The sequence below is a fragment of the Papaver somniferum genome, chromosome 3 (assembly GCF_003573695.1).
Source record: "Papaver somniferum cultivar HN1 chromosome 3, ASM357369v1, whole genome shotgun sequence".
NCBI classification, from domain to species: Eukaryota; Viridiplantae; Streptophyta; class Magnoliopsida; order Ranunculales; family Papaveraceae; genus Papaver; species Papaver somniferum.
Genome location: NC_039360.1, coordinates 28901798 through 28973886, shown reverse-complemented (window position 1 = coordinate 28973886; position 72089 = coordinate 28901798). Strand labels below are relative to the sequence as shown.

General features: G+C 37.5%; 5 protein-coding genes and 1 pseudogene across 5 annotated transcripts in view; 4 read left to right on the top strand and 2 right to left on the bottom strand.

Annotated features, from left to right (window-relative positions):
• Window positions 1–11728: 11728 nt before the first annotated feature.
• Window positions 11729–14320, top strand: LOC113355680. The gene is made up of 3 exons (XM_026598597.1): window positions 11729–11881; window positions 12893–13390; window positions 13565–14320. The coding sequence occupies exons 1-3, from the start codon at window positions 11809–11811 to the stop codon at window positions 14092–14094; spliced, it is 1101 nt and encodes a 366-aa protein (XP_026454382.1). The 5' UTR covers window positions 11729–11808; the 3' UTR covers window positions 14095–14320.
• Window positions 14321–23697: 9377 nt separating this feature from the next.
• LOC113355679 lies at window positions 23698–25257 on the top strand. Its single transcript, XM_026598596.1, has 3 exons — window positions 23698–23842; window positions 23935–24432; window positions 24590–25257. Exons 1-3 carry the CDS (start codon window positions 23767–23769, stop codon window positions 25102–25104), a joined length of 1089 nt encoding a protein of 362 aa, XP_026454381.1. The 5' UTR covers window positions 23698–23766; the 3' UTR covers window positions 25105–25257.
• A 135-nt stretch (window positions 25258–25392) lies between these two features.
• LOC113359218 lies at window positions 25393–26633 on the top strand (annotated as a pseudogene).
• A 41-nt stretch (window positions 26634–26674) lies between these two features.
• Window positions 26675–28156, bottom strand: LOC113359217. Its single transcript, XM_026602889.1, has 3 exons — window positions 27773–28156; window positions 26931–27015; window positions 26675–26787 (listed from the first exon to the last, which is right to left on the bottom strand). The coding sequence occupies exons 1-3, from the start codon at window positions 28154–28156 to the stop codon at window positions 26675–26677; spliced, it is 582 nt and encodes a 193-aa protein (XP_026458674.1).
• A 21131-nt stretch (window positions 28157–49287) lies between these two features.
• On the bottom strand, window positions 49288–50946 carry LOC113359216 (B3 domain-containing protein REM20-like). The gene is made up of 3 exons (XM_026602888.1): window positions 50938–50946; window positions 50786–50815; window positions 49288–49641 (listed from the first exon to the last, which is right to left on the bottom strand). Exons 1-3 carry the CDS (start codon window positions 50944–50946, stop codon window positions 49288–49290), a joined length of 393 nt encoding a protein of 130 aa, XP_026458673.1.
• Window positions 50947–71112: 20166 nt separating this feature from the next.
• LOC113359215 (putative protein TPRXL) overlaps window positions 71113–72089 on the top strand; it is a 13453-nt gene continuing 12476 nt past the window's right edge. Inside the window, exon 1 of the mRNA XM_026602887.1 lies at window positions 71113–71229. Within this exon, the coding sequence (XP_026458672.1) occupies window positions 71113–71229 (117 nt within the window). The remainder of the gene's footprint in view (window positions 71230–72089) is intronic.

Sequence of the window (72089 nt, the reverse complement as noted above, 5' to 3'; positions counted from 1 at the left end):
GCCGAAGCCTTTCTTTTCCTAGTCCTGGTGGCTACGAAATTTCCAGCAGAGCCCGGATCAGTCCTAGCAACAGAGCCTGGAGCTGTTCCAGCAGAAGAAGCAGGGGATGACTACAAAAGAAAGACATCAAAATATCAAAAAAAGACATTAAAGCAAAATCCTTCAAACATAAACGAAGTTTACCTCATGAGAAGCAGCAGGGTTGAAAACCCAAGGCTGATACCCATCATATTTCTCAAGCAAGGAAAAAACTACGCGAGAAACGTTTGGATATGCAGTAGTAAAACCGTAGGCCAAATGACCCACCACACGAAGAGGAGTACGAGCCCAGCGATCATCATGATCAATGCGGACACGATTAGACTTCAACAAAGGTAGCCTAGAAGAATAAGGGATGACAGTCAAACCAGTCTTATCGATATCCTCAAACAGACGAAGGATGTTGCCTTACCTGATTTTCTTAGCAGTAACATGGATACGACGAGGTCCAACACTCCAAGGATGAAGATTACTCTTCTGAATAGCATCAGCGTACGTAACATTGAAGTTGGCAGGGGCATAATCCTCCTGCTTAGACCTTCCATAAGCAAAGGGGTCATAAGACTTCAAAGCGGTCTTTCCCTTGCTACGGTACCATCTCTCACGAAGGTCACGCCAGTAATTACCAGTGTACTGCATAAATCTTTGGAACTGAGTCTTGTTCACCGGGTCGTCCCTGGTAGAAAACATATCATAGTATAAGGGGTCCTTCCTACTAAATAAAGGTAGGAACATACCTGCGGCCAGCTGGCCAACACTAATCAAAAGTTTGTTCTCATCATAATGAAATCTCCGGATCAGGGAAACAATAAGAACATTAGGGACGTTAACAAAGGAAATCTCAAAATTATGGAGGCGAAAATATTTGGTGATCTCAGCTAATAATAAGTGAGCATATCTATCCTTGTCACGCAACTGAAGCCTATGAAGCTCATAGTGAGGAAGAGGAGGTGGAAGATCCTCAACAACAACATCTTTTACCTCAGGGTCCGCAGAAACCTCAGGGACCACAGCCATCTCAGTACCAGCAGGTACCTCAGTGTCTCATGGGGTGGAGATGGCATAGCATCAAGATGATCCATCAGCGGATGTGGATCAGTAGACGAAGAGGTTTTTTGCCCCTTACGCGTAGGCTTCTTCGGAAGTCTCATAATTCCTAACACCAACAAGAAGAACATCCCGCCAACAATGGCGGATTAAAAATCACAGTCGACTCAAGAGAAAATTGGGGGAAAAAACAAGCACACTATGGGCATGGGTTTAACTAAACCAACCAAAGAAGGAGAAATAAACTCATCATAAGATGAAATCAATGGTTATCCATCACCATGGATAAAGTTGCAGACGAAGAACATGCATGGAAGAATCAACATCGAAATACGAAATGAAGACAAACCCAAACTCTCATACAACATGGATAACACGACGAAAGATTCAAATAACACATGCAGTCATTCAACAACATCAATGGCGATCAATGAAAGTTAACCAAAACCGAAGCAAGAAGGATCCCATACCGAAAATCCAAAAGAGCAGAGAAGAAGAAGAATATCACTTACTTGTATGTAGTAATCGAGTTTTAAATTCAGATCCTTGGCGAATCAGAAGGAAGATTAGCAATTGACAACGGGAGAAAATCTTCGTGAAAGAGAAAGAGAGCGACAGTTCGAGAGGAACAAAAGGAGTTAATGAAAATTCCTCCTCTTTATTTCCTTCTTATAGGCGTCTGGAGAATCCAAAAATTTGGATGTCCCGAAATTCAAGGGGAAGTTATTGCATGAAAGTACATATGGGTACCACCCAATCGGTACGTGCAAAAATGGCGGAGTTACGGGAGTTTTTTCTTCCAATACCAAATGGTAGAATATGAAAGAAAAAGGAAAAAAATGTGAATACCAATATTTCGCGGAGCACGTGTCACGATCTTAGTGGCCGCATATAAGATAACTGTGTATCCCTCGCTATACAGAGAAATCCAAGTGACATAGGATACCTTCACAGATCTAATTTATCTCGTCCCAAGAAAGGATGCCTCGACCGCTAAGATGAAAAAAGTAAAAGCCTAGTCTATGAGAAGGAAGCTGGCGAAGGGACATAGGTAGATGGCATATCTAATCAGCATTAAATGCACAAATATCTTATCTACACGCATAATCAAAGCACGTGGAGAAAGATGATTTGGCAGAAGCTTGCGGTGAACGAAGGTACAACCTGTACTGAGGTTGGGAAGTTCCCAAAGGAACGTGCGTCAGCTAAGGTGGAAGAACTGGAGAAAGCATGCGGAGAAAGAAGGTACCATCTGTACGAAAGGTATATCAGCAAACGATGGACCTAGAGGAAGCAAAGATATACCTGGAGCAGAAGGGGCTATAAATACCAAGCCTCACCAACAAACTAAGGGCATTCAGTTTTTAGGAAAATAAGATATAGTCTTAAGCTTATACCTCTTCAATGTTTAGAACTTAAGTAATGCCTTCAACTTGAGTTCTCTCTATTAATTTGGGAAGCATTTAAGATCTTTTGTAACCACTACAACTTAATACAAAAAAATCACTCATTACCCCGTGGACGTAGACGAAAGTCGAACCACGTAATATATTGTATCTCATGATAACTTAGTAGCATTTACTTTATATTTGTATTCTTTGTTATTATTGTGATCTTTCATATATTTTATTACTTAGCATCATCAGTTCAAATGAGGCATCAATACTACTTAGTATCTGATTCTCCGAACTGTATACATTACGTAGACTACGGGAAAACGAGTAGTCACAGTCGTGGATGGCCAAGGTCCCATGCGCCACAATAGCTATGCCATGGAACTGGCCGTGGCTGGAAAAGTCCCTTGAGCCATATTTAGCTATGCCATGGAACTGGTCGTGGCTGGAAAAGGTCCTATGAGCTATGATAGTTATGCCATGGACTTGGTCGTGGCTGGCCAAGGTTCCATAAGATACGATAGGTATGCCATGGACTTGGAAGTGGATGGCCAAGGTCCCATGAGGTATGATAGCTATGCCATGGACTTGACGGTGGCTGTCCAAGGTCCCATGGGCCATTTTTAGCTATGCCATGGACTTGGCCGTGGCTGGCCAAGCTCCCACGAGCCATGATAGCTAGGAAAAATTATACAATTCATGCCCTTGTCAAAAAATTACCATCAACATTAACCCCCTGGTTTGGGCGGAACAATAACATGTTTCGTGGTAAACACAAGATGGTGATAATAATGCTAAAGAATCTAAAATTGACAAGTAGAAGGATAGTTACTAATTTGTATTGTTGCGATATCCTACTGTTGAGGATTTTTTGGAGGCGAAGCGCGAGCATGTCCAAGTAGCGCATTCACATATATCACCTAGGGTGGTTATCATTGTATATAAGAAGAAACCTGAGCTCCATGTGACCATGGTAGAAGTTTTTTGGCTTTACGGGTCCTAGGAGGTCATTGTGGGCCCAATAGAGAACTTTGTCCTTTCATATACACAATCGTGAGTAATATTCTTCTGTTCGCTTTTTTTTTTGTTATCGCAGAGTCCTTGTTGATTTCCAACTACTATAGCTCTTTCACCATCACATGGCCGTGACACCAGGTAGGGTTTTCTCGGTGATTTGATTCCAACAGATCTCTTCATGATGATGTGAATGGATTGTCTTGTTACCAATAATGTAGATTTAGTCCCCGGGTCTAGTTTCTTTGATCTTGCCGATGCAAATTTTGAAGATGATGCTCTAAGTGGTGTCGTTGCGTAAGGTGCCAATGCGATGAAAACTACGCCAATTGGGTACCTTAATGCGAAGTTTATTTTGATTTCAAATTTAACGGAACCCGACTTATAACATCCCGTGTTTTTTAGCATGGCACATGCGCAAAGATGCATCATGGCATGAGATGAAGCTTCATCTCAAGCCCCGTTGTGTATTAAGAGGAACATTGGCATAGAGGCAATATGGCGCCAAGTAAGGCGATTGTGAAGATATATTATCTAAGGGACAATATCATACTAAGAGGGTACAAGTTGTGAGATGTATTGGACAAGGACCAATATCGCACCAAAGATGCTTCAGGTCGGTTGGGTGGCTCGCATAGAACAAAGTAGCGCCACAATGGCGCATTACGTAGGTTATTGGCATATGGCCAATATCGCAATATGACAGAGCAGGATGACCTTGGAAATGTACAACTATCACGGGTGGAAATTGGAGTGACCTATGGGCCAAAGCCGGAAATACATCACTTACGACCCTTCACTGGACTTGGCTTAGAAAATGTTCATCCATCATGTCCGGACATTAGTACTGTCCTGTGAGACATAACTGAATGTAAAACCATCACGTCCGCACATTGCAGTTGGACAAGGTAGTAATGGGAAACCATCACGACCTTGAGACTTGGTGAAGTCATTTTCCTCCCCTAATATAAGTTGTAAAAATGTATTTAAAACATATATCGGGAGGGGTAGTTGGTTGAAGGTGCATATGAGGACCATGCACCAAGTAAGCTTCATAGCTTAGCGAAAAGAGTGTAAATGATGCTTAGGCCTCATTTACAGATGTGCAGCCTTTCCAATGGAGCGTATTAAGCATGGGCATCACTATGCCATACCGCGGACCAAATATGCATCACTTAGAAGCATTTTGACAGAACGACCTATACGGTCTAGGTCATTACCATTATTACTTGGCTACAGCCTTGCAAACAAGTTGGCTTAAGTTTTCGTCCCTTCGCAGATGAACTATGGTTTGTGCTTGATTTCTTTAGAGTAGGGAAGAGTACATAGGCAACCGCAATGAGTTTCAACATTTCCGGTCCAGCACTTTGCTGCTCATGTCATCTAATTTAGAGATGATTGCGGCATATTGGCCTCTCATATCATCTGTATCGGCAATTAGATGCAAGAGATGATTGTGGTCAAACTTGATGAGGCAAGTTGCATTCCATTCCTGGATGCTCATACTTCCTATCAAGGCGTTCGACTTAGGCATGTACCAATAGTGCATTGGGGATGGCCTCGAAATTAAGCTACATAGATATGCAAGTTACCGGAGCTTTCATAAGCCTAAGGAAAGTATGGAATGATCCTAGTTGATGCACCCTTGGCACGATCAAGACAAGTGCATGCTTTCAGCAATTCCAAATCTAAGTAACGAGGGGGTATTAGGCATGCAATGGCCTATGTGTAAGTTCCAGGAATGCCTTATGCCTGGACAAAACTCGGAAGTGATGCATATAAGGTGCATCGGCCATAACCTCCACGGCTTTAAACCCTTCGCATGACAAGGGTAAGTTGGAATTGTGAAAGTTAAGTGAGCTGCATCATGTTCCAAGAACATGCTTGCAAAGGCAAATGAACGTGCATTTTCCTAATTCTAAGACCCTGTAAGCCGCATTATCATGGAGCATCGGGGAAGTTATGGCCTTCGTGCCTAGGCACGCCAGGCGTAATTTTTCGGTCCGTCACACGACTCTTGGAGGAATCCGAAACTGCTTGGCTCTGTGTTGGTTGACTTCTTTGTCACATGAGAGCTATTTAGGAGCACTTGAAATATGTAGGCGCACCTCTTGGATTAAGTATGGTTACTGGGGATAAAGATGATCTTGTAAGATTATCCTGAAAAACTTGCAACTAAAGATCTTACATATGTTAACATCGTAGACTCAGCCTTCAAAAATTTATTTCCTTAGTCATTAATCAGTATACGTAATTTTTTCTGAGATACCGTGGACTTTTATGGTCTTACTCGTTGGGGTCTGAATGATTTGCAAAAGGATTTTCCCAAAGAAAGGGAAATAAACATTTAGAAACGACTCATAAACATTTAACAAACTTTTGAAAAAATCAGCTTCCCATTCACACCGTGGAGTCATAGTGGAATTGATAGCCGGGTCAAGTCCCCAAGTTTTGACGAGTTACCAGATAGATGGTTGCCAAGAAATCTGTTGAATAAGACTTGCTTGTAGTTGCGATCGCAAAGCTCCTTAAAATACGTGCTGACTTATTTATGGTATGCCTCATTATTTCAGATGATTCTTACATAACTGATTATGTTGCTGTGAAAATAATCTCAGCTATTTTTATTTTTCTGTGATTAGGTTTTAAGGGAGGCAGATAAACACTTGAACGATTCACGAACATTTAACAATTTAATCCATCTGGAAATAAGCTCACTATTACATTATAATATTTTTGATTCTTCTATTTTGAGAGTCAGAGCATTATCCAACTTTCTCCAGCTGTTGCCTAATATAGAATCAATTTTCTTCCCTGAGGCAAGTCACTAAGATTTCATTATCTTTTATTGTTTTGTTGGAACACCCCATCTGGATTATCTTTAAAAACTAAGTAGCTGGTGTTTGTGGTAGAAATCACTGCTCATCTTTTTTATTCAATTTTATTTTGCTGAACTTTTGATTTGATTCTTGTAGAGTGTTGAAATCCCTCGCCTAGAAGATGATGATTGCTGGTCATTAGATTCTAAATATTCGTTACCACACCTCAATCAAATTTGAGCACTTTCAAGGGAAACCAATGGAACTAAACACAATTAAACTCTTTCTGAAGTATTTTGATTTTCTTGAGACTATAACCATTGTAGGTTCTTCAAAGCTATCCGAAGACAGTGACGAACAAATCAATGTAATGAAGCAGTTACTATTGTTTCCGAAACCTGCAAAATGCGTGGTTAACCCCATTTATTTCAAAAACCTGCAAAATGCTATTGACCAAGGGTCGATCTTGACCCAATACACCCTTACTAATATAACCTTTAGACTTTAACCCGATTTTTACAAAAAATAAAATAAAATAAATAATGGCAACAGATTAGCTATACCCTGTTAGCTTCTTAAGTTGTTATTAAATATTACTGAATTCAAGAAAACAAGTACTCAACTACAGATTCATCCAATCTCAGCTAAAGCAAAACATAATTCAATTACTGTAACATAGCAGAAAGCACACTACAGCGAAATGCTTACTATATGGGGAGAATAAGGAAAAATATTTGATGGGGGCGTTTTCTGTCAAGGCATGGGGGATAAATCATGTCTTGACACATGTAAAGGTTATAAATTGATTTCATCAAATTTTGTTTCCAAATATATAAAAAAGGTGTATTTTTGGTGAAAATACTGGTTATCTTAATGGGTGATATTTTATCATTTATATTTTTGGTAACAAAATTTGTTAAAAAAATTAATTGGAAAAACACATGTCAAGACATGATTTGTCCTCCATGCCCCCTTCATAAAACACCCCCATCAAAAATTTACTCGGGAGAATAGGAGCTGATGGTAACAGAAATAAAAATGCAGGAACAAGTTATAGCAAAGAAGAATCAAATAATGTTAAATGAAACGATATGTTTTTGCATATTTTGAAATGAAATAGCACTCATATCGCACATGCGTTTTTGCTAGTTTAAACTTCACAAAATTTGTTAAAAAGACCAAAATGAACAATTCCTGGGTGAAAAGAATGTTTAGATTTTGATACTGTTTAAATGGACAAAAATATAAAAATAGCCAGGATGTAATCAGTTTCATCCTACCCATTTTTAAATACTTTTCTTATTTTTAATTTATAGCAGGATGCATCTAGTTTCATACTTACTATTTTTTAAGTTTAAGTCAGGATGAATCCAGTTTCATCCTTGTTATTTTTTGGTGTCCATTTCACCCAAAATAATTTTTACTCGTCCATTTAAACCATGTTTTAAAAATACAAATGACCCATTTTCTGTTTAAACTTTAAAGTAAACCACGATTTAATGGAAAATTAACGGATTTTTGTTGATGATGACACTAATCCAATTACAAAAGTGGTTGCAATTTAATTAGTTTCTAGGAATTTATTAAAACCATATCAGCCTTGAATGAAATAAAATCTTAACCATAAATTATTTTTCATCTACCAATAGACATTCCATGTGAATATTTGCCCACCATCCTTTAATGTTATTAAAGATAACAATAACAATAAGTACGAATAATAGATGTGAACGGAAATATCATCTTATGCTACTCTCCACCCATATAAGATCTCTCTATTTATTTTCATGTGAGTATTGCGTTTGATTACAAACAGTACACAAACTATTTAAGAAGTATTAATATGGATTAGGCCAAGATCTTGTCATCATTAAGTAGTTGTTAGCAATGGCTACCCGAAAATGCATAAATGAGTTTTAAAGGCTAGTCTCCAATTGGTTATAACTGGCTCTATTTACCTCTGAAACGATCAAATAGAGTCACAGTGACGAATGGCACATATGCATTGTGTCCGAGGATATTCGTGCCAAGTGATGTACCGCATACTTATCACTGGGTCAAAGAGGCAATCAATATCTACTCAAGCGACATCTCCCACGAGCCGAGATGATCAAATGCCATTGATTTGATAGAATTTATTTTCATAAAAGTGGAAAATTATTACATCTTACAAATGAGCCTAATGCGGATAAGATTAAGAAGAATGATGCAATTAATAACCGTATCATCTTGTCTGAAAATGTAGGGCCAATCATTGTACATCACCTAACGCGTCGGTTGCTAGTTTCCGTCGGTAGGAGAACAGGATGAGAAGCTATTAGGAAATATACTCCGTATATTATGTATATATTCTGTTATAATCATTCTTATCTTAACCAAAATATTAGATGTATACAATGAAAACAACTCAAAAGATATCCTACTGTATACATCTAATATCTTGCCTAATATATACATAATATATGGGGTATATTTTCTAATAGAAGCCGATGACAACATGCGAAAATTCAACTTTCTGCGCAAATTCTAAAAAAGAAGTGTTAATATGTCAGCCAAGTAAAAGTAATTTTTACCCTGAGAATGGTCCTGGTGACTACATTCCCGTCGAAATTAAATCAAGAGACGAGACTGAGATAGCTGACGTGAAGTCCTTCCAGTGCAATGCCAAGATACAGAATACGTGTGACAAAGGCTGAAGAAGGCGCCGGGCCACCGGTAGTTATGTCGGCGGCCGTATTTTAGATTCCACGTAGATAGGTTTAGTGACAGCTATTATCAGTGCGTGACACCTGGAACTTATATTTGCCTGGTCATCATCAGAATTTGTTTGTTTTGATCAAAAGGTTGTCGCGTTTTATAACTCGGTGCGGATCAGGAATGCACTTTTAGCGTGGATAACGCCCTCTAAAATGCACTTTTTACTCTTTTAGTTTCATCAATAATATGCCCTCTTGAATCTGATGCGAGCCATAGTGTGAATTTAGGATGTTTTCAGCTAGGTGCAAGTTTCTATGAGAAAAGGGAAATGAATGTCTAGCTCCCAAAAAGACATGCTGATGCACTTTCTAAATGAGCTATAAGCATCCTGATGCTAGGGGAAGCTTCAAGCTGGCTACACTTCATGTTGTCGCCCCTGTTTGGGTTATTCCTAGAGCAAAGGTTATAGTAAAGATTCATACTGTGATGTCTATATCTATCTTCAGAAGTGTAAATGCGTTTGTTTAATATACCTTTTCATTTGTTTGTACTTGGGAGGATCACTCCCTATCTAATTACTAGTATGATGTTAACAAGACTTTGCTGCGATCCATAACATTATTCATAATCACCGATTCAATGAAGACAGCAAATCTAACACCAATATATTTAATCAACGTTATGAACCCTAAACTAAATGCAATACTGAACTTTGAATTAGGTGTTATTTAAACAAAACAAAAAACGCAACACTGAAACTAAACTAGGCCATCTTTGAGACCGGTAGGAGATAATTCCAAGGTTAAGAGGCCTTGATTTCCGGCCAGATTTCGGTTGTCCACATGCACAAACAATGAGATACAGAACGTACGGGAGATGGAGACGCCAAATATGAAGAAGAGAGTTTTATGAGATTTGGAAAGTTGTGGGGGTGGGTCCAACCTTTGGACCCTTCATCTACTGGATAGGTCCTATCTATAGCCAAGAAAGAGCCAAGACCGTGGAACTGACTAAAGTCATACAGAATCAGCTAATCTGATTGATTCGACAGTATCCATCTCCCTAACATTTGTGGGTCCCATGCTCGTGGACTTGGAGTCCATTCTCTATGACCTTACTCGTGGTCTGTTCCCCTCTTCACGAATCCAAGTCAGGCTCATCACCATCTTCCCAACTCCCACCTTTCTAAGGGCAATTTTGCCATTTAACCTATGCATGTGAATTAGAAGATGTTAGCACTTGATGTTGCTGCTCAAGACAAAATTCCTATCATACAATAGCGAAATTATATCACCTACAAGAAAAACCCATCATGGTCTTAATTTTTTGAGGAAGAAATTGTATTTTGCATTTCCAAACTGTCAGATTATATTATCTCGTACTACTTTATTTCCATCTCTATATTCCGTATCTCAATCATGAAATCATGTTTAATCATCTCTATATTCAGCTTTTCAGTTGCTCAAATTTACTCCTGCTATGCTGCCCCAATTCAACAAACTTTCTAAAAAATACAGCAGCAATGATATTAGTAAATGGCCATGTTTCTATAATCTGACACGTGTGAAAGAATATTCCAAAACCAACATGAGTCTTGTTTGACTGTAAAGAAAGAAAAGAACCATGCCAATGTGCCATACTAAAAACATCCTCGACCAAATCTAACTTAGTTCCATAAAATACTGAATAATCTCTTTAAACTTTCTATCTCAAACCCACATGCCTATGCACGTTTTGTCTAAAAAGAAAACAAAATTTAGGGTTTCATAACTAACTTTGGCTGTTAACCCAGTTCTAATGCTTTAATGAAGAATCTTACACGTAATGCAATTTCACGTGCTTTACTATCTGTTCAAATGCTGTTATGAAGCTGCATTGAGCAAGATTAGAGATATTTAGGGCTTACCAAACCTGGGGAAGGCTCTCCGCTATCACTGCTCGTCATCATTTCCCAATAATGGATATCCGAATTAAAATTTCAAAGCAGAGATACTATTTAGGGCTTACAAACATGAGGAGGCACTCCGTTATCCCTGGTAATCATCATTTTCCCATAATTATTGGGTTTGGAATTGAATATAGGGAATTTACTGGTTATCAGTCAATTACATTCACAGCTGGATTTAAAATTTTCACTTTTTTAAATATACATGGAAAAATATAGAAATTTTTCCCGGCACGTGTAACATAACTATCAAAACATCGGCTTAGAAGAAAGCCGATTTGGATTAAGTGATAAGTAAGTTGTTAATTAACCAACTACCAGACAGAAATACCCTTGGTACGTAATGAACAGTGACGTGTCAATCTACTTTTCTCATGAAAAACTGAAACAGCCTGGTCCTAAACCATGTGATTTGGAGGCAGCCTTATTTGTCTTCATCCCTCCGGAAGATTATCATGTCATGTTTTTAAGGGCCAAAAATCAAATAAAGGCTAAAAACGTAAATTACCAACCATGTGAGCTTATAAATCAATAATAAATAAGCACTTTATGAAAAAATAAATTCAGAAAAACAAAAAATTAGATTTTCTTTCTTTTTCAAATCTAAAAAATACAAATTTGGAATTGTTTTATCTCAGAAAAATCATTAAAAAGATTATTTTTTAATATTTATGTGACACAGTTTTCAATTAACTTGATTGATGCAGACAAATTTATAATGGTATTTCGTAATTTGAACAAAATCTAAGGGTGAGTATCCTGATCGGCATGCATAAAACCCAACGCTCAGCCCTTCCGATTTCAATCATCCTTCACTCATCTCTCTCTTCTTCTCTTCTCTAAAAAAAGAAAAATGAAAATGTTGGCAATCATCTTTTCGGTGCTTCTATGTGCCAGTTCTGCCGTCGCCGTAGTTTTTATCGACGGTAAGCTTCATCCTTCCTTTCTAACGTTTGATTAGTAGGATTTGTGTTCACCATTTGCTCTGTTTTAAGAGTGTCCACAGTAGTTTGTCTACTCGAGAATAGTTCTACTGTCAAATTACGAAACTAACCAGTTTTTGAGTTCTACTTTTCACCTGCTCAGAACTTTAGAACTAGTGATTCGTTTAAATTTGAAGGACTAAATGGTCTTTTAGGTGTGTTCCTCAAAGGAACCATTTTTACTCTTTATCGAGCTCACATGAAAAATGCAAATTATAGTATGAATAAATTCACATGTTGTACACCGTCTCGAATGATTGAAGAACATACAGTATTTTCAGTAAATGTTGAAGACTTGTGTCATATGTATATAGATGTAGAATCTCTACATTTTTCTCGTGAAATTTCTTACTGAAGAGTGCAAATGCCATTGATTAATGAACCAAGAAATTTCAGAAGGTTTATGTAGCATTAATGATCCTTTTTTACTAATATTTGGGGCTAAATTTTTCAAAAAAAAATTCTTGAAGATATTTGATATATTTCATTTATGATCATGTGCTTGGTAGTTGGATAAATATTTGAATTTTTGTAAAAATCGAGAAAAATATCGGCGCACCTACAGTACACAACTTTCAATCTACAAAGCAGCTTATCATAACCACACGATGTTTAGACAACTCAGTATTAGTGGGTCCCAATAATGAATTACGTGTTTGCTACTTAGAGGATCATTAAGATCTGACCCTCGTCTGCAACCGTAACTTTTATCACTAGGGTAGTCTAGGTTCATCTTATCTTTCTTTCAGCCTAATTATTTGTCCGATGAGTTGGCTTTAGATATTGACACGTAGCATATCTATATTGTCATTTACGCCCATGAGAAAGTACTTACGTGGCAGCAGAAAAGGTCCTTCAGACCTTCAGTGTCATGTTGAAGGGTGTTTTTGTCATTTGGTTATGCCCAAGTACTAATTGTGGAGCTCACTAATTCCCTTAATTTGCTTTTTATAGGATTATTGCCGAATGGAAACTTTGAATACGGCCCAAAGGCATCGCAAATGAAGGGAACAAGGGTAATTGGCCATGATGCGATACCAAACTGGCACATATCAGGCTTTGTTGAGTACATTGGATCAGGACAGAAGCAAGGTGACATGTTGCTAGTAGTCCCCGAAGGAGCCTTTGCAGTCAGGCTAGGAAATGATGCATCCATTAAGCAGAAAGTGAAGGTGACTAAAGGAATGTACTATTCCATCACTTTCAGTGCTGCAAGAACTTGTGCACAGGAAGAGAGGCTTAATGTGTCAGTTGCACCAGACTTTGGCATTCTCCCAATGCAAACTTTGTACAGCAGCAATGGTTGGGACTCGCATGCGTGGGCATTCCAAGCTGAATATCCAGAGGTTGAGATTTTGATTCATAACCCAGGTGTTGAAGAGGATCCTGCTTGTGGACCTCTTATCGACTCCATCGCCTTGAAGACTTTGTACCCTCCAAGGGCCACTAACAGTAAGTCCTAGTGCTAAATTTTCAGATTCATATTTACTTTCTTAGTGTAAGCTTAAAAATGCTGCAATAACGATTCGTTTGCAAAATTTGAAGTCTAAAAGGGCATTTCACGAAGATTACCAGAATTTGGCAATTTTTGCAACTGGTCTCTAATTCGATTTTGTATTTGTGCAGAGAACTTGTTGAAAAATGGAGATTTTGAGGAAGGTCCATATGTCTTCCCCAACACCTCATGGGGTGTCCTAATCCCTCCAAACATTGAAGACGACCACTCTCCACTACCCGGTTGGATGATCGAATCACTAAAAGCCGTGAAGTACATTGATTCAGACCATTTCTCCGTTCCACAAGGAACACGAGGAGTTGAGCTTGTTGCAGGAAAAGAAAGTGCTATTGCCCAAGTAGTTCGAACCATCCCAGGGAAGGAATATGTTCTCACATTCTCAGTGGGAGATGCTAGAAATGCCTGTGAAGGTTCTATGGTTGTTGAGGCTTTTGCAGGTAACAAAACCTTGAAAGTACCATACCAGTCTACAGGAAAAGGAGGATTTAAACGTGCAGTATTCCGATTCGTTGCTACTGAAACACGTACAAGGATCATGTTCTACAGTACATTTTACACCATGAGAAGTGATGATTTTTCATCACTCTGTGGACCAGTTATCGACGATGCTAGGTTGGTCAGCATCCGCAAACATATGTGAAAAAGCGCGCACACTTGTTTAGTACTATGGTTTATGTATGATTGACAAATGATGGGATTATATGTGTATGCATGGCTGTATCAAGTCATAATCAGTATTAGTATAGTTTAATTTTCTGAAATATATATATTTTTGTTGTATTCCAAAGCAAGAGAAGGCTTATGTTGAGTTTTATCGTTCTAAGCACTATCTGAATAACAATGTTATTAGTTTATAGATATTAATTCTGTGTGGGATGTTCTTAGCAAATCTGGGTAGTTTGACAAGGATGCGTCAGAATTGCAGAAGCCAGAAATGTGCATTGTATTTCAGTATTTCGATCTGTTTTTTGATCCAAATGTTGCCTGGGTATCGTATTGTGAACCATCAGTGAGCAATGACCCCTGACCATCAATTATGCGAAATAACTGTAGATTCGTTCAGTAAGCACATACAAGCAGCCAATTTTGATGGCCGGTAATTTTCGCAGTGGCCAAGTGGGTATAGACCATAAACTCTTTCTAAGCTACTAGGAATGTCGATGGAACAGGCAGACGCGGAAGAGCCTTACTGGAGCTTGAGCAATGGATATACCTTACATTGATTAGCAGTGGCCAAGTGGGCATGGCAGCTTCATTAATATAAGCAAAACAAAAATGAACATCACTTGCGATGTTTTGACAATCCGGATAGACTTGCAACAAGCAGCTCCAACATTGTATTTATGAGCATGGGTACAAGTCAAATTCAGCCTTTATGCTGCTGGTGTGCCTACCATATTTCCTTTTCAATTTTTCACATGGATACTCAAGAGGTTAGGCGATGTTGAATGATATAATGATTCCAAACCATTCTAGTTGTTACCAATTGATCTTGCACCGGATGATACAAACATGATATGGGGTCTTCCAAAGGTTAATGAGTGAATGTATTAGGACTCCTCCTATTGCAGGTCATGTGAAAAGTTCCTGCATTCTAATTTTCAAGATGACATTAAGTTAAGGAAAGAAAAATATGGTGATTTTCTTTTAGTGTGATTCTGCTGATCCGACTTGTCCTTTATTGTCAGGATTTTCTTATGGAATCACTGACAACCGCGGAATAACGGATTTTGAGATATTATGGTGAATAATAAGTAAACCAAGCACAAGCAACTATAATAATACGAGAAAGATAAATCAACTCATAAGACACAAGATTTATAGTGGTTCGACCAATATATACAACTTGTATATATTTTCTACGTCCAATTTGAGCCGCACCAACTCAAATCCACTATGAAGAAAAACGATTACAACGTCGTGTGAATCCCAGCAAACCCTTGGTTACACCGCAACAATTACCCGAGACGATAACCTTGTCTCTTGTTCCTCACCAATATGCTCTCACAACGAAACCCTAACTTTAGCCCTAAAAGCTATACAAGAAATCTCTCACCGATCTCTTAATCGTTTTCTACACAATACAATTCTACAAGGCCTAATTACCTGTTTATATAGGTTATAAACTTGTCCACCAAGGATTTTAGCCGTTCTAGGAAACCCCTTTCCCAAAAATAACCACGACTAACTTTAAGAAATAATAATTAGTCTTCAATAACTAACAATCTCCCACTTTGAAGACTCATTGATTGTCTTCAATTCTTCTTTTCTTCAATTTTGGATTGACGGTGCTAGAAACATCTTCTTTGTCAGTGCGGCTCCCTACCCAGATCCTCATTTTGAGAGACCAACTAAAGCCTTGCAGAGCTTTAGCTTGTATGATGTAACTCCCTTGGTAAACATATCTATCGGATTCTTCGAACCAAGAATCTTATCGAGTTTCAACTCTCCATCTTCTAAGAGATCCCGAATGAAATGATAACGAATATCTATATGCTTCGTCTTAGCATGATAAGCTAAGTTCTTGGCTAAATGTATAGTGCTTTGACTGTCGCTAAACAAAACACTATCTCGTTATTCCTTTCCCAACTCATCTGATAAACCTCGTAACCAAATCATCTCCTTGATCGCTTTTGTTACTGCTACGTACTCCGCTTCCGTAGTAGACAATGTTACCAACTTCTGTATCCGTGAGTTCCAACTCACTGCAGGTGACACTATAGTATAAACATAACCGGTCGTACTTCGCCTTTTATCTACATCACCTGCGAAGTCTGCATCCACATAACCCCTCAAGATAGAACCACCTTTTCCATAACACAATGGTACGTTTGTGTTACCTCTCAAATACATGAGAATCCACTTCACAGCTTTCCAATGTTGTTTTCCTGGGTTGCTTGCATATCTACTCACTACTCCCACTGCATGTGCAATATCCGGTCTCGTGCACACCATAGCATACATTAGACTCCCAATAGCCGAAGAATATGGTACGTTATCCATGTACTCCTTTTCTTCATTTGTCTTCGCACACTGCATACTTGAAAGAAGAATTTGACTTCCAAGTGGAGAACTAACTGGTTTAGCGTTCTCCATATTGAACCTTTTCAACACTCGTTCAATATATTCAGCCTCACTAAGCATAAGTACATCCTTAGCTCTGTCTCTTATGATCCTTATACCAAGAATCTGCTTTGCTTCACCAAGATCTTTCATAGCAAACTCACTTGCTAATTGTTTCTTCAAATTCTCAACTTCTTGTAGAGACGTTCCGATAACCAACATATCATCCACATACAGTAATAATATGATGTATAATGAACTGCACCTTTTTAAGTAACAACAATGATCTGCATTACACCGTGAGTAACCACCTCTATGCATGAAGTTATCAAACTTCTTGTACCACTGTTTAGGGGCTTGTTTTAAACCATACAAACTCTTCTTTAGCTTGCACACCATATCTTCCTTGCCTTTTACTATGAATCCTTCTGGTTGCTTCGTGTAAATTTCTTCATCGAGGTCACCATGAAGAAAAGTTGTCTTTACATCCAACTGTTCAAGGTAGAGATCTTCATAAGCCACTAGACTTAACACTACTCGAATAGTAGTCATCTTCACAACTTGTTGTAATCAAAACCAGGTTTTTGCTGGAAACCTTTCACAACCAACCTCGCCTTGTAGCGAATATCTCCATTTGCTTCAGACTTCATCCGATAAACCCATTTGTTATGCAACGCTTTCTTACCTCTTGGTAATTTTACTAACACCCAAGTTCCATTCTCCTCAAGTGAATTCATCTCATCTTCCATAAAAATTTGCCACTTGCATGAATCATCATCCGCTAGTGCTTCTTTAATATCTTCAGATTCACCTACATCCGTAAGTAATAGACAACTCAGAGCATACCTTGGGTTTGGTTTTGGAGTTTTTGATGATCTTCGTACTTCTTGTGGAACTATAGGAGTAACTCCCACTGCAACATAAGTCTCTTCACCTTGTACTTCTCTGCCATCAGCAACACCGTGCCCTTCTTGTACCACACTTTTTCCAGAAACATCATCAATATCGACCTACAACTCCTTATCGACGTTGCTTGATCCAACATCTTCAACTTGTGTTTTATTCCTGTTCTTGTATAACTCATTCTCATTAAAAGTGACGTCTCTACTTCTAATAACTTTGTGACCCTCGTAGTCCCAAAGTTTCTACCCAAAAGCGTTATTTCCATAACCAAGAAATATACACTTCTTTGCTTGAGCACCTATCTTAGACTTCTCACCGGGACTAAGATGAACATAACCAACACAACCAAAAACTTTCAAATATGAAAGATTTACCTTTTTTCCGGTCCAAACCTCCTTTGATATCTTCATATCTAATGGACTACTAGGTGTCCTATTGATTAGATAAGCAGCCGTATCTGTTGCATGTTCCCAGAAGGTCTCGGGCAAACCAGACTGCAACCTCATGCACCTAGCACGTGCATTCATTGTCCAATTCATACGTTCTGCTACTCCATTCTCCTGTGGCGTCCTTGGAACTGTCATCTCCAAACGAATTCCATTTGTAGCACATAAATGTAAGAATTTTGTTTTGTCATACTCACCACCGTTGTCTGACCTTAGACACTTCAACTTCAAACCAGTTTCTGTTTTAACCAAATCTTTCCACTTCTTAAGCACTTCATACACCTAGAAATTATTCTTCATGAAGTAAAGCTACACCTTCCTTGAGTGTCATCAATAAAGGTGAATATTGGAACCCACTGTGAGATGCAACATCAATTGGTCCCCATACATCAGTATGAACCAAATCAAGTTTCTCACTTCTCAAGGCTCTGTCGCCTCTGCTGAAACTAACCCGTTTTTTCTTTCTAAGAACAAAGTCTTCTCAAGAACTCATATCAACATACTTCACCTTAGGTAGATATCCTCCCGAACATAGAATCTTCATGTGCCCTAATCTTCTATGCCATTGTTTATGGGTGAAAATCGTTTCTGCTGATTTTGGTAATTTTGTAGGAGAACGAGAAATAGATCTAAACCCTAAACAAATGTACTGCACGGGAGTACTTTAGATTCGAGAAACTAATCTATACAAATCTGGCCTAAACCAAGAAATGGCCGTTACGGATTTGCTTCGGTCACAAAGAGGAGGAGAAGGGATGGTTTAGTGAGGGAAGCGAAGAGAGTGTTGAGACCAGAACAGTTCTGGAAGAGTATTACTTAACTTGTATCAGAAGGTGAAAGCTTTGAGAAAGCTATCAAAGTTGCCTTTCTGAGTGTTGTATTTCTCCCTGACCAAAAACTTGACTTTCGGTGGAAATAGGTAAAACCTATTTATACAAGTCCAAGTGAAATGTATTCTGGCATCGTAGAAAAGAAACAGATGAGTTAAATGGGAAGAGGTGGTAACGCCTGGTATTGATGTTCCATAATGGAAGAGCGTTTCACCATTACTCCCTGCATTTACTAACCGTTTTATTATTATGACACTATCTTGAAACGGGCATTTGTGTATGCCGCACGCTGTAGACCGCCAAACCAAAACCCTAATGAGCATCCCCCAGTTTGTGACATACTTTTTGGTGTCTCAAGTGTTTTCGTGGAAAACATGTAGCATGTCGCTGGTGCTTGATAAGTTGAGCTTTGAGAGACTTGCCGGATGGCACGCCAAAGTGCGAGGGTTGCATAGTATGTGCCAATGGCATGTGTGGCGTTCCTTGGCCTTAGGTTGCACGTCGGGTGCAAGTGGCAATGCCAATAGTGTGAGTGTTTCACAGCATGTGTCAATGGCATGTGTGGTATGCCTTGGCCTTAGGTTGCACGTCGGGTGCAAGTGGTGATGTTGCAAGTGTTGCATGACATCTGCCAATGGCGTGTGTGGCATGCCTTGGCCCTGGGTTTGCACGGCTTGGCATGCTAGGTTGCAAGCGTTGTTTGGCATTTGCCAATGGCGCGTGTGGCAGCTTTGGCCTTGGTTTGCACGGCTTGGCATGCTAGGTTGCAAGCGTTGCTTGGCATGTGCCAATGGCGCGTATGGCGGATTTGTCCTTGGTTTGCACGGCTTGGCATGCTAGGTTGCAAGCGTTGCTTGGCATGTGCCAATGGCGCGTGTGGCGGCTTTGGCCTTGGTTTTCACGGCTTGGCATGCTAGGTTGCAAGAGTCATTGGCATGTGCCAATGGCGTGTGTGGCGGCTTGGTCTTGGTTTTCAGGGCTTGGCATGCTAGGTTGCAAGCTTTGCTTGGCATGTGCCAATGGCGCGTGTGGCGTCTTTGGCCTTGGTTTGCACGGCTTGGCATGCCTTGGTTTCAAGGGTTGCATGGCATGTGCAAATGGCGCGTGTGGCGGCTTTTGCCTTGGTTTGCACGGCTTGGCATGCCTTGGTTGCAAGGGTTGCATGGCATGTTCCAATGACACGTGTGGCGGCTTTGGCATTGGTTTGCACGGCTTGGCATGCCTTGGTTGCAAGCGTTGCTTGGAATGTGCCAATGGCGCGTGTGGCGGCTTGGGCCTTGGTTTGCACGACTTGGCATGTTAGGTTGCAAGCGTTGCTTGGCATGTGCCAATGTCGCGTGTTGCAATGATTGCGCGTCTCGGATTTGGCATGGTTGCCGTGAAACGCAATGGTTGCGCGTTTTGAAATTTTGGGCACGGTTTCCATGCTTTGCGCAATTAATGCATAGTGCGTGAAATTGCTATGTATTGCGTGATGATTGGACGGTACGTGCATTTGGCATGTTTTCCATGCTTTTGGCACAATGGCTGTGCGGTATGCGTAGACTTAGGTTTTTGTGTGTCGAAACCCTAATTTAGCATTTGAAAAAGGATACCCTGGTAATTTTTACATAAGTGCGTTAAACGCTCTAATAAGTTTGCTAATGTCATCGGTGACGTCTTGTTATGCATGAGGTTTTACGGTTTTACCCTTTGTCTAAAAACCACCATCAACAACCATAAGTTAGTGCCTTCACCACTACTAGCCTCTGCTAAAGTAGTTCCATTTGAAGTCCGGTATAGAGTACCGAATCTAACTCCACGATCTAATACCATAGCTCATTTGTTCACTTTCCAATTGTATTTTGTAAGCACAACTTCACAGTCATCATCACAAACTTGTCCCACAGACACCAAGTTCTTTTTTAAATTTGGAATGTGTCGTACATCCTTCACTTTCCATGTCGAACCGTTGACTTTCAAGATCAAATCACCCAAACCAATGATGTCACATGCTTCACCGTCACCTAAGAATACTTGGCCATAGTATCCTTTTTTTATAAGAGATCATAATATTCTTATCACCCGTTGCATGGAAAGAAGCTCCCGAGTCTATAATCCAAGACTCATCTTGTTTTTCCTCAGAGAGTAGTAGAAAACCTTCCGTAATCACCTTCTTGTTATGAACGAGGACCTTCACCGGTTCCGCAGCTGCAACTACGTTGACCTCTTCTTGATTACCTTTGCTTCCACCATTATTAGCACCTTTGTTTTCCGGACAATCGTGATTGAAGTGTCCTACTTTCTTACACGCCCAACACTCAACAACACATCTAGTACGGGATTGAGATCTCCCCATATACTTCCCTCTAGATTTGTTGTTGTTGTTGTTCCTATTTGAACTCCTGCCTCTATCTTCTTGCTGCAAACTTACGGTCGAACTTGAAGTACTAGAACCATAACCTTGTTCTATTATTCTCTCCTCTTCAACAATTAACCTTTGCTGCACATCATCAAGCTTCAAATTCTCGGTTCCTGCGGAATTGCTAATGGTTGTCCTTGCAGTCTCCCAACTCTTTGGTAATGACGACAACAACCGTAAATCTTGAACTTCATCATCAAAAGTAATACTAATTTTTGAAAGTTGAGAAATATTTGATTTAAACTTTCCAAGATGTGCTGAAATCGCTTCGCCTTCTTGCATCTTCAGATTAAATAATTGTTCACACAACATAATCTTCCCCGAGGTTGATGACTTTTGATACAACTTTTCAAGTTTATCCATAAGATCCTTCGTACTAGTTTCCTCTTGTATGTTATTGTAGACTTCCTCCGTTAAACATCTACGGATCATGGATACACACTTGCGATTAAGAGTTGTCCATTCATCGTCTTTGTGTGCTCCATTTTTCGCAACTCCTCCCAACGGATCAGCAAGGTCTTTCTCATATAGGTTGTCTTCCATCTGAGACCTCCAAAACACAAAGTTCTTCCCATTTAAAACTTTAACCCTAGCTACTGTACTTTCGTTATTATCACAGATAACTCCCACTCCAATCGTACTACGATGAACCCTAAAGCTCTAACCCGAGCTCTGATACCAGTTGTCAGGATTTTCTTATGGAATCACTAACAACCGCGGAATAACGGATCTTGAGATATTATGGTGAATAATAAGTAAACCAAGCACAAGCAAAGAAACTATAATAATACGAGAAAGATAAATCAACTCACAAGACACAAGTTTTATAGTGGTTCGACCAATACATACAACTTGTATATATTGTCTACGTCCACTTTGAGCCGCACCAACTCAAATCCACTATGAAGAAAAACGATTACAATGTCGTGCGAATCCCAACAAACCCTTGATTACACCGCAACAATTACCCGAGACGATAACCTTGTCTCTTGTTCCTCACCAATATGCTCTCATAACGAACCGTAGCTTTAGCCCTAAAAGCTATACAAGAAATCTCTCACCGATCTCTTAATCGTTTTCTACACAATACAATTCTATAAGGTCTAATTACCTATTTATATAGGTTACAAACTTGACCACCAAAGATTCTAGCATTTACAAACTTGGCCAAACCACAACCAACTGTAGGAAATAATAATTAGTCTAGGTGCACGCCTCAGTTCCTTACTTCTGGATAGGAAAATGTATCGTTTTGAGTGGGTATACTACCAAAAACAGTACAATAAATTGTTCATTCAATCTCATCACATCTAAATTATCATCTCATGGCATCATTCACTCTTTTATGAACAAATTTAGAACCAGAAAAGTTCACTTAGATTCTTGGAAATCACAGACCAAGAGAGTACACGTGACAGTCAGAGCATGTTCCTTCAACACCTGTGGGACCCAACTTGTAGATCGGATCCTTGAAACACCTCTGCTGATAAGCCACCTAATATCTCATGGTATGTCCCCTTTAGTCACCACCCTCACTCATGGTAGATTTGAAACAAATTTACATGAAGACAAAGATTGTTCTAGATGCGAAGAAGAAAGGATACGAGGAATCTGCTTGAGATAAAAATTAAAACCTTGCACTGAAAATGCTAGTTTAGTGCATAAACTTAATTTACAACTCAAAATGGTAAATGGTTAGAATGTCTAAAAGTTAGAACTCAGATGTGTTTGATTTTGTTTTCTTGCAATTAACTGCAATAATTAGTATATCTTTCTGGGAAATAAAGGTAGTCTCTCCCAGTCTCCCACCCACAACATTAACAAGAAAGAAAAAGAAGACAAAAGGAGGTGTTTACATAGTATATATTTGATTAAGCCTGTATTATGAATGAACATGCAGAAACCAAACAAAATAATGAAGGGGAATACTACAAAGTTTTACATATACGTTAAAGGTTTATTTGTCAGGCATCACCATTACGGTTTTCTGTGTATTAAGTGATAATAATTCATCTAATCTTATCTTTTCTTTCTCTAATCTCACATACATATGCCACCTTTAGCCTAAACGAAAACAAAATAAACCACGTACTACACTGAAAAAAATATAAAAAGAAATTTCATATCCCAACAGATGGTTCCACCTTCGGAATCTGGCTTTGCAACTAGCTGCCATCATGTTAGATCCGCAATGCTCTCGGCGGTCAAATTGAGTCAAATCTCATTTTGAAGCCAGGTTTGACTCTACTGACTGATGCTCTCATCGGTCCGTACAGTCAAATCTCATTTTGAGCTACCAAGGGGCAAGTGAAATCATTTTCTCCACGAAATATTGGAGTCTATGTTTTATCTCTTTTCCCAGAATCTTAACTCCATCACTGCACCGGTAACTAAATAGGGGTACACATACAACGTCTAGAAATATGGTTAGAACTAACTCGGGCATTGATAATTCAGCTTTCCTTAACTTTTTATGACAATAATTTAATTACTTGCACATGGAATGGTTTTTCATACAGAGAATAATTGCTATTATTAATTTATATCTTTTTTGATTTTTGAAAAGTGTGAATATTTATTTAAACCCTGCTCATCCCCTTTCGATTTCAATCATCCACCAGTCCTCTCTGCTCTCTCACTCTACCAGTGCTCTTTACAGAAAACCAGCAATGGCAATGTCGGATGTCAAAATTCTTGCATTGCTATTGTGTGCCACTTGCACCATTGCTCTAGCTTTCACTGATGGTAAGTCGAGCTTCTTGCAAACTCGATTGATCTTGCACGGTTTTTGTTCATTTTGTTTGTACTTATCTCTAATCATGAATTTTGCTCTACAGGATTGTTGCCGAACGGAAACTTCGAGTATGGGCCGAAGGCGTCACAGATGAAGGGGAAGATGGTCATTGGGCACGACGCGATTCCAGAATGGAAAACATCAGGATTTGTTGAATACATAAAATCGGGACAAAAACAAGATGATATGGTGCTAGTCGTCCCAGAAGGAGATTTTGCTGTTCGATTGGGAAATGAGGCATCGATAAGGCAGAAGGTCAAAGTGACCAAGGGAATGCGTTACTCAATAACGCTAAGCACTGTCAGAACTTGTGCACAAGAAGAGCGGGTTAACATATCGGTCGCTCCAGATTTCGGTGTAATTCCTATTCAGACAGTGTACAGCAGCAATGGATGGGATTCACATGCCTGGGCATTCCGAGCTAGATTCTCCGAGGTCGAGATCTTAATCCATAACCCTGGAGTCCAAGAGGATGCAGCCTGTGGACCTCTTATCGATTCCGTCGCCATGAGGCCTTTATTCTCTCTTAAGGCCACAAACAGTAAGCTCTTCTTACATTTCATTTGGATGAATTTTTTTCTCTATAAAGAATTTGGGGCCACTGGTATCATCAACCAGTAACTTTATCATCGTAATACTACAGTGACACCGGCTATGCAAGACTATATTAATCTTTGTTTGTTTTCAAAATCATGCAGAGAATTTGATGAAAAATGGAGATTTTGAGGAAGGTCCATACATCTTCCCAAAAACATCTTACGGTGTCCTGATCCCTCCATTTATTGAAGATGACCACACTCCATTGCCTGGTTGGAAGGTTGAGTCCCTAAAAGCTGTAAGATACATCGACTCCAGGCATTTTGCCGTGCCTCGTGGAAAAAGAGGGATCGAACTTCTGGCCGGAAGAGAGAGTGCAATTACGCAAATAGTTCGAACCATCCCAGGAAAGATGTACGTGCTCTCGTTCACCGTGGGAGATGCTAGAAATGCTTGTGAAGGTTCAATGGTTGTTGAAGCTTTCGCTGATGATGATTCCGTCAAGGTGGAATACGAGTCGAAAGGTAAAGGAGGATTTAAACGTGCACATCTACGTTTCGATGGAGTTGCTACTCGTACACGAATCATGTTTTATAGCTCATTCTATACAATGAGAAGCGACGCGACCCTATGTGGACCAGTTATTGACGATGTAAAGTTGATCAGCATTCGATAGGTGCCTAAACATGTGAATGCGGGCTTTCACAGGATCTGATTTTAGTAAAGCTCCATTGTTTACTTATTTATTTTGTGCATTTTAAAAGCAAGATGAATCTTAGTTTAAATGCTTATAAAGCTTATCTTGAATGAGAATTCCCATTTTATTTCACTTTTTTGATCAACAAAACAAATATTTTCGCACCTTGTACCGTGTTTTAACCGGGCCACAAAAGGGCCAAGGGGCCAAAAAGCACCCCACAAAAAGCGCAAGTGGTTTCGTTTCTATATTTTGTTTCGCGTGAAAATGAAGCCTTGTTTTTCTGATAACACAGTTAATAACAAAGCAGAGTCATGCCTCCTTCATAAATCTTTCTCACATACAAATCCTCTCCTACGCCAAGAATTCTTTCTCGTATTCCTTCATTCTTACACGAAAAGAACATTAATGGTATGTTTTCGTTTTCGATTTCTATCTCTATTTCTTTCCCTTTGTATTTCTTTTAACTCAATCTTTTCTTGTATTTTGTTTGTTGGTTAGTCAGTTTACGAACAAAAAAATCTTGGTTACCCTAGTTTCAAGCTTGTGATTATTGGCGATGGTGGAACTGGAAAGACAACTTTTGTGAAAAGATATCTTATTGGAGAATTTGAAAAGAAATACGAATGTAAGTGAGATGTTTGAGTTTTTGTTTCTGGTGGATAGTTGTAAAAGGCGCCCTGGCGCTCTAGACCGCGAGGCGCCCAAGTCGCAAAGTGTGACCAACTTTGCGGTTTTTCAAATTTCCTTGGGCGCCTCGCATAGTGCCTAATACAACATAGGATTTTGGTTGATGAGATTTTGGTTGGTATTGTTTGCAGCTACAATTGGTGTTGAAGTTCATCCACTGTATTTCCAGACTAACTTTGGACCGATTAGGTTCTACTGTTGGGATATTGCTGGTCAAGAGAAGCTTGGTGGCCTTAGATATGGATATTAGTAAGATTTTTCTTTCATCTTTGACGTGCTTAGATTGATACTATCTTGCAAACTGGTGGCGCTACAATTCAAACATGGTGTTCTTTGGTATGTTTATATACTTCACTTTAATCTCTTTGTTTCATGCAACATCAATGGGAAATATGCAATAATTATGTTCGATGTTACTTCGCGTTTCACATACAAGAATGTCCCAACATGGCACAAAGATCTCTACAGGGTCTGTGGGAATATCCCAATTGTTCTTTTTGGAAACAAGGTTGATATTGATATCAAGAAAATACAACATGAAAGCAAAGCAAGTTACATTCCACAGGAACAAGAATCTGACATACTATGAGATTTCTGCAAGGAGCACCTACAACTTTGAGAAACCTTTCTTATACTTTCTCAGAAAGCTTTCAGGTGGTGAAACCGTCCGCTTTGTCAAGTCACCAGCTCTTGCCCCTCCTGAAGTTTTCATTGACTTGGAACGGCAACGGGAACATGAACGTGAACTAGAATATTGTTGTTATTCAGCTTTTCCTGATGATGATATTGAATTTGACAAGCGAAAACTCATAATTTGAAATTGGATTCAGTTTTTTTTTATGCCAAAGAAGAAATTTTATTAATCTGGAATACTTTTACAATCCAACAATAATCGACTCTCAACAACAGTAGGTGGGTGTTTAAACCAAACTCTAGTTACACCAAATTTCATGCTGAAGTTTGCTAGTTTATCTGCAAATTTATGCATACCCTAGGAACAAAATTACATTCTCATTGTGGGATGTTGTTTGAATTATTAATGGCATCAAGTAGGACATCTTCAATCTCCCAAGCAACAACTCAACAACTCATATATTTGTTGATGTCTTCAATACCTTTAAGATCACTTTCAAATACATTATATGTGTTCCCTAAATCATTACTCCAGCTAACTGCCTCGAAGAAAGCCAGACACTCTGCCTGCAATGAATTATTCACTCCTGCATATCATTTTGATTTTCCTCCACGCCACTTTCCTGCAGAGTCACGCAGAATAAGAGCAATTCCAGTTGGTCATGTATTGATATCAAAATAACCATCACAATTAATTGTAAGGTATGGGTACGCAGGTGGTTTCCATTTAGGTATATTAGTCCTAGTCTGTGACATACTACCATATATCACTAATAGTTTTTTAGCAGTAAGTTTATCAATATAACTAGCAAAGCTCATAGCTTTTCTAGCAGTTCAGAATATTTTGATTGCATAGCTTTAATCCATTACTCATCTGGATTAGTGAACAATCTCCAAACTGCCCTGACAAGGAGCACTTGATTTAGATTTTTTAAATCCGTAAACTTCCATGACTAGGAGTGCTTTATTTAGAATTTTTAAATACCTAAAGCCTTGTCCCCCAAGATTTTTGTGTATCCCCAGTGTCTTCCAAGACGTAATGCATATGCCTCGGTGTTCATTAAAAGTCCACCAAAAGTTGCGATGTAAAGTATCAATCTGCTTAATAGTATCCACTGAAATTTGCAAGCAACTCATTGAATTGGTTGGGATGGTATTAGCGACTATCTTTATCATGGGGTATTTACTGCATTGTGACATAGATTCACCATTCCAGTTATACAACCGGTTCTCGACTCTATCCACCAATCCAGTGAAACATCGAATCTTGTTTCTTCCAATAATGTGAGGTATTCCCAAGTATCTTTCATGTGATCCTGAGTACCTTTAATCTTCGAGTATGCAGTCTGCAGAATCTTTGAGGAACATTAACACTATAATAAACACTTGACTTACTAAAAGTAAACATTTGGCCAGAAGCAGCCCCGAAATCATCAATGATTATAAGGAGATTATTCACATTATGTAGATCAGCATTAATGAATAATATGTAATCATCTGTGAATAATAGATGGGATATTGGAGGGGCACTTGGAGCAATTTTAATACCTTTTATCTGTTTATTTTGAAGTTGTCGAGAAAAAGCCTTCAGAACAATTATGAAGAGATGGAGTGACAGTGGGTCACCTTGCCTCACTCCCCTTGTTGGAGATAAGTTTTTCATGGAGCTCCATTTAGAAGAATAGAGATTTGTGTGGTGGTAACACATTGCATAATGAGATTACACCAATCTGTACAAATCCCCAGTTTCAACATAACATCTTTGAGGAAGGACATTCAAGCCTATCAAAGGATTTTGACATGTTAAGCTTCAATGTCAGGTGCTTAGAATCCTCCTTCTTATTCTTCATGGTATGAACAATTTCTTGATCCAAATAAATATTATTTGTTATCTGTCGACCTTGAACATAAGCATACTGAAGTGGAGAAATTATTTTTCTCATATTTTTCAACCTTGTAGACAAAATCTTTGATATGATTTTATAGGAGGTATTACAAGGTGCAACTGGCCTCAAATCCGATGAAAACTTCTTATTCTTTGTCTTAGGAATTAATGAAATATTTGTAACATTTGGACTTTTAAGAATATATCATGTATGAAAAAATTGTTTCATCATCTCCATAACATCAGTTCCAACAATGTCCCAATGATGTTTAAAAAAACCAAAAGGAAATCCACTGGTCCTGGATCTTTCCAAGGCTTCATATCTTTTAAAGCTTTAAGAATTCAGCATCATCAGGTCTCATTAAAGCCAAGTTATCTGAAAAAGTAATGACTGTTAGAATGCAGTATAAGATTTCCTCATTTTTTGCAGGAGATGAAGTAGTGTGAAGAGAGCTATAATGTCCAATGAGTAAGTCTTCCAGCTCTTCCCTAGTAGTGTACCACTGTCCATTACCATCCTTCAAAGCAACAATGTTATTTCTGACCCTCTTTTTGTTGGCATTTGCATGATGATATTTGGTATTTCTATCCATATCAAGATAATATTTATCCCTTTCTTTTTTCCCCAAAATTTACTTTGAACTTAATGCCAATGTTCAATCTGGTTTTCAATATGTTGTACCTGACTGTTTGTGTTTTGATTCTGACTATTTTATTGAATTGCCTCTAGCTGCTGATGAAGAAGAAAAATATTACTTTGAATATTTCCAAACTTTTTTCTATTCCATTTTGAGAAATATCTTCTAGTAATAACAAGTATTCTTGACAACCTAAAACCATGAGAGCCATTAGCATGATGATCCCATGCGTTCACAATCTCATCCTTAAGGGTTTCATATCATTCATAATGTTGGAAGTACTTCCAGTTTCTTTTCCTGTCACCATTTGAAGATGAGGTATCCAACATTATTGGGTAATGATCTTAACCCAATTGTGGTAAATGAAGAAGTTTTGAATCTGGAAAATGAATAATCTAATCATTATTAACAATTTCTCTATCAAGTTTTGATCTTCTAATACTCGTGCCATGAACATTACTTGACCAAGTGAAAGATATCCATGTATAACCCAAATCCTCCAGACCAGCTTCATAAATAACATTAACATAAGAATAATCCCTTGATGAAGAAGCAATATTATTAGAAGAAATTGAAGTTGTTAGACGAGCACTGCTCGGTCGAACTCGCAAGCGTTGCTATCTCAATCTTGTTTGTCAAGTTTAGTTGATCAAAATTATAGTCTCGATTTCTAGTCTACTTATAGTTATGTCTCGGATTAGGATATAATATATAGTTGAGATTTAGACTTCGCGGCGTTCATCGATTGAAGACGAATATCTACTGAGGAGAGCTTGGAGGAACTTCATCAACAAAAGGTATGTGGAGACTAAAACTTATCTATCACTCAGAAGTTTATTCTATTATATCTTCTAATGAGACTAAGTCGTACAGCTATATAGACTTTTATATTATACCCATTTAGAAATTTATTTGAAGGAATACATCTGAGAAAGAAGCTAGACTTCAAAACCTAAATTCTGATTGGAAAAAACTTCGTATGGATGATGAATATTCATTTGATGAATTTAATCACAAAGTGTCTGAAATTGTTAATGCATCTTTTGCAATGGGTAAGACTATTCCTGAAAAGGACATTGTGATGAAAATTTTCAGATCACTGCCAGCCAGATACGATTCTAAGAAACATGTCATCGTTGAAGGAAGTAACCTTGAAACACTTTCTAGAAACACTCTTGTTGGGAAGTTAAAGATCTTTGATCATGTGCATATATCCAAATCTGGAAAGGATATTGCTTTCAAAGCACAAAAGAATACTAAATTACTTGATAAAAGTAAAAGTGTTGGCAACTCTGTGGATGATCCTATTAACATTGATTCATCAGATGAATATCTTGACAACTCAGTCTCTCTGATCACAAGACAGTTTAGAGATCTTCTTTTGAAGAGAAGTAAACGATTCACCAGAGATAAACCCAGATCATCAGTTAAACCTCATGATTCGTTCCTCCTAAAAACAGGGACACGGTCGACACTGATGATGAAAATATGCCACAGTGCTTCAAGTGTAAAGGTTTTGGTCATTTTGCTAATGAGTGTCCAAATCGTAGAAAATACACTAGAAACAAAGGTCTTGCTGCAACGCTTGATGAAATGTTTAATCACTATAATTCAAACGAAGATGAAATATAAAGTGTAGCAATACCTACACCATCTTGATATTCTTCCTGGAGAAACTTCTTCGACCATTTTGGAAGATATAAGGGATTTTTCTCTATCTACTGTCTATCTCACATGTTTTAGGTACTTCAATATGTTTAACAGTATGTTCGGCTATGGTGTATGAACCATCCTCCATATTGACATGTTCTTATTGTACTATTAAGGGTCATGAACTCTCTAATTGTTTCAAGTACAAACACAAAGTAAGATGTGTCAACAAACTGCAACGGAGAGAAAATCGATTAGCAAACAAGCTCAAACTTGTTCAGAAATCGAATCCATTTGAGGTATGTAAATTTAACTCACTCCCTAAGAAGTTGATTTCTAAATAAAATGTTATATCTTTACAGAAAATAACTAGGACTAAACGATCTACAAATGGGGGTATTGAATTTCCCGTACAGAAACCTTGTGGTGAACAAATTATTATTCACCCAAACACAATATGATTGTATTAAAAGTGCATCTTGTCTCATGTGCACGAATTTAAAAAAGAGCCAAGAGTTATGCACTGTCGGGTTCTAAGGTCAGAATTCTAGATTGTCTTTCCTTGAGTTTTATAATATCTTGTTCTTTTCATATCCTCAAATGGTATTGAAAAGATTTATGGTTAAAATCGGCATTTCTGCCCTTCTTAGGGATGTGTCTGTTGATTGGACATGAACCATACTTCCTTGTATACAGGTTCTGTAACCCTACATTCCTTTTTCCTCCTCTAAAACTCTTTTCATCAAAAGACTGCTTGTGGAGTTATTTTTTTGAGTATTTCTGTCACAATTCCATATCTTTATGGAAACTCCAAGCATCATATCTTCTGATGGAAAGTATGTTAATATGATTGTTAAGCCATCAATCATGAAAAAAGATAAACCTCATTCCTCTAAACTTTAAATAGAAAAAGGAAGAATATGAAGAAACCAAAGGCTAACCCCTCAAATCTTCAGAAATTTTCTGGTGTTCTTGAAGAGTTGAAAAAAACAAGGATGGAGATGCAGCAAATAAGATCTCTTGAAGTTCAGAAGACCCTGGTTGGGCATCAGTCAAGAAGGTTTGTTGGAATTGAGTCGTTTCTTCATGAACCTTATGTTCCAATGTCTGTTGACGATAAGGAGTTCGAGGATGATAAAGAATTTTTTAACAATCTCAATGTCTAGGAAACTTCTTATGAGAATTTACTCTTATGTTTTAAGAAGGATAACTAGGATTTGTATATTATGATTACACATAACTATTGCCAACAATTTTTAATCTTGCAATGTTTTTGGAATTTATTTATTTAAATTCTAAGTTATTTGGAAGATGATTTTGCATTATTAATCTTTGTTGGTTTTATAAATTGCAAAAATATTTTATGGGATATGTTGTGTTTACGTCCGTGAACTATGCTTATCTCATATATGCTCAAAAGTTAATTCTATTATGTCTTTATGCAAATTACCAAAACCTTTACACTCGGGATAGGTGCGAAAGATCAAGATTAATCATAAGCAATCTCAATGCAAGGGTTCATTTTTGAATAATTTTTTGAAAACTGGGTTGACTCAGTGTCGCCCGATTGAACTGGATTCAGCTTTTTAGTTTAAATTGAGTGCTTCTTTTTTTTATCAACAAAAAGAGTCCTTTTCTCAATTGTGCTCCCTCCAAAGAGACTGTTGAAACAGATAAGGCAATGCTAACATAACCATATATTGACTGAGATATCCCCGGGGAAAAAAATTGACGAAATTTTTCAAAGAAGGAAAGTTTTTTTAGGTAGGGAAGTGAAATATTGTAGCGTGGTCGAAAATTTCGGTGTATAAGTTTTTCGGTTGCTAAGAATAAGGAGAGATTTTTGTGAAAATATATCATATGTAGAAGCCTTCCTTATATATGTTTGTTATTTTTCTTTCAAGATTCCATACTCAAACATTTTTCTGCATCCCAGGATTTAACAAATCTCTATAATCTCTAACTAGATAAGTTCTGTGAAAATGATGTATCGAGTTCAGCAGCACCTTAAGTATCATCATACTTCTAGTCTTTCGTGGTCTCCTTATGATGATTTATTGTTTCAAGAGATATTAACCAGAGTTCCATTGAAATCCGTAGTTCATTTTAAGAGCGTTTCCAAAGATTGGTTGGAAAAAAATCCGAAACAAGAAGTTTACAGCTTTGCATGGATCAAAATCCGAAACACATCCGTGCATTTTCATCACTATACAACTTAAGAATCAGGTACTGCTGATTTATATAGTGAAACAGTCTCATTTGCTCAAAAATGATGCTTACAAAAGTTGAACCCCCAGAGATTGTGCATATAGGTGATTTTAAAGATATTGGTATTAAGTTTCTCCTTATTAATGGTTTAACATTTTTATATAATTTTGATGGAGATATCTGCATATATAATCTTACGACTCGGGAGATGACACCGTGGATTGAACCCCATTCTATGGAGAAATAAACTATGAAAATACCATTCATGTACTACCCCATTATAGGTTTGGTTTTGATCGACTAAAAAAAGTACAAGGTTATATGCATAAGAGAGATAACTACACTCAAGTGTTGGAATTATAATTCAAATATTAGATTTCGGATAATTTTGTTTGATCTTTGAATATTGTGAAATTCGAATAATTATTTATTAAGTATCCTAGTCTTTAGTAAAATATTAATTAAACACGTTCAAATGTGTGACTTAATTCCTACAAGTTAGGAGTTTGTTACTAGTGGGATAATGAGAGTATTCTAGAGTTTTAAGTTACAACCTATATAAAGGTTAGTTTTATATCGTAAAATATGCAGAATTCTTATCAATGTAGTTTTGAGTTTTGCACTTGTTTCAATCTCTCTCTCACTCCTCTCTGTACCATGATGGAATTCTCACATGGTATCAGTGCTGGGTCAGAGTGTTGAGTTGAGGGAGAGTTACAAGAAAATTTGTTTTAAAAATACAATGATTTGATTTATTTAGTAAAAAAATTGTGATGAAGAAAAATGTTATGTTATGATGATGATGAAATGCAGATTATTGATTTGCATAATATTTTTGGTTGGATGAAATAACGCTGAAGTTGATCTATTAACAATGATGATACAAATGAAGATGGAAAACGATCAAAGATGTTGTTGATAATGATGAATGAAAATGAATTTTATTATGGGAGGGTGTTGGAATTATAATTCAAATAATAGATTTAGGACAATTCTGTTTGATCTTTGAATATTCTGAAATTTGAATAATTGTTTATTAAGTGTCCCAGTCTTTAAGAAAATGCTAATTACACACATTTAAATGTGTGACTTAATTCCTACAAGTTAGGAGTTTGTTAGTAGTGGGATAATGAGAGTATTCTATATTTTTAAGTTACAACCTAATAAAGGTTAATTTTCTATTCTCATTAGTTTTCTATTAACAATGATCGATTCAAAGGATGAACCAGTGGATCGTGGATCTCGAGGTAGGCGGAGTTGAGCATGTAAATTATCCGGTCTTAGTATGTTCACCGTCTAAAGACTCTAAACACGCCACAATCGTAACAAACATGTATGAGAACGGGCCAAATGGCCAAGAATTTTGAATAAGAAGATCCTACAAAAACCGCAAGTCTTTCTTTATTTAGTTTAATATACTGAGATATCAACGGAAAGAAATTTGACAATATCACAGATTTTTGTGAAAATATATATCAAAATATAGCAACCTTCCATATTTACTGTGTTTTTTTTTGTTGTTTAAACTCCACTCAAACATATTTTTCTGCATCCCACGATTTCAAGTTATCTCTCTGATCTCTAACTAAATAAGTTTTGTGAAAATGATGACTCAAGTTCAGCACCTTAAGCATCAACATGCTTCTAGTGTTTCGTGCTCTCCTTATGATGATTTATTATTTCACGAGATATAAACCAAAGTTCCCGTGAAATTAGTAGTTCGTTTCAAGAGCGTTTCCAAAGATTGGCTGGAAAAAATCCTAAACAAGAAGTTTATAGCTTTGCACGGATCAAAATCCGAACCACGTAGTATTTGCACCACTGTAAAACACAAGAATCAGGTACTTTTGTTCACTGCTGATTTATATAGTGAAACAGTCTCGTTTGTTCAAAATCTGATGTTTAAAAGAGACACACCTCCAGAGATTGTAGAAGTAGATGATTTTAAATATATTAATATTAAGTTCATCCCTATCAATGGTTTAACATGTTTATACAATTTTGATGGATATATTTTCATATATAATCTTTCTACTCGAGAGAAGACACCATGGGTTGTACCCCCATTCATCACAGTAGCTGTAAACTTCGGAAGAACGATTCATATACTACCTCATTAATTATAGGTTTGGTTTTGATCCAATTAAGAAATAGTATAAGGTCCTACGCATAGGAGAGGTAACTACTCGGGAGCCTGATGAAGCTGCTGAGATGGATGATGATAAGGAGGAGGAGAAGGAGGAGGAGGAGGAGGATTTTGAAGATTATGATATCGAACAATATACTGTATGCAATGTCTTCACAGTGTCCAGTGGAGGACAATATTCATGGAAAGAAAGGGGTGCACATGACATATTGTCGTGTATGCTTGAAAAAGATGGGGTATATGCAAATGGTTGCATATTCTGGATAGAACCAATATGGTCCTCCATAGCGTAATTTACTGTTGGAAACGAGGAAACTACTGATCTCCTTTTTCTGAAAGAGTTTTAAACTAAAGAGTAAGTGGATGATAATTATGATCTGATTCAAGTTGATCGACACATCGACGTGATAAAGAGGATAAGCATGAACACAATTAAACTCTGGAAAGTGGTTGTTGATGACATGAACAACTGAAACTCGGAGGATGCTAATAATCTTTGGGTTAAAGAAACTATCTCGTTGGATTTTAGTCCCTTCTCAAAAATATTAAGGAAAGAGAGGTTTAAGTTTTTATCCATTCCATGGACTAACTTGATAATCATCATGGCCAAAGATATACGACCACGACAAAGAAAAGTTTTACTCAAATGTTATGATTGAAAAATGAAGACTTTTAATGAGATTGATATTTATTGAATCTTTCCACTGTTAAGATCCGTTGACCATACTTACGCTATTGGTGCTTACTTGGAGATCCTTTCACATGTTTATAAGGAGTCATACAACAGAGAAATAAATTTTAACCAGGAATGTTTTTTTTATCTTGTTTTAGTCTTTTACTTGGTTTTATTTTGGCTCAAATATTAGTTGTTATTTTATATTATGCAACAATAAATTTAATTTCCCATAAATGTATTCTTCCAATATTTATGCTCATGGAAAAAAAATAATGTTATAGTTTCAATCAGACTTTGAGTCTTTGTCTATCTTCTTTAATTGCGCAGGCTCCTTTTCTTGGTTCAAGTAACTATATAGAATTGTGTTCAGAGAATATTTACATGCAGTTGGCCGAGTTGTTTTGCTACAGTACTGCCTATACAATAAAGTTAGTGCAGATGCATAATTTATGGGAGCAGAATAACCAGCTGTTGACTATGAGAGCTTAAGTAATTGAGATTTATAGAGCTCTATGTTGTTTTATTAATTTAAGCAAATCCTTAATAGCAGAATAACTGAGTTATCAAGTCAGTATTCTGCAGTGCTGGATAAGGAAGATAGTGGTATAGGTTAACAGACTGGCACAGGCTGCCAGTCACGCGTTTGTTCTGTTGCCGCTATATCACACATTTAGTTTCTACGTGTATATGTCGGTCACTAGCTGTTAGAGAGTTCTTTAAATACAGTCATTATTGCAATTGTATTCTGTAATAAAACTCATTGTAATTGATTGATCTCTTCTTTTTAATAATCACCATCAACATTATGATGTTATGGTATCAGACAATTTAGGGTTATCTTTAATCCTTTTTCGATCCAATTATTCTTCACAACAACAAAAATAATTCTATTGTTGTTTCATCTCTTCATGAAGAGATTTTCTGAGTGTTTGTTTGGTGATCTTGTATTATCTTTGTCTCAGTTCTTGCGTATTACTTTGAGTTTTTTTGTTTCTCAAATCAGATTGAGCTACTTTTTGGATATGATATCAAAAAAACTTCCTTCAACGTTCTTACGGTGAGATTTTTTCTCTCTACAACTTTTGTTACGTTTCTTGGCTCTTTTCTTTTTTGAATCTCAGATTTCTTTATGATTCGAGAATTTGGTTCTACATCTTCAATGGAGAATCCTATTACTTCTGCTTTTTCCAAAGTACCGCTCAACCCAATCACTAATTTTGTTCATCTTAAACTCAAAGAAGACAATTATCTCACCTGAAGGAATTTGATGAATCATGTGATTCAAAGATACAAACTAAAGAAGTTTCTTGATGGTTCTTATCCCTTTCATGTTCAATATACTTCTTCAAGAAATGAAGCTAATGGAATTGAAAATCAAAATTACATCGACTGGCTAGAGGAGGATTCCACCATCATTATGTGGATCCATTCGACTATATCTGATTCAGTAATTGTGTATTTCTCTAGATATACATCATATTATAAATTTGTGAAGAGCATTGAAGGTCTCTTTGCTAAGGTATCATCTACACACTCTATTCAGCTCCGAACCAAGCTTCTTTCCATCACTCAAGGTGATAAATCCATTCATATGCTTATAAATGAGATCAAACTTTTATCTGATCAATTAGATGTGGCTGGTGAAATTGTGTCTGATAGAGAATTAGTTGTTATAACTCTCAAGGATTTAAATTCAGATTACATACCACTTGCTACATCCATGAGGCACAAAAATACACCAATTACACGTATTGAATTGCATAATAATCTCCTCAGTGAAGAATCTTTGGTGACTGAGAGACTCAAAACCACTAAACATGAAATGGATTCTAAGGCTTTTTTAACTAACAATAACTTTAGAGGTTCTTATAGTAGAGGTTTTTATAGAGGTATGAATTCTAGTAGTGGTGGAAGATATTCAAATGGTGTAAAATATCCAAATCCTGCTATTTTTGCAAGACCTTCTTATGGAAGAGGTAATTCTACCAATGAAGTTATCCCTTGTCAGATATGTCTATCTGACGCTCATCTTGCTCCTAAATGCACTCAAAGATTGAACTTCTCCTACAAAGGAATACCACCACCAACAAACCTCAATGCAATGTTTGCTGCAGCAGCTATATTTGACAAAGATGAATGGATTGTAGACAGTGGAGCTAACATTCATATCACTTAAGATGTTTTTTTGCTGCAAGAAGCTACTTCCTATGATGGTACTGAACTTATCAACACATCAAATGGAGAACGTATGCCTATAACCCATACAGGATACTCTAGTAGAACTGTTAATGATCATTTTATCTTAAATGATATTCTTCTTGTTCCAAAAGCTTCTCATAATCTTTTATCATCTCATAAATTTACTTCAGACAATAATTGTTCTCTAACTCTTGATTCTCATGGTTTCTTTGTGAAGGATCAGACCTTTGGGAAGATTCTTTTCCAAAGTCCACATAAAAATGGATAATATCCTATCAACTTTCATTCATCTCATAATGATATTCCTCCACCATCAATGATCATGTTTTTCTTCACAAGAGATTTGGCCATCCTTCATTTTAAACTCTTCAGAAAATTTGTAAAACTTTTAATCTAGTTAATGTTTCTAATAAGCCTTTTTTTTTGTAATGAATGCAAGTTATGTAGATCTCAAAAATTACAATTTAAACTATCCACTACATTAGCTCAACAACCTCTAGAGTTGTTACACATGGACCTCTGGGGTCCTTGTCATGTTGCAAGTGTATCTGGCAGTTTGTACTATGCAAACATTATTGATGAATACATAAAATATTGCTGGATTCTTTCTTTGACCACTAAAGATGATCTCAAGCATGCTTTTGTATCTTTTGTCACTAGAATAGAGAAGTTACTTTCACATTCAGTTATCACCATTAGAACTAAGAATGGTGGTGAATTCTTAAACACTTGTCTAGCTCAATATTGATCCTCAAGAGGGATTACTCATGAGATTAGCTGTCCTAATACACCTGAGCAAAATGGTGTGGCAGAAGTCAAACATTAACATCTTCTAGATCTAGAACTTTTTACTCCAATCTGGTTTGCCAAATAAGTATTGCGTTGAGGCCATTCAGACTGCCAATTACTTAATTAACATGCTTCCTACCAGATCCCTAAACTTCAATACACCATTTGAGACTTTATTTCACAAACATCCAGACTATCATTTTTTGAAAGCTTTTGGTTGTGCGTGTTTTCCATGGTTAAAACCATACACCACAAACAAGCTTGAACCAAGAAGAAAACTATGTATTTTTATATGATATAGCTTACACCATAAAGGGTATAGGTGCTTAGACCCCATTTCAGGGAAAATCTACATCTCCAGACATGTTTCCTTTAATGAAAGTTCTTTTCCATATTCTTATTTTGCTTCCTCTGTCTCTCCTTCTGATGGATTAACTTTCACCTTCACCTTCAGTTCAAACTTCACCTGCAGTATCTTTACCTTCTTCTACTTCCATTCATATTACTAAAAAGGATCATTGCGTGACTACTAGAGGTAAAAATGGGATCTTTACACCAAAATCTCACTTTGATACTAAGCATCCATTACCAGCTGCTTTAGTTGTCATGTTACCAAGAGTACAGGTGTTACTAACAAGATGAAGGATTAAAGACTCTCATCTTTATCAGAATACAATGCACTTATGGAAGCAGATACATGTCTCTTGTTTAACCTGATTCTTCTCAACATTTCATTGGTTGCAAGTGGGTCTTTAGACTAAAACATAATCCAGATGGTACTATTGATAAATATAAAGCCATGATGGTTGCTAAGGGATACCATCAACAACAAGGTTTGGACTTTGATGATACTTTTAGTCCAGTGGAAAAACCAGTTGCCATTAGAATTATTCTCTCTATGGCTGTTCAATATAACTAGAAAATGCACTAACTTGATGTAAGTACTGCATTTCTCCATGGTGATTTGCAAGAGGAAGTCTACATGACTCAGCCTCCTGGCTTTGTAAATCCTTCTAAACCAGATCATGTTTGTTTACTTCACAAAGACATTTATGGTCTTAAGCAGGCACCAAGGGATTGGTATGACAAGCTAAGTACAGCTTTAAAGGATCTGTATTTTGTGAATTCTGTAGATGACCCTTCTTTATTTGTTCATAAACAAGGGACTCAATTGTCAGTGTCTCTTGTGTATGTTGATGATATTTTGGTCACTGGTTCCAACTCTAGTTTTGTTCAGCATGTCATTTCAAAATTACAGGCATTATTTCCTTTAAAGGACTTGGGAGATATGCATTATTTTCTTGCATTGGAGGTTCACAGGTCTGCAGATTCTTTGTATCTCACTCAAACCAAGTATGCAGTTGATCTTCTTCACAAACATCACATGGAAGGTGCTAAGCCATGTCAGACACCTGTTTCTCTTACCACCAAACTTAGTATTACTTCTAGAGAACTTCTTGATAACCCTACTGAGTACAGAAGTTTGGTAGGTGCAGTGCAATACAACACTTGGACCAGACCTGATATCTCCTTTGCAGTGAATCATGTTTGTCAGTACATGCAACATCCTAGAACTGAACATCTACTGGCTGCCAAAAGAATTTATAGATATCTCAAGGAACATTGAAGTGTGGTATTCATTTCACTGAAGGTGATTCTTTTCTTCTTGGATTTTCGGATGTCGATTGGGTTGATAATATAGATGATAGAAGATCCACAGGAGGGTATTGTGTTTTCTTGGAGTCCAACATGTTTCCTGGTCTTCTAAGAAGCAAACAATAGTGGCAAGTTCTAGTACAGAAGCTGTATACAGAACCTTAGCACACAATGCAGCAGAAATGGTATGGATTTGTTACATTTTAAATGATTTACACTTTCCTATATATGGGATTCCTAAACTGGTTTTTGACAACATCAGCTCAATACCTTTAGCTTCAAATCCAGTTCTGCATTCCAAGATAAAGCATGTCCATCTTGACTATCATTTTATTCGAGAACTTGTTCAGTCAAAATCTCTTGATGTCTTCTATGTGCATACTCTAGAGCAGCTAGTTGATATTTTTACAAAAGGATTACATGATCCTCGATTTCTTGCACTCAGATCCAAGCTCAAGATTATTGCATTGCCCGTGAGCTTGAGGGGGATAATAGCAGAATAACTGAGTTATCAAGTCAGTATTCTGCAGTGCAGGATAAGGAAGATAGTGGTGTAGGTTAACATGCTGGCACAAGGTGTCACTCACGTGTTTGTTCTGTTTCTGTTATATCACACACTTAGTTCCTACTTGTATATATGTCGGTCATTAGTTGTTAGAGAGTTCTTTAAATACAGTCATTATTGCAACTGTATTCTGTAATGAAACTCATTGTAATTGATTGATCTCTTCTCTGTAATAATCACCATCAACACTACGTTGTTAACCCCTAACTGAAAATGTTTCTTTAAGTTGCATGCTTTTCCTTTCTCTCTCCTTTGCTTGTGCTGGCACCTCAAAAGGCAATTCAGAAATGGTAGGATATGGCTTCTTGTGCAGGAATTTCACGGGGAATTTTGTTTATGCGGAGAGCTATTGAATGGGCAAATTTGCCACCTATTTTGGAACAAATAAGAATTTTGAATCAGATGCAACTTAGGAAACCGCCAGTAGTCTGTTTCTTTATTTTGTTTCGCGTCAAAATAAAGCCTTCTATTTCTGAGAGAACAGCTTTAAAAACATATAAATACCAAACTCCTACATAAATCCGTAAATCTTTCTCACTTATAAATTCCTCCTACACCAAGAAGTCTGATCTCTCGTAATCATCCTTTACACCAATGGTATGTTTTCGTTTTTGGTTTTTGTCTAAGATCAATTCCCTTCGCATTTTCCTTAAACTCTTATTCTGTTTTGTTTGCGATTAGGCACTTCCAGGCCAAAGAACTGTTGATCCTCCCAGTTTCATGTTGGAGAAAATGAGTTTTAATTAAAAAGATTTTATGGTCTTGGTATGGTTTGATCTAATGACCTAAGGGTCTAAGGATACTCACTCATTTTTGGGTGAATGAAGTGGAACCTTTAGTCCCACATTGTGGAAAACTAAAGAGGAGCTCCACTATATAATCATACACTTATGTATGAATTGTAAAACGTGGGTGGAGCGGGTGGGCAAAAATACATATTTTGACCCATGCGATATACGCGTATACCATGCACCAAGTCCCTTTCCTATTCGGATTTACTTTTTGGAGAATTTTTTCTTTAGGAATTTAATTCCAAAATTATTTTTTAAGAGTTTTATTTGTGGGAAATTCCTTTTACGAGTTTTACTTGTTTTTGAAGAAAACAAAAAAAAAACCTAACTTGATTTGCAAGTATCTCTTCCTATAAATATGACTCGAAATTCTGTTTTTAAAAAACACACAAGCAGCGACTATCTCTAGGTCTACTTTTCTTCTTCTTCTTATATTTTGTGCGGCGTTTTGCTTCCATCCCTGTTGCTGAGTTCAAGAGTGGGTAACTTGCGTTGTGCTAACTCAAGTTATATCGGGCAGTCTTATCCTGGACACATCTTCGCACGTTGGGGTTTAGCATTACTTCAGAGTATACCCGCGAACTAATGTGTTAAGGACAGCTTGTTGAACCTGTGATTCTGCCCTCATCAATTTGTTCATGGTAGAGTTGTTTGATACTGTTATTTATATTATTGTTTGATACATCTGACGTTTCTTCAATTGTTGCAAGATTCCAACAATCTTAACACATTACTATTCCTTGTAACAATGGGAAAGAACGATGTTGAAAGACCACAGAAGTTTAACGGAAAGGATTTCAAGAGATGGCAATCCAAGATGCTATTTTATCTAAGCCATCATGAACTGGATTATGTACTTGTTCCACATGCTGAATTGATGAATGCTGAAGGTTTAACTGAGGAGGCGATCGAGTATAACAAGAGGTGTAATTTTCTGGCGAAAAATCATATCATGAATGGTTTGGAAGATGCGATGTATGATTTTTACAATGCTAAAGAAAATTTCAGTGCTTATGATTTGTGGACTGCGTTAGAAGCAAAGTATCAAGCGGAGACTGCAGGGAGCAAGAAATTTCTGGTGGCGAAGTTTATGGACTTCAAGATGACGAATGATAAACCTGTTGTTGATCAATTTCTCGAATTTCAACAGATCATTAATGAGATTCTTGCTGAAGGTATGGTCATTGATGAGACGTTTCAAGTATCTGCGGTAATTGAGAAGTTACCATCTTCTTGGTCTGAATACAAGAAAAAGCTAAGACATGAAACTGGCGAGATCAACATGGTTGAATTAGGAAAGAAAATTCAAGTGGAAGAGATGCTGTGCACCAAGGATAAGAACGTGTCTTCTGCAAGGGACATGAGTAACAAAGCTCATATGACTGAACACAGATCTTCCAAAGCTGGAAAAGGTGAGAGTAACAATCGTAACTCTAAGCGTGGTCCTCCCAAGAAAGGTATGTTTCGAAAACCAGAGTCTAGCATTACTAAAATTAAGGGTGCTTGTTATGCGTGTGGAGTTACTGGACATATGGCAGTTCACTGTAGACATCGTAAGGACAAAAAGGATAGTGCTAACTTGGTTGAAAAGAACAAGGACGAGTTTTCTGCAGTAGTGTCTGAAGTTAATTTGGTGACCAATGTGATGGACTGGTGGGTAGACTCTGGAGCTACCAAGCATGTTTGTGGGAACAGAGACCTGTTCACCTCCTACCAGAGGGTAGGGGAAGGCGAGAAACTCTATATGGGTAACTCATCTGCATCAGAGGTTGCAGGAAAAGGAAAGGTCGGTCTGAAGCTCACATCTGGCAAGACTCTCACATTGAATGAAGTTCTTCATGTTCCAGACATCTGCAAAAATCTTGTTTCTTGTTCTGTTTTAGATGATAAGGGTTTTAAAGTTTCAATTGAGTCTGGAAAACTTATAGTAACTAAGGGCAATGATTATGTGGGTAAGGGTTATAAGACTGGAGGTCTTTACAAACTTAATGTAACCTGTCCTGAAGTGAAATTGAATGATTCTTCTGCTTACATGTGTGTGTCATCGAATGTTTGGCATGGTAGACTTGGTCATGTAAATTACAAATCAATGCATAAACTGGCTAGCGTAGGCTGCATACCCAAATTCACTTTGGATAAAAGTTATAAGTGTGAGATTTGCGTAGAATCTAAGCATGCTAAGAAATCATTCAGGAAGAATGTCCAGAGAAACACTAAACCCTTAGAATTGATTCATTCAGACGTAGTTGACATGAAGTCAGTTCAAACTAGAGGTGGTAAGAAATGGTTTGTCACTTTTATAGATGATTGTACGAGGTACTGTCAGGTTTATTTGCTTAGAGGGAAGGACAATGCCTTAGAAGCCTTTAAGATATATAAACGTGAAGTTGAAAACCAATTGAATGCTACCATTAAAACTTTTAGGTCTGACCGTGGTGGTGAGTATCTAATTCCTATTGGAGATTTCTGTGAAGAACATGGGATAATACATGAAACTACAGCCCCTTATTCACCTCAATCCAATGGTGTAGCTGAACGAAAGAACCGTACCCTTAAGGATATGATGAATGCCATGTTGATTAGTTCAGGATTACCTTCGAATTTGTGGGGGGAGGCTATCCTCTCAGCCAATTACATCCTGAACAGAGTACCCTTTAAAGGATCAGATAAAAGTCCATATGAGTTATGGAAAAGTAAACAACCATCTTATGATTACTTCAAAGTGTGGGGGTGCTTGGCAAAGGTGGCCATCCCTCCTCCTAAGACAAATAAGATAGGACCCAAAACCGTTGATTGTGTTTTTATAGGGTATCCTGAGCATTCTAGTGCTCATAGGTTTATGGTTGTGAGTTCTGAAATTTCTGACATAGGGTTGAATACTATCATGGAGTCTAGGGATGCTGAGTTCTTTGAGAATGTTTTTCCTATGAAACGTGATTCTCGAAAGAGATGTTTAGATGATCCCCTAGAATTTACATCATCCAGTCAGTCATTACCTTTAGAGGAAGATGAACCAGAAATAGAACCTAGAAGAGGTAAAAGGGTTAAAACTATGAAAACCTATCCTGGTTGCATTACATACCTAGCCGAGTCTGATCCTCAGACTTACAAAGAAGCCATGACTTGTCCTGAAGCTCCGTGGTGGAAAGAAGCTTCAATTAGTGAAATGGATTCCATTCGAGAAAACGGTACTTTTGAACTTGTAGATTTACCTCCAGGGTCTAAGGCCATAGGTTGTAAATGGATTTTCAAGAGAAAACGTAATATAAATGGAACTATTGAAAAATACAAGGCTAGGTTGGTAGCGAAAGGCTATAAACAGATAGAAGGTATAGACTTCTTTGATACATATTCACCAGTAAGTAGAATTAGCTCCATTAGGATGTTAATTGCTATAGCTTCTGTCCATAACCTACAGATACATCAAATGGATGTAAAGACAGCGTTTTTGAATGGTGAATTAGATGAAGAAATTTATATGGAACAACCCGAAGGATAGTTAAAGGTTGTGAGAAGAAGGTTTGTAAACTGAAGAAATCTTTGTATGGATTGAAACAAGCACCTAAACAGTGGCATGAGAAATTTGATCATGTGATGATTTCTAGTGGTTTTAGAATTAATGAATCTGATAAGTGTGTTTATACTAAACTTGTCAAGGATGCCTGTGTGATTGTATGCTTGTATGTTGATGATATGCTTATACTAGGTACAAACATGGATGTTATTAATACCACTAAGAAAATGTTGAATGAGAACTTTGACATGAAAGACTTAGGCCCCGCTGATGTCATATTAGGGATGAAGATTAGAAAAACTTCTAATGGCTATAGTCTGAGTCAGTCTCATTATGTTGAATCCATACTTAAGAAATATAATCAGTTTGACTGTAAACCTGTTTGCACTCCATATGATTCTTCTTGCAAACTCATGAAGAATAAGGGTGTAGGTGTTAACCAACTTGAATACTCAAGAGTCATAGGAAGTCTGATGTATTTGATGAATTGTACGAGACCAGACATTGCTTATGCTGTGAGTAGGTTAAGCAGGTATACTTGTAATCCAGGGCAGAAACATTGGGATGCACTTAATAGAGTGCTAAAGTACTTGAAGTACACAATGACCTTTTGTTTGAATTACGAAGGGTATCCGGCCGTCCTTGAGGGATTTTGCGATGCGAACTGGATAGCAGACTCAGAGGAGTCTAAGTCTACGAGTGGATATGTATTCACTCTAGCAGGTGCGTCTCTGTATCTTGGAAGAGTTCCAAACAGACATGTATAGCTCGCTCAACTATGGAGTCGGAGTTTATTGCGTTAGATAAAGCAGGAGAGGAGGCCGAATGGCTAAGAAACTTTTTAGAAGATATTCCTCTCTGGCATAGGCCTGTGCCAGCTATATCTATACATTGTGACAGCAAATCTGCAATAGGTAGAGCTAAAAATAGCTTCTACAATGGAAAGTCTATACATATGCGTAGAAGACATGATTCTTTGAAATTACTAATCTCAACAGGCGTTATTTCCATAGATTGGACAAGGTCCAAGGAGAATATCGCGGACCCTTTGACGAAAGGCTTGTCCAAGGAGATAGTTAGTAAAGCATCGAAGGGGATGGGGCTTAGGCTCAAATAATTAAACTTGCCATGAAGGATACTCAACCTTGCTGACTGGAGATTCCAAGATCAAGGTTTCGAATGAGACAACTAATTTGTGGTAGTTAAAGGTAAACACTATCAGATAATTTTATTATCTGTCCCTTCCCTATGGTGTTGATGTGATAGTGTGACTGCATGTGGAGGATGACTTTTAATTAAGTCTTAATGAGTTCTATAGTTTCAATTTAAGATTGAAGTGGGGTGTAGCAGTAAGCACTCTTGATGGAACTCACCTATCTGAATGAGGAAGTGGGTCGCTTCCTATGAGAATGGAGCCAATTCTTTAGAGCATTCTGAGAAACAGGATATGTCCAGGGCCAAAATGGACAAAACGGCACGAACTTAGCAACACTTGGAGGATATCATGCGTGGATATTATTTGAACTACACCAAACGCTAGCAGTTCAAGACATCGCGTTCACTGTTTAGCTAGTAGTTCCGGTAACTTCTCACTAAGCAAGGTTCAAGACCTCATGGACACCTTTGCCTAAATGGTATTTTCCTTACTCTGATTTTTTCGTTTTCCGATATTTCATTCATGTGGGGGATTGTTGGAGAAAATGAGTTTTAATTAAAAAGATTTTATGGTCTTGGTATGGTTTGATCTAATGACCTAAGGGTCTAAGGATACTCACTCATTTTTGGGTGAATGAAGTGGAACCTTTAGTCCCACATTGTGGAAAACTAAAGAGGAGCTCCACTATATAATCATACACTTATGTATGAATTGTAAAACGTGGGTGGAGCGGGTGGGCAAAAATACATATTTTGACCCATGCGATATACGCGTATACCATGCACCAAGTCCCTTTCCTATTCGGATTTACTTTTTGGAGAATTTTTTCTTTAGGAATTTAATTCCAAAATTATTTTTTAAGAGTTTTATTTGTGGGAAATTCCTTTTACGAGTTTTACTTGTTTTTGAAGAAAACAAAAAAAAACCTAACTTGATTTGCAAGTATCTCTTCCTATAAATATGACTCGAAATTCTGTTTTTAAAAAACACACAAGCAGCGACTATCTCTAGGTCTACTTTTCTTCTTCTTCTTATATTTTGTGCGGCGTTTTGCTTCCATCCCTGTTGCTGAGTTCAAGAGTGGGTAACTTGCGTTGTGCTAACTCAAGTTATATCGGGCAGTCTTATCCTGGACACATCTTCGCACGTTGGGGTTTAGCATTACTTCAGAGTATACCCGCGAACTAATGTGTTAAGGACAGCTTGTTGAACCTGTGATTCTGCCCTCATCAATTTGTTCATGGTAGAGTTGTTTGATACTGTTCTTTATATTATTGTTTGATACATCTGACGTTTCTTCAATTGTTGCAAGATTCCAACATTTCAAGCTTTTGATTGTTGGTGATGGTGGAACCGGAAAGACTACTTTTGTCAGACGACATCTTACTGGAGAATTCGAGAAGAATTACGAACGTAAGTGGCCAGTTTTGTCTGATCTAATAGTAGTAATTGATCTTTGGTTGATTGTATATTTTATTGACGAGATTTTCTTGATATTCGTTTGCAGCTACAATTGGTGTAGAAGTTCATCCATTGGATTTTACTACTAACAATGGAGTAATTAGGTTCTACTGTTGCGATATTGCTGGTCAAGACAAGTCCGGTGGCCTTAGAGATGGATACTTGTAAGAATTTTCTCTCCTCTTCCTATTCTCTTTTATGTTTTTATCTTTAGCTTGAATTTCTCGGTTTCATGCAGTTTCCATGCGAATTGTGCAATAATCATGTTCGACGTTACTGCCCGTTCAACATTCAAGAATGTCCGAGCATGGTACAGAGATCTCCGCAGGTTTTGTGTCATCTGTTTTTGGTCAGTTGGAGTCTCTGATTTATAAGATTCAATGCATTAAAATTGATACGTGGTTGCAACTGCAGGGTCTGTGGGGATATCCCAATTGTCCTTTGTGGAAACAAGGTTGATGTCAAGAAGAGACAAGTGAAAGCAAAACATGTTACATTCCACAGGAAGAAAAATCTTCAATACTACGAGACATCTACAAAGAGAAACTACAACTTTGAGAGACCTTTCCAGTACCTTGCCAGAAAGCTTACCGGTGATGATAACCTCCACTTTGCCGAGCCACCGGCTCATGACCTTCCTGAAGTATCCATAGTACTTTGTAACTAGGTTGGTTGTCAATTGCGTAGTCTAGTTTTTGTTCTTATATCTAAGTATTGAGATTTCACAAAAATAATCTCAAGAGTTTGAACAAGAAAATTAGAAACCAACGGTTAATACACATCTTACTAGTAGTAGTGCACAACTTTCTGGATTACTCCAACCAGTTAATCAGAGGTTTGATTTCTTCTACGACCCGGAAAATAGGTAACTGCAGCTCGTCTTCTTTAACAAGTTCAAAGATGCACACATCGTTAGCTTCGATGTAATTGGCGTAGGAAAGGTCGCGCCACCCAGTACTAAGTTGTGCAAATAAACCATCTTCACTCGCGGCCATCACTACATGCCATGCTCGTCCATAAGGATCCTTCACAAACACAGTTACAGCTTCACCATTTGGAGGAAGAATCACCTTGCAGAATGAGATGGGCAATGACTGCAATTGCATTGACAAATAAATAGATGTGAGGCTGAAAACAGGATAGAGAGATGCTATGAATTGACAAAAATTATGTTGAAAATGAGAAAACTGACCACACAAAAATCAGTGTAAACATGGGAGGCTCGCATGAGCATTAGGGATGACAGATTTTTGGATTCAAACCCCAATGCTGCATCCAACGCGATGAATGAGTCTTCATCTGTGATGTCGCGTCTTTGTGATACAAAAGGTCTTGTATGTGGTTCAGCTGTACCTTCATCCTCCACTGCATTTTCCTTCCCTTCATCCTCCACTGCCTTTTCCTTCCCCTTACTTGTCGTTGCTGCAAAAGGAGTACTACTGGATGCTCGACTCGGAACAAATGAGTCATCATCTGTGATGTCGCGTCTTTGTCCTGTATGTGGTTCAAGCTAGACCTTCATCCTCCACTGCCTTCTCCTTCCCCTTGCTTGTTGCTGCAGCAGGAGTACTACTAGATGCTTGACTCGGAACGGCATGAAATGCAGCTTGGCTTTCACATCCATTTGAGCAATCAAAGATTATAACTTGACACTTATTTTCCTCAACGTATTCGAAAACACAGAAATCTTCATACTTCATGTGGTTGTCAACAACAAATTCTGACCATCCTTGTCCAAAGAAATAGTCATTCTCCACCTGAACTAACTGCACTTTCCAAACATTCCGACTTGGACCGATTAAAGAAATTTCTGTAGGGATTGGGCATTTTACATTTCGCACAAAATCTACCGGGAATTTCTGCAACAAAGATCAAGAAAGTTTACAGAAATCTCAATACAACAAGATCACAAGCAATAAGAGTAAATTAACAACTTGGGGCAGTCCTAAACTATGAACATTACACTGATATAGACATACAAACTGAAAGGGGGTACTAGGGTAAAGAGATGTACCAGTCGATTAGAGCTCTGAGGGTTAAGAACAAGCTTGAAGAACTCATAGTTCCCAGTTATGATTGAAGATGAACTCACACTAGTCTTTCCCTACCGAATCCAACTCATCTGTTGAACAAAATATCAAAGAAGAAAGTCTCCGACCCTTTTTCTTTCAAAACAGATGAGAAAAGAAGTGTTAATTTGTTGCAGTTCTTCAACTCTCTGTCTTCTCTACCTCTGACATACTCTTGCTCCGAGCGAATTGCAAGATCACAAGTAGACTAGAACAAGTACGGGAATTGAGGGGTTCATTTAAAATGTTAAAATTATGATCATACCAACCTATGTTGTAAAAGGCGTACTAAGCGCACGCCTAGCGCCTAGAAGAAAAGGCGCCTAAGGCGCCATATGTTTTTTTCTAAACCTTAAGCATCCTGTTTTCAACATCAACAACACAAACCTTATACTCCCACGGATATTTTTTGTTATAGCATTTTGCATAGAACCTGCTAGGTTCATTCTTAGTATATACAAGAACACGCCCAGTTTTTACCTCATATTTTTTTACTGCAATACGCACCTCTGCTACACCTCCAAAAAAAAAACTTTATCAACATCACCAAGTAATTTATACCAGCCTTCAGTCCTAAGAACCTTGTTAATAGGCACAAAACTATCTTCAAGGAAATTCACCATAGCTTCTTCTGGTTCAGGTTCTATTACACGTCTATTTGATGAAGCTCTACTACGACTGTTGGAAGAATTGGTGCCAACTTCAACAAGTAAATCAAAGCTCTTCTGAACTTTGCAATGGCAACGAGATAAAAAAAACACTGAAGCAGAACATCGGAATCAACTCGCACAAACTTGCTTCCATCATTAAAAGAAAATCTGACATGATGAGGTAGTAAACGAGTCCACTTATGGAAAACGACTGTCTTCAAAGTCTCAAGAGTTGTGTTGACATCAACAGGATGTGCTAAGAATTCACTAAAGTAGTGAATTACAGCTAGTGTACTAGCAGCAGGCATTTCAACCTGCAAAAACACAAAAGAGAAAAAATCAAACATATCTATCCTGTATATTGCTTCACAAGAATTCTTACTCAAAAGGTACTCAAAATTAAAAGATCTAATCAACAATAGCAAAGGCAATCTACATTAACCATAATCAGATCAGAAATCAACAAGATACCAAAATCAATAAAATATCTTTACATAACAGAAAACAGATCAAAAATAGGAGTGGAAAAAGAAATCAAATGAAAAATCGAATAGAACAGAAGAAAAACCTAAAAAATTGGTGTATCAACATCTGAACATGAAATCGAATCAAAAATATCTACATTGATCGTAACAATTTCAGAAACTAAAAAATCAAAAAAAAAAAAAAATCAAATACAATCTTAAAAGATCTAAAAACCGATTCGAAAACCTAAATTAAGCTTCGGAAACCTAAAAGAGCTTACAGAAACTAAAACCTAGAATCGAATCAATATTAAACAAAAATAAAAATCAAGATTGTAATGTAGCTCGAACGAACCCGAAGCTTGAATTTCAGAGTAAAATAAAATCTCTCAATCAGCTCCTTCTCAATCTCTGAGCTACCAATCTCTCGAAACTGAATCTCAGAAACTGAAAGTGAGGCTAAAGCTTGAAGTATCTTCGCTGAGTAAATTCAATCTCCCAAATCATCTCCTTCTTCAACTCTCAATAATTCAATCTCTCAGCTCTCGCTCATATTCTATCTCCTTCTCCTTCTCAATCGCCTAGCTATAAATGTCTCTCTCTAAACTGAATTTCTCAAAACTGAAACAAAAGTTGTGAACAACTGAGGTTTTGTTTGGTGAGGTTAAATTGGGAAATAAAAAAAAACGTAATTTCGAAAACTCTGGTTGACAGAATAATTTTCATGGCAGTTTTGGGTGCGTGTGTGATATTTCACGCGTGTGGGTTTCACAATAGGGAAAAGTGTAAGAATGGGTGTGGCTGTAGTTTTCATTTTTTACAATGGGTTCTTCTTCTACATATGATTCCTTCAACGAGTAAGCTACTGAAATTTTATTACAATAAAAGTTTAATTATCTTTGGATCCCCGTGAAGTTCTTGACACCTCTTATTCTTCTTTGTTTTCAGTTTGATTTCCTCCTTTGTTGTTTTTGTTCATCATTCATTAACTTTTGTTTGTTTGATTGATTGATTGATTATCAGTTCGAATCGGAGGAATCCAGTACTAAGAGATCGATTGTTCACAGGAGTTTTAGCAGGAGTTCTTTCCCATGGAGCTTACTTGGTGTATCCTTTTATCTTCTCTTGTACTATGTTACATTTTTATCTTGTTGGTTTTAAAACTAAGATTCTTTTGCTTAATTATTCATATTGTTGTTGTTTAGTCACTGAAATTTGTGTGTGATAATGTTAAAGGTCATAGTTTTGAACTGTTAAACCGTAATGTATTCATGTCCTGTATAGTAGACAAACACCATATTTGAATTGGTTATGTGTATTCTGATAATTTTGATTTGCGGGTTTGCCTTTTGAATTAGACTTCCCCCGGGTTTGCATTTTGAATTGTGCTACCTTGGACTTAACCTTTTAACGAGCACTAGTTGAACAACAGTTATCTTACTACCTTAAGATGTCCTTCCCTCGTTTGCATGGAGTATCAGTAGCGTGGTTCTACTCCGTGTACCAGTAGCACTAGTGGAGATAATCCTAGATGTAGAGAGGGATTTCGAGGAAAATGTTTGATAAAAATTAAGATTGCCTGTGTTTCAATAAAAGATGCCTGAATTTATACTTTAAGAAGATGAACTTGTGAGGAGTTTACACATTCTTTTTGAATGACTTGCTTTGATCACCTTGGTTTGCTCCATTCTGGGGTAAGTGTTAAGTCAATGTAGAAGCTAGAGTGATGCGGTTTAGAGAGCCAAGTTTGGATGTGCTAGACGTTCAGTCATCAAACTACTGACTGATGAATATAAATGTATTATTTATTAGCCCGAAAACATACATTTAATGATGAGTATAAATGAGCATAATGAGAGTTTTTCGTTTATCGTCATCTAAAACATTCCCTTTTTCTGGGTGTGCTTCAGTATTACATAAACACCATAAGACATCCCATGACCCTTATGGAAGTTGTAGATTCTCTGATTCGCTGTATTCTAGGAAAAAACTATATATGGAATTAGATGAACTCTTTGACTATGGCACTTGACATGCTGAGAACTCGAATCCTTTGTCATTTTCATCTACCCTCAAAACATCAAACTGGATTGTAATTGCATTAGATCTGCATCATAAAATAATAAATTATCGGTATCATCGAAACGGATCATTGATTAAGCAAGATAAACCAAACATAAAACAAAGAAGAAGACAAGAGAATTAAAGTGGTTCGGCACTAACGTCTACATCCACTGAGAAACCCTGTAGGGTGATTTAGATTATTGATCTCCAGAGATTGATCACTCTGGGATACTTTTACGTATACATTACGATTCCTATTTATAGGAACGACTAGATAATTAGTAAACCTAAACCCTATAAGATAATAACAAATCATCTTGACTTGACTAGGTAATCTGACTACACAAACAGATTTACTGACTTGACTATAATGACTTGGTCTTCTTCCGACTTTATCTTCGCTCTTCGTGGACACAAGCTGTAAGGTCACCTCGGCTCTTGTATAGGACGTGATATTCCAACATAAAGTAAAATCTTTTCGTTATATTAGATAACGAGAATCGCTAACATACCCTATTAATGTGAGCCATATTATTGAGTTGATCAATGAAGTTCTTATTTCTTCTTTGTATTGGTATGTTGAGTTGGTGGCCGAAGTTTCATGAAAAAGATTGAACTTATGTGTAAATGCGGAAACACCAAAACACTAACCATGGTCATGTGAATATTCACCGAAACTTTTTCCATTCCATTCTTTGTCTGTTATTTTGTTTTGTTTTTCCTTAATCGACACATTACAGATATGACCTGTATGATTTTGAGTAGGGCTGAACATGGTTTCGGTTTTTCGCTGGAACCAGACCGAACCAGACCAATTAGGAAGAAACCAAACCGAACCATTTACTAATGGATTGGTTATGGTGTAGAAAATGGAAAACCGATAGTGTTGGTTTTGGTTTGGTTTGACCTTTAAAACCGAACCAAAAACCATTGGAAAACCGATTAATTTTTAAACTTAGTTTCTATAGTTGATTTACAAGTATTAGATTCTACCCATTGATTTAGAGGATAAATAGAAACCCTAAATCTAATCTTTCATTATGATACTCTCCCTCTTTCTCTTTCTCCTTCTCCACCCCCAACTACAGCAGCCACTGCTGCTACTCGACTTTCTTCTTTCCGTTTTCCTTCATTTTTATTTGTCATTAACTAAATTAAGATATATTATATATCTTCTTTTGATCTCTAGATTTAGAGGAAGCTTTAACTATTCTTGATATTCTTTTTATTTATTTTTTGTCTGTAAATTTTTGTAAACCAATACTATCTGCAGCTACGATTTTTTTTTCTGTAAATTTGTGTAATTTTTTTTTGGTTTGACATAATTATTGGTTAACCAAAAACCACTGGGACAAACCAAAACCGGCTGGAACCATTTGAAAACCGAACCAATGGTTAATGGATTGGTTTGGTTTAGATTTTTAGAAACCGATAGTATTGGTTTCGGTTTTGGTTTGGCTAAAAACCGAACCAAAACCGACCATGAACATCCCTAATTTTGAGAGCAAAGTCGTAATCCAAGAGTTGTCTGAAGAATCACAACACATTTCAGTTTTCCATTGCTATTCAACTTTGACAACTATGGTTATACATAGATGAGCTAGCTTTTTCTGGCTGCGGCTTTGGTTAGTTAATTGGTCTCTTTCATTCTTGTGGAAAATACAGGTTATTGTTCGAAATAAAAAAGATCACACAACCGTTTATAGTGTCATAAATGCTTACGGTTAACTGTTAACTTTTTGGATACCATGGTGAATTATAAATGACCCGTTTTTAGGTATAGGCCCATTAGAATACCCTATTCCTAGGTCCAAAACCACTGAATTACTCTCCAAGTAATTCTAGAAAAAAAGTTCTATTCTTATAAGGAACAGTAGACTTGTTATTTCTAGAAGATTACAAATATAGGAGGGTATTTCCTAATCTGTGTATTACTAGTTTTAGTGTAGCCTTAAACCTATAAATAGTCACCTAGAGTGCTTGTAGAGGATACGTCAGAAAACTAAAGGAATACTGGCAGGAAACAAGCAAGAAGAAGAAGCAATACCTAGGGCAGAAAATAAACCCTAAAAGGTAAACATTGTAAGTTCTTCGTTATAGCAATAAAATCATACATTCTATTGCAAAATACTTGTATTTTTTTATTCTTTTGGTAGCTACTTCTATAGCTATATCATATCTGGGTCAAAAACTGATCAACGGTATCTAGAGCTAGAAGGTAATTAAGCAATGTTTCCGACGATGAATGGAAGGGATTCGATCCAAGGGTAACGAGGTATTACCATTAGATCCTGATATAGATAGAATAAAAAGAACATCAATTTCGTCATCCCCAAATCCACAAGGCAAGACCATGGAAAAATTAGAGGAAGATATGAAAATCATGAAGAGAGATCTGGCAGAGGTGAAATCAATGAAGGATGATCTGGCTGCTTTAACATAGATGGTAAAAGGATTACAACCTCCACAATCCAAATCAATGGATGGTTCTGATTCAACACATAATAGGGTAACACGACCAAGTTTTACTGGCAATACGCCATTCAAAGTAGAGGAAAAAATCGAAATTCTTGCGTACAACGGGGTTTAAACCCAGAAAAGTTGGATGGTTGGATCAAATCCTTAGAGGTTTATCTCAGCACCAAGGGGTTTACCGAGGAGAAAAGGGTAAGTTCCGCTAGACTTAGACTTGATGGTCATGCTCTTATTTGTTGGGAGGCATATACGTCAGGTTTAGATACTCCAGTGACAACATGGAAGAAGTTTACAATTGCTATCCAAAATCAGTTTTACCCAATTGGTTATAAAGAACGACTACGCGAACAATGGCAATTCTTGCGACAAGTGAAAAGACAAAACGTGCAATAATACACTACTGAATTTCGCAAGCAAGCTATAGAATTGAATGTGAATCTGAGAGATACAGAAACCCTTGAGAAGTATAAAGGGGGATTACCTTTTGCTATACGGACAGAACTTGCGTTATTTTCAGTAATAAACATTGACGATGCTTGCAAGAAATATATGTATATCGATATGAAGAGTCAACCCTATGGAGCAAGACAATCAAGAAACGAATGAGAGATTGTGAACATTGCTCATAAAGAGGGAAAGACGTATCATGTTATGTCAAACAAAACTTACCAATACTGTGAGAACTGTAAAACTGATCGACACTCTAAGGAAGGATGTTGGAAATTGCATCCGGAGTTGAATCCAGCATAGTGGAAATATCGTAAGCAAGCTTCCACAACCATCTGCAATGAAGAAGAAAAAGAAGATGAGGAAGATGAAGTAATCGACGGATCGCCTCAACCTGGTCGCAAAATTGCGATGATGACAAAAAAAGGGGTTGCAACTGCGACAACAAGAGATGTCACTGGTCCGAAACTGGTGATACCAGAATCTATTAAAGAACAGCTATTTTGGGTGTATGTTCAAGTCGACAAGACACGGGCCCTTACTTTACTCGATAGCGGATCACAACAAAACTTGATATCTGAACAACTTGTGAAGAAGCTGAATTTGAAGACAATACCATACTCCAAGCCATACCCGTTAGGATGGTTGAAGAAGGATACAGAAATACAAGTGACTGCTCAATGCACCTTCTAATTCGCCATTAGAGGGAAATATATGGATCACGTAACATGTGATGTTGTCCTATTAGATGTGTGTCACATTGTTTTAGGTAGTCCTTACCTATGGGACCGAGATGCAAAATACTTACGAAGAGAAAATATTTGGAAGTTGGTAAAAGGTGGAAAAATATTTCACATTCTAACTTCTAAAGAAAATAAGAAACTACAACTTCTGGCTGCACAACACTTGGTAAATGCTAATCAGAAGTTTAGTCTATTCACGGTTCGACAAGCTGTCAAAGAACCAAGTGAAATAGATTGTGCAAACTCTTGCGAGTGCGCTAAAACCGAAAAGAGAACTCTGTAACAGTTGTTAGAAGGGATTGAAGACACCCTGCAATAGCCGCAGAAGTTACCACCAAAACAGTGCGTGGAACCAGAGTTCAAGTTACTTGACGAGCAAAATAAGTCGTCATTATCACAAGTTGTGCAAGACTTAGCTCTATGCGAAGTAACAAAAGAAGATCTGATTTTTAGAAAGAATACACAACTAACTAGAGTTGGAGAACAACAATTGTTTCAAGAATGTCTTAACGGGAAAAGTTTAAAGCGTGCAAAGTGGTACTCAAGAGTGCGGCTGTAAGCTAAACTTCTCCGCATCTGAACTCAATGCTTTTGAGGGACCAAAAGCCTCCTGATGGGGGATGTATGATCCGTTTTTAGGTATATGCCATTAGAATACCCTATTCCTAGATCTAAATCCACTGAAATACTTTCCAAGTAATTCTAGAAGAAAAGTTATATTCTTAGAAGGAACAGTAGACTTTTTATTTCTAGAAGGTTACAAATATAGGAGGGTCTTTCCTAATCTGTGTATTACTAGTTTTAGTGTAGGCTTAAACCTATAAATAGGCACTTAGAGTGCTTGTATAGGATACGGCAGAAAACTAGAGGAATACTGGCAGGAAACAAGCAAGAAGAAAAAGCACTGCCTAGGGAAGAAAATAAACCCTAAAAGGTAAATATTGTAAGTTCTTCGTTATAGCAATAAAATCATAACATTCTATTGCAAAATACTTGTTTTTTTTTATTCTTTTGGTAACTACTTCTATAACTATATCATATCAGGGTCAAAAATTGATCAATAAAACATCATCCTTATTTGCAAAATACCTTTTGTATGCAAAACACTTTAGTCAGTGTAACAGAAATAAACTGATGCACATTATGCTTCAATTCCATTAAGGAATATTTCCAAGTCTCCATTCTTTAGAAGGGCGTTTCAGTCCTTCATGAATATTGTGTTTCTTTTCCTAGTGACCCTTTATGGTATAAATATATGCTAACGGACCTTTAAGATTATTTAAGAATTGAAATAAAGGCAGCTATAGAAGAGTGGTCAGCTTTCCGTAGAACTCAGATTATCTAATGCTCTGTAGTTCAAACTTTGTGTTCTTCTTGTCTGTATCTGTTATAATTAGTTACTTTATCATATTTTTATCGTGAAACCCATTCATTGGCACTAGAAGGAAAACATGATTCCACACACACATACCTTAGTTTGATAAATGGTTGGAGGCAGAGGTCATGGATTCATGGTAGAGGCAACAAGAAAACAAAAGGGAGCTTAGACTCGTGGTAAAGAACAGGTCACGCAATCTGCTAATGCTACGGTGATAGATGACTCTAAGCAGGGTTTTTTTTTAATTACCCATACTGCGAACTCCACCTCGACCAACCATTGTATCAAACTAGGACTTGGAATCATATCCTTCCTTCTTGCACCAATGAATGAGTTTTTACTTTCCTGTGAACGATAGATTTGTATACTTTATATAGTTATTTCACTTGAAAAAACTAGTTAACGTGACATATTAGGTAAAACCTAGTTTGAGCAGACAACATGAGACAATGAAAAAGGTATGCTAGATTTTTTGAGGAACAATTGGGTCTTCCAGTTAACTCTGCAGTCACCGGTGAATTTAAGTTCTCTAGTCTCTGAGCTCATTCTCCTGACATGGCATATTCAAAAGTGCCTATGAAGTTTACTGCTGATTTTTTCTCTGACATCTGTATGTTTGTATGATTATGTTGAGATTTTAATGGGGCCAAGATGCAGCTGATGTTGGGTTCTTGCAACAATGAACAACACGTTAGACGTATCAAAATAATATGTAAAGAACTAATCCGAAATAACTCTACCGAAATAACTTGACGAAGGCAGAATCACAGGTTCAACAAGTTGCCCTTAACACATTAGTTCGCGGGTATACTCGAGTTGAGTAATGCTAAACCCCTCACAGCGAAGATGTGTCCAGGATAAGACTGTCTGATATAACTTGAGTTAGCACAACACAAGTTACCCTCTCTTCGAACTCAGCAACGGGGATGGAAGTAAAACGTATGGAGAAATCCTAGAACGAAAGAAGATTTTTTCGGTATATAGAAAACAGAATTTTCGAGTTGTATTTAAAGGAGAAGATACTTTCAAATCAAGTTAGGTTTTGGTTTCCTTCAAAAACAAGTAAAACAGGTAAAGGGAATTTACCCATAAATAAAACTCTTTAAAAAATATTTTTGGAATTTATTTTCTAAAGAAAACTCGCCAAAAGTAAATCCAAGTAGAAAAGGAACTTGGTGCATCGCACACGCGCATATCGTATGGGTCAAAATATTTTTTTTCCCAGCCGCTCCACCCACGTTTTACAATACATACATAAGAGTATGATTATATAGTGGAGCTCCTCTTTAGTTTTCCACAATTGGGACTAAAGGTTCTACTTCATTCACCCAAAAATGAGTGAGTATCCTTAGACCCTTAGGTTATTAGATCAAACCACACCAAGACCATAAAACCTTTTAATTAAAACTCATTTTTCTCCAACAATCCCCCACATGAATGAAATCTAGGAAAACGAAAAAACCAGAGTAAGGAAAATACCATTTAGGCAAAGGTGTCCATGAGGTCTTGAACCCTTACTTAGTGAGAAGTTACCGGAACTACTCGCTAAACAGTGAACCTAGTCTTGAACTGATAGCGTTGGTCTAATTCGAGACAACAACCACACATGATATCCTCCTGGCGTTGCTAAGTTCGTGCCGTTTTTTCCAATTTGGCCCTGGACATATCCTGTTTCTCAGAATGCTCTAGAGAATTGGCTCAATTCTCATAGGAAGCGGCCCCACTTCCACATTCAGATAGGTGAGTTCCATCAAGAGTGTTTACTGCTACACCCCACTTCAATCTTAAATTGAAACTATGGAACTCATTAAGACTTATTTAAAAAGTCATCCTCCACATGCAGTCACACTATCACATCAACACCATTGGGAAGGGACAGAGAATGAAATTCTCTGATAGTGTTTACCTTTACCCACCATAAATTAGTTGTCTCATTAGAAACCTTGATCTTGGTATCTCCAGTTAGCAAGGTTGAGTATCCTTCATGGCAAGTTTAATTATTGAGCCTAAGCCCCATCCCCCTCGATGCTTTACTAACTATCTCCTTGGACAAACCATTCGTCAAAGGGTCCGCGATATTCTCCTTGGACCGTGTCCAATTTATGGAAATAACGCCTGTTGAGATTAGTAGTTTTAAATAACCATGTCTTCTACGCATATGTATAGACTTTCCATTGTAGAAGCTATTCTTAGCTCTACCTATTGCAGACTTGCTGTCACAATGTATAGATATAGCTGGCACAGGCCTATACCAGAGAGGAATATCTTCTAAAAAGTTTCTTAGCCATTCGGCCTCCTCTCCTGCTTTATCTAACGCAATAAACTCCGATTCCATAGTGGAACGAGCTATACATGTCTGTTTGGAACTCTTTCAAGATACAGACGCACCTGCTAGAGTGAATACATATCCACTCGTAGACTTGGACTCCTCTGAGTCTGCAATCCAGTTTGCATCACAAAATCCCTCAAGAACGGAAGGGTACCTTTCGTAATTCAAACAAAAGGTCATTGTGAACTTTAAGTACCTCAACACTCTAATAATTGCATCCCAATGCATCTTCCCTAGATTACAAGTATACCTGCTTAACCTACTCACAGCATAAGCAATGTCTGGTCGCGTACAATTCATCAAATACATCAGACTTCCTATGACTCTTGAGTATTTAAGTTGGTTAACTCCTACACCCTTATTTTTCGTTAGATGACACTTAGAATCATAAGGAGTACACACAGGTTTACAGTTAGACTGATTATATTTCCTAAGTATGGATTCAACATAATGAGACTGACTCAGACTATAGCCATTAGAAGTTTTTCTAATCTTCATCCCTAATATGACATCAGCGGGGCCTAAGTCTTTCATGTCAAAGTTCTCATTCAACATTTTCTTAGTGGTATTATAACATCCATGTTTGTACCTAGTATAAGCATATCATCAACATACAAGCATACAATCACACAGGCATCCTTGACAAGTTTAGTATAAACACACTTATCAGATTCATTAATTCTAAAACCACTAGAAATCATCACATGATCAAATTTCTCATGCCACTGTTTAGGTGCTTGTTTCAATCCATACAAAGATTTCTTCAGTTTACAAACCTTCTTCTCACAACCTTTAACTACAAATCCTTCGGGTTGTTCCATATAAATTTCTTCATCTAATTCACCATTCAAAAACGCTGTCTTTACATCCATTTGATGTATCTGTAGGTTATGGACAGAAGCTATAGCAATTAACATCCTAATGGAGCTAATTCTACTTACTGGTGAATATGTATCAAAGAAGTCTATACCTTCTATCTGTTTATAGCCTTTCGCTACCAACCTAGCCTTGTATTTTTCAATAGTTCCATTTATATTACGTTTTCTCTTGAAAATCCATTTACAACCTATGGCCTTAGACCCTGGAGGTAAATCTACAAGTTCAAAAGTACCGTTTTCTCGAATGGAATCCATTTCACTAATTGAAGCTTCTTTCCACCACGGAGCTTCAGGACAAGTCATGGCTTCTTTGTAAGTCTGAGGATCAGACTCGGCTAGGTATGTAATGCAACCAGGATAGGTTTTCATAGTTTTAACCCTTTTACCTCTTCTAGGTTCTATTTCTGGTTCATCTTCCTCTAAAGGTAATGACTGACTGGATGATGAATTCTAGGGGATCATCTAAACATCTCTTTCGAGAATCACGTTTCATAGGAAAAACATTCTCAAAGAACTCAGCATCCCTAGACTCCATGATAGTATTCAACCCTATGTCAGAAATTTCAGAACTCACAACCATAAACCTATGAGCACTAGAATGCTCAGGATACCCTATAAAAACACAATCAACGGTTTTGGGTCCTATCTTATTTGTCTTAGGAGGAGGGATGGCCACCTTTGCCAAGCACCCCCACACTTTGAAGTAATCATAAGATGGTTGTTTACTTTCCATAACTCATATGGACTTTTATCTGATCCTTTAAAGGGTACTCTGTTCAGGATGTAATTGGCTGAGAGGATAGCCTCCCCCCACAAATTCGAAGGTAATCCTGAACTAATCAACATGGCATTCATCATATCCTTAAGGGTACGGTTCTTTCGTTCAGCTACACCATTGGATTGAGGTGAATAAGGGGCTGTAGTTTCATGTATTATCCCATGTTCTTCACAGAAATCTCCAATAGGAATTAGATACTCACCACCACGGTCAGACCTAAAAGTTTTAATGGTAGCATTCAATTGGTTTTCAACTTCACGTTTATATATCTTAAAGGCTTCTAAGGCATTGTCCTTCCCTCTAAGCAAATAAACCTGACAGTACCTCGTACAATCATCTATAAAAGTGACAAACCATTTCTTACCACCTCTAGTTTGAACTGACTTCATGTCAACTACGTCTGAATGAATCAATTCTAAGGGTTTAGTGTTTCTCTGGACATTCTTCCTGAATGATTTCTTAGCATGCTTAGATTCTACGCAAATCTCACACTTATAACTTTTATAAAGTGAATTTGGGTATGCAGCCTACGCTAGCCAGTTTATGCATTGATTTGTAATTTACATGACCAAGTCTACCATGCCAAACATTCGATGACACACACATGTAAGCAGAAGAATCATTCAATTTCACTTCAGGACAGGTTACATTAAGTTGTAAAGACCCCAGTCTTATAACCCTTACCCACATAATCATTGCCCTTAGTTACTATAAGTTTTCCAGACTCAATTGAAACTTTAAAACCCTTATCATCTAAAACAGAACAAGAAACAAGATTTTTGCAGATGTCTGGAACATGAAGAACTTCATTCAATGTGAGAGTCTTGCCAGATGTGAGCTTCAGACCGACCTTTCCTTTTCCTGCAACCTCTGATGCAGATGAGTTACCCATATAGAGTTTCTCGCCTTCCCCTACCCTCTGGTAGGAGGTGAACAGGTCTCTGTTCCCACAAACATGCTTGGTAGCTCCAGAGTCTACCCACCAGTCCATCACATTGGTCACCAAATTAACTTCAGACACTACTGCAGAAAACTCGTCTTGTTCTTTTCAACCAAGTTAGCACTATCCTTTTTGTCCTTACGATGTCTACAGTGAACTGCCATATGTCCAGTAACTCCACACGCAACAAGCACCCTTAATTTTAGTAATGCTAGACTCTGGTTTTCGAAACATACCTTTCTTGGGAGGACCACGCTTAGAGTTACGATTGTTACTCTCACCTTTTCCAGCTTTGGAAGATCTGTGTTCAGTCATATGAGCTTTGTTACTCATGTCCCTTGCAGAAGACACGTTCTTATCCTTGGTGCAACATCTCTTCCACTTGAATTTTCTTTCCTAATTCAACCATGTTGATCTCGCCAGTTTCATGTCTCAGCTTTTTCTTGTACTCCGACCAAGAAGATGGTAACTTCTCAATCACCGCAGACACTTGAAAAGTCTCATCAATGACCATACCTTCAGCAAGAATCTCGTTAATGATTTGTTGAAATTCGAGGAATTGATCAACAACAGACTTATCATTCGTCATCTTGAACTCCATAAACTTTGCCCTAGAAATTTCTTGCTTTCTGCAGTCTCAGCTTGGTACTTTGCTTCTAACGCACTCCACAACTCATAAGCAGTCAAGTTTTCTTTAACATTGTAAAAACCATACATCGCATCTTCCAAACCATTAAAGATATGATTTTTAGCCAGAAAATTAGACCTCTTGTTAATATTGACCTCCTCCTCAGTCAAATTTCCAGCATCGTACAAGTCATTACCTGGAACCAGTACATAATCCAGTTCATAATGGCTCAGATAAAATAGCATCTTGGATTTCCATCTCTTGAAATCCTTTCCGCTAAACTTTTGTGGTCTTTCTACGTCGTTGTTTCCCATTGTTACAAGGAAAAAATTAATGTGTTAAGATTGTTGGGATCTTGCAACAATGAACAACACGTTAGACGTATCAAAATAATATGTAAAGAACTAATCCGAAATAACTCTACCGAAATAACTTGACGAAGGAAGAATCACAGGTTCAACAAGTTGCCCTTAACACATTAGTTCGCGGGTATACTCGAGTTGAGTAATGCTAAACCCCTCACAGCGAAGATGTGTCCAGGATAATACTGCCTAATATAACTTGAGTTAGCACAACACAAGTTACCCTCTCTTCGAACTCAGCAACGGGGATGGAAGTAAAACGTATGGAGAAATCCTAGAACGAAAGAAGATTTTTTCGGTATATAGAAAACAGAATTTTCGAGTTGTATTTAAAGGAGAAGATACTTTCAAATCAAGTTAGGTTTTGGTTTCCTTCAAAAACAAGTAAAACATGTAAACGGAATTTACCCATAAATAAAACTCTTTAAAAAATATTTTTGGAATTTATTTTCTAAAGAAAACTCGCCAAAAATAAATCCAAGTATAAAAGGAACTTGGTGCATCGCACACGCGCATATCGCATGGGTCAAAATATTTTTTTCCCACCCGCTCCACCCACGTTTTACAATACATACATAAGAGTATGATTATATAGTGCAGCTCCTCTTTAGTTTTCCACAATGTGGGACTAAAGGTTCCACTTCATTCACCCAAAAATGAGTGAGTATCCTTAGACCCTTAGGTCATTAGATCAAACCACACCAAGACCATAAAACCTTTTAATTAAAACTCATTTTTCTCCAACAGCTGATTCGATTCAAAAGCTATGTGAAACCAAATCTTAAAAAGTGAACCTGGGAGATGCTGCAATGGAGTTCTGGCTGTTTGAAAAGGATAATGAAGTTCCTTGTGAAAGTAGTACAGGGATTGTCTGCACAGGGGTGGAATGATGGAAGCAGCAGTAAAACTAAAACAACTGTAAAAAAAATAATGAAATAGAAGGATTCATATTAGATTGTGACACTAAAAAAGATCATAAGTATTTGTTTCACAATTCTTACCACCTCCCTATGCAAAATACTAATACATATAACGGACACACTCCATAAGGTTCCACGTGTAAACCGATAGTATTTTCCAAACTCGTGAGTGGATGACATCTTCAGAGGCTCGTCAATCTTGACACCTGATTTCGGAAATCCTCTTCCTAAAATTAGCTTCGGAACCGGTGAAAGTTCTAACTAAATTTACTTTATTTTCACCTCAACAATATGACAACTACCAATTCCAGGGGTATAATCAAAACCAATTAATTGGTTATGACCAACATTCCATGGAATCTTATGGTTTTCCTCAACAACCTTATGGCGGGTATGTGTGTAAAAAACCACAGGGATGTGAGGATTCTTATGCTCGTGAACAACAAGTCTCTAACTTGTTGGAAAAATTTTCCAACTTTGTACAACAAGAATTTCAAAAAGTTAAAGAGGCTAGAGACGAGCAACTACAAGAACTTCGTGAAGGTATGGATAACTTACGAAGAGATATATTGATCAATATAAGGAAGAAAGGTATGAAGAAGAACTTTGTTTTCAAAGCAATAACTATTCTGATGTGCCTGTGGTTTGTGATGAATATTTGATTGATGCTAATGTTGAAAAAAGCCAATCCTTGGGCATTTTCGTTGATAATTGTGTAGCTAACTCAACTCTTGATCTTAATAATGATAATTCACCAATTCAAAAGGATGAGTTCGAGATTATCAACACTAAATTCAGCGAGGACCAATCTTATGTTAACTATGAAAGTGACGGTGATTATAATACATTGCTTGAAACAACTCATGGTGATAAAAAATAGGAGTGCACAATGGAATCTTTTTGGGATCAATATGAAGATGAAGAGGAATATGATGACACTTGTGTAGATTACTCAAGCATTGATCGTAATAATGATCAAGACCCTATTCAAAGGGTGGAGCTTGAGGATGATTCATTTTGAGTGTTCTAAAAAAGTTCCTTATAGTGAAATTTGGACCCCCAGTGGAGTATGCTCCTTACAACAAGGAGGAATATGTTGAGAATGTGACCGTTAAGATCGATATTTTGGAAGACCCAATTGAGCTTGCAAAGGATTGTAATGAAGTTGATGCCCAGATTTTGGTTAAGGCCCAAGCCGACGAAGAATAGTTACAAGGTTTGATAGAGGACCATGATATACAAGAAGTGAATAATTCACTTGAGTTTTTCAAGGATGAATAGGATTTCGTGCTAAAAGAGATTGTGCAAGGTTTGTCTAACACTTTGCATATTATTTCTTCTCGTTCACCTCTTATTGGTTTGAATGTATGTGCTTCGAGAATATTGTTGAATGACTTTGTTTCTCGATTTCCGCCATTAGAGATACTTGATTCTCTTACTATGCAAGTTTTGGAACAAGAACCCGTAGAAGTTCCCGACTTTTATGTTTTATATCCACTTGCAAGTGTGGACAAGAATAAGTGTGGGGGAAACTTTTGTCGGTTAATAGCTTCATTTCTGTTTTATATTACTAATATTTGTGTGAAGCTAGTGTTCGCAAAACAGGTTCTATGGAAGGATCCTCAACTTTTCAGACTGTTGGTGTATGGGGAATTCGTCTTGCAAGTCGGACTGACGACTTTAAACAAGCGCTAAATGGGAGGCAACCCACTGGTTTTGGGTATCTATCTATCTATCTATCTATCTATCTCTATCTATTTATTTATTTTTAAGTCTTTTATCTTTATTTTCTTTTTTTGGATATTTGCATATCAAAACTCCAACTTTTAGAGATTTTTGAACAATTTAGAATAAACACTAGCCTTTCTAAGTAAATGGAATTTTTTTTCTTAACAATGAGGTATATATATTGGCTGAGTTGGGATGAGATGCCAACTAAATAGCTTGTTTAGTGTTTATCCTCTGTTGTTCAGAAGTAGCTATGAGTTGGAGTATGCATTTTTTTGTTGCGATTATTATCTTCTTATTTTTTATATCGTGTTATAAATTTTCCATTTTAAATTTTACTTTGGATGACTTAATTTACATTGAGGACAACGTAAAGTTTAAGTGTGGAGGGGTGTTTTCGCATATAGAGTTTTTAGCCTTGTTAGTTTTCGCTTTTGGACAAAAAAAATGCTTTATACACTCCGAAACCTAGAAACATGTGCCTTTAGGATGACACTATCAATCTAAATGGATGGAACCATCTTGGATGTAGGAGTTGAGGAACCCATTAACTAAAATGACAAAATTATTCAAGTATTAGAAATAATAAGATAGTTGTTATCATATCTTGGAATGTCACCATATCACCTTCTATTTTTACTTTTCCATATTTCTCTATTGTTTATCTAAGTGATTTGGTGGGTCACTAACATCGAATTGTTATTACTTCTAGGATGAAATAAAGTGATTGAGTTACTTAAAAAAAAAGAAAAAAAAAGACCTGACCAATTAGACCAATCGGAATAAAAATATGACACTTGGATAGCAATATGTGTGTGTTCTCCCTGTCTCTGTCGCCTAAGCAAGCGTGGAACGCATGATCCAAGGGAATTACCATGTAATTTACTGACAAGAAGCATGCGCTTGGATCCAAAAGATCTAATCATGTTGTCAAGTAAAAAAAAATTGAAAAATAAAACAGAAAAGAAGAGAAAAAAATTATTATTATTGTTCAATAAAATCGACTCCTGGTTCCCTTGTATATGCTAGTTGAGTTGATCTAAAATTAAGATTGCCGACCGTTGGTTTCCTTGTGTATGCCAGCTTTGTTGATACTAGAATTTAGACCAGTATCTCAATCTAATAGGATTTATAGGTTCATCTTGGCGGTGCCCTTCAGACAGATATGGGAAACACCATTTACTTAGTCAACATTCGCAAACATCTATCTTCATATATCCATCTTCTTAATCTATTCATGTGTGATTCTGGTTAGTCAAATTCCGAGTATTGTGGTTTGTTCAACTTTCTGAGTAGGGCATAATTTACATATATATTAACTTGGATTCGCATCAGGGTACCTCCTCCAATAGCCACTTTGGATTCGTTCATAGATTTTCCACAGGTAGATGGAGTTGAAAATATAGGTTTTGTAGGCCGACCTCTTGTAAACCTTCACGAGACTATAACTCGTCCACTAGGGACACCTAGGGGTTTAAAGGCTTGTTATTTATGCTAAAACTGACCGTAGCCTCGACGAGATGGAGTTGTATGTATGTTTTATAACTATTTTGTTTGATTTGCTCGAGGACTAGCAAAGTCTAAGTGTGGAGGAATTTGTTAGGTGTCTAAAACACCTTTATGTTTATCTATTTTTTATGCTTTCTTTACTAGTTTTCTTGTAAATTATGTATCTTATGTTTTATTTCGAGTGTTTAAGTACTTTGGAGTCATTCGGAACAAAAGAAGAAGAAACAGCGGAAAAGTCTCATCTCATGTGCAAATGCTATTGGACGCGAACTATTTCTCATTATTTGCTTTTATTTCTTCATCTCTGTCTGAAAAGCATGACGGCTTTAGTAATGAAAAGACATTGAAGAGAAGAAGTGAATCTGAGAAATAAGAGAAGGATGTTGTTGGTGGAAGAATTCAATGGAAAAGCGCCAAAGTTGATTGCATCTGTGCAGGCGCTTAAAGCTCATATGTCACCATAAAGACCACAGGATATTGGTGGTGCTACTATAACCAAAATGAATCTTTCAGAGAACCAGGAGGTGCTGCCGAATGCCAACATCAGGTCAATATAGGGGTGGTCTGTGTGAGTTTATGGGTCTGAAGGTTATACTATGGGCTTAACATGGCAAGAAAAGAAAGAATGATTTTTTGGGCACTACTCAAAAATGGTGGGGGACTACTAAGTGATAAAATATCTATCCTATAATTATAAGGGGTGTCATAAAGTGTGGAAATGACTAACCTACCCTTAATATATATATATTTAACCACCTCCTCCCATCACCACCACCTATATATATATATAACCACCTCCTCCCATCACCACCGCCGCTCACCACCACCACCACCGACCACCTCGAAACACCACCACAACCACCTCTATATATAACTTAATTTAAATCATTAACAAAACAAAATCAAAATTATAACAAACCCATTATTTGTCATTCGTTTTTGGTTGAAAAAATGAGAAATAATCATCAAAATGAGTTGAAAATGGAAGTCGCGGAGAAAAGTTCGGCTAGAAATTATCTGAAAAACTTTGTCGAACTAGCCGAACTCAACTTTAATGGAGGTTTTTCTTTCAGAGAAAAGTTCGGTTACGTCGCATTTTTTTTCCTAGCCGAACTTTTAGTTCGGTTACGTCGCAATTTTTTTCTCCTAACCGAACTTTTCTATGAAAACCTATATATTGAGTTCGGTTACGTCGTAATGTTTTTCTCCTAACTGAACTTTTCTCTGAAAGAAAAAACTCCATTAAAGCTGAGTTCGGCTACCTGTGTTTTTAGAAATATTAGCCGAACTACACTTGCAGATGAGTTCGGCTACCTGTTCTTCAAATGTCGTAGTCGAACTTTGTTAACCAAACCGAAATCAATTTGTAAATTATTCATTTTCAGGAATGTTTTGGCCAATTCAAGCACCATTAACTAAATTTGAGGTATCCGTGAGTACCCATAACACCATACTCTTGTTGTGGCTCTTAAAGAAAAAGATCTAACTTTTTTTCTTCCAAAATCATCACCTTCATTATCATCTTCATCTTCTTCTTCTCCCTCTCAATAATTCTTCTTTTGAAAAAATCAAATTATTAATTTAATCTCACTAATCATTAATTAACTCACTAATCAATACACTAACTAATTTTATTATCAAAGACATGTTTGATATTAAAAAAATATTAGATGAGGGATGACTCAAAATTACTTCAAATATCCACCCAAAAAATGAACAGTAGTCCTCCTCCATTTTTGAGTAGTGCCCAAAAAATCGTTCAAAAGAAATGGCCTCGAACAGTTAGTGGATTTCACCAGCTAGGTACTGCACATGTGTGCTGTAAAGAAATGATTTTAGGTTTCATTAGAAACCAATCTTTACAAGCAGGTGAAGCTCATTTCCCCCTTTCAGTTCACAACAGATTCCCTTTCTCCCTCCGACAACACTCAGCCATGTCTGCCGTCAACCTAGCTATGAATTTGATGGTTGTTCACCATGGGTCAAGAACCCTAGTTGAATCCGAGAGGAAGAACGAAGAATGGAGAGAATTTGGTGGTGTGTTGAACAGATTTGGGATGCTGGGGAAGAAGAAGAGAAACAAGTGCTGCTGGCCTGATTTTGTAATTGTTGTGTGGGTTTTCAAGTGCACTTCGATTGCAACAAACACAAGGAGAGATGGCTTGAACTGGTGGTGGAAGTATGGGTCTGTGTCATTGATATGATGTTAATGGAGGAGATTAAGACAGGGATTGAAGCTGCAACAAAGAAGATTACATGGGTTTGAAGTGATTTTATGAGATTGATGGTTTTGCAGGGATATGGAGAGTGTTGAAGATGCTTCCTTCACTAATAACAACATCACCAGGTTATGCACACTACAAGCTCGAGTAATTGCCTGAATGATTATTCTTCAAGCTCATCCGTTGCTAGTTGAGTTTCCACTCAAAGATGCTGTTGCTGCCATGAAATGGGGCTGAAAAGTTATGACAAGGACAAGAAACAGGTGGCATGAAGTCATGGGAAGCAAGGGACTGGAATTGAGTTGCTGCCGGTATTTGATTCATGGATGGAAGAGATGAAGATACAAGGATTTCAGGGGAGTTGCAGTTAGTTTCAGATTGAAGAAATAGTGGAGAAAGTAGACATGAAAAGGCAATTTTGTCTTGGTTTTGGTGGAGCTGAATTCGTTGTTGGTGCCATTGATTGTGTTAGGCAAGGCAGGAGTGGTGAGCTGCGGCTGTAATTGAGAAGGAGGTATCTGTTGTGTTGATGGGATAGAGGAGAAGTACATGGTGGTGCTGGTAGTGGAGACGAGAAGCAGCTGCAGTTGCAGGTGAATAAGAAAGATTGAGAAACTGGAATTGATTGCAGCTGATGACTTGTGTGGCTGTGAAATCGTATGAATTGCACTGTCAGTTTTTCAAGACTGACAGTTGAAAGCGTGAAGCTGCTGCATGGGTTTCACAGTTGAGAGTTCGAGAAGAGAATGAAGAAGCTCGAGTTTGGTTATGCTGCAGGACTTGGCAGTTACGGAGTTGAGCATTTGGGTTTCAGGCAGCGATGGAGTCTTGGAGCTGTGGATGAGAATAGAGCTGAGTCGGCTGTACGTAACAGTGGTATGTGATACCTTCTCGGAGTTATAAAAACAGGGAGCTTTAGTTTTCATGGCTATAGAGGAATGGAGGAGGTATGGTTGCTGTTATTGAAGGGAAGTTTGGAGCTGGAAACTGAGTCGAATTGCTGCCAATGCTGAGAGATGAATATGGGTTACGAACTGGGAAGAACTCGATATGGCCAGTTGAGAGCGTTGCTGTCATCGATGGCCATTGGAGATGAGGAAAAAATGCTGCTCGAGTTTTGAGAGAAGTTCAGTAAAGTGATAATAAACTCGGCTGGTAGATGGACAGAGAAACACTCGATGTTGGTGTTTGAGATGAAATCAGTTGAGATGCATTGAAGAAGGAAGAGCTCGAGACGGACAGAGCTTGACAGTGGAATATGGCTGCTGCCATTACCAGAGGAGGAATGCATACGGACTGAGGAGATTAATGTCGAGCAAGTGATTACGGAGGATAAGGAAAAGTTTGTTACTGCCAGGGGTTACTGAAGTGGAGATCAGTATCAGCAAAACCAAGTTCGCAGTGACAATGGAGTTGAGCTGGTGTGGTTTGCTATCGATGGAGTTTTGGATTCAGAAGATTATAATTATCACGGAGAGCCTGGTAGTCGCGGATGATATTTGATGTGGATGAGAATCCAGGGAGATTTATTTCTCTCGGAGGCGAGAGTTACCGTGAAACGACGAAGGGAAGAATGAAAATCCAGGGGAATTTAAAACTCACGGGGAGTTATCTGTCCGTGATTCTGGCGGAGAAAAGATTACACTCCCGTAACTTTTATATTTCACAAAAGGATGTCTGTCCGTGGGAATTGGAAGAAAAGATATATGTTTGTCAGTTCTGG

Bases quoted from the DNA above. Each gene is read 5' to 3' on its own strand.
- LOC113355680 (XM_026598597.1), top strand. From the start codon at position 11,809: ATGAAAATGTTGGCAATCATCTTTTCGGTGCTTCTATGTGCCAGTTCT. The intron at 11,882-12,892 runs GTAAGCTTCATC...TGCTTTTTATAG, and splicing joins CGCCGTAGTTTTTATCGACG to GATTATTGCCGAATGGAAAC. The intron at 13,391-13,564 runs GTAAGTCCTAGT...GTATTTGTGCAG, and splicing joins CCCTCCAAGGGCCACTAACA to AGAACTTGTTGAAAAATGGA.
- LOC113355679 (XM_026598596.1), top strand. From the start codon at position 23,767: ATGGCAATGTCGGATGTCAAAATTCTTGCATTGCTATTGTGTGCCACT. The intron at 23,843-23,934 runs GTAAGTCGAGCT...TTTGCTCTACAG, and splicing joins TGCTCTAGCTTTCACTGATG to GATTGTTGCCGAACGGAAAC. The intron at 24,433-24,589 runs GTAAGCTCTTCT...AAAATCATGCAG, and splicing joins CTCTCTTAAGGCCACAAACA to AGAATTTGATGAAAAATGGA.
- LOC113359217 (XM_026602889.1), bottom strand. From the start codon at position 28,156: ATGTGTTACCACCACACAAATCTCTATTCTTCTAAATGGAGCTCCATG. The intron at 27,016-27,772 runs GTACTCAGGATC...AATTCATTGCAG, and splicing joins TGCATACTCGAAGATTAAAG to GCAGAGTGTCTGGCTTTCTT. The intron at 26,788-26,930 runs GTATTGAAGACA...ATAAATTTGCAG, and splicing joins ATTTGAAAGTGATCTTAAAG to ATAAACTAGCAAACTTCAGC.
- LOC113359216 (XM_026602888.1), bottom strand. The intron at 49,642-50,785 runs GTAATTCACTAC...TCTTTGTTGCAG, and splicing joins CTGCTGCTAGTACACTAGCT to AAATTCCCGGTAGATTTTGT.